This window comes from Macaca nemestrina, chromosome 3, assembly GCF_043159975.1.
Source record: "Macaca nemestrina isolate mMacNem1 chromosome 3, mMacNem.hap1, whole genome shotgun sequence".
Classification (NCBI taxonomy): Eukaryota; Metazoa; Chordata; class Mammalia; order Primates; family Cercopithecidae; genus Macaca; species Macaca nemestrina.
The window spans coordinates 73,193,440-73,265,528 of record NC_092127.1 but is presented as its reverse complement, the minus strand read 5'-3'; positions in this window follow the sequence as shown (position 1 = coordinate 73,265,528).

Sequence of the window (72,089 nt, the reverse complement as noted above, 5' to 3'; positions counted from 1 at the left end):
ACCTTACCTAACTGGGTGGGGTCTTAAACCACCTTCGATAGGTGTGTTTAGTCTGGCAACAGGTTCATACCTTGCTGGGATGGAGCTCCCAAAAGGACGGGCAGGCTGCCATTTTCACTATTTTGAAGTCTTCACTGTTGATACCTCTAGGTACTGGAAAATCTGAAGTGACTAGGGACTAGAGCAGGCCCCCAGCATACCACGGCAGCCCTGTGGAAAATTGGTCAGACTGTGGCGTGGGTTCCTGTTCCTACATATTCTCACCGGGCAGATCCTCCAGGCCTGGGCCTCCAGTCATTCCTTGTCAGATCTATTGAGCCAGTAGCAGCTCTGCAGTTCCCAGGACAGAGTCCCTAGGGGCAACTGAAAGCTTCTCTGCCACTGCCTCTGCAGTGGGACTGCTCTTGTTACCCTTGGACTAACAAAGCAGCAAAGATTCAAAGTGCCTTATCCGTACCTTCAACTAGCTGCAGTGGACCCAAAGAGAGAAGGCCAGTCTGTCTCTAATGGGTCCTTACCCTCCCCCGGCCCACCACCATGATCATTACTACACATGGAACCCATGGCTTGGACCCACAACACAGACCTTCCTTGGTGGACTGACTGCACTGAGAAGTTGCTGACTTGCATTTCTCTGAGGTAGAGCCCCCAGGAAACAAGCAAAAGACCATTGGCCACCACCACTACTAAGGTCCCTGCCTCTGCTGCCTCCAAGTTGAGAAAGAAACATAAACACTGAGATTGCCCCAGTGCTGCAGTGGGCAGCCAAGGAGTGCCAAGCCGTGATATACAGCCAGAACTCAACGGGGAGGGCGGCTCACACTTTCAGAGCATTGAGCGAGAACCTGGCTGCAAGTGTGGGAAAACATAAGGGAGCTCCACACACAGCCAAACAAGGGTTTACCAACTGACTAATGTGCCTAAGCGCCACCTAGTGGATCAGACCCCAAAGCTTCTCAACACCAAAAGTACCTCAATATACCCCCTTCTGAAACCAAAGACAAGAATTTTACTTCAAATAAAAACCCTGCACAAAACTTTGGCCCTGTGAAAACATTCAGAAGGGAAGTATATTGTCTGTACTCCATCTAAACTGCAGTTAAAGTAACGCTCACATGAAGAGATGAGAACCAACGCAAAACTTTGGTAACTCAAATGGCCATGGTGTCATATTCCTCCAAATGACCACGCCAGTTCTCCAACAAGAGTTCTGAGCCAGGCTGAGCTGTCTGAAATGACAGAAATAGAATTCAAACTATGGATCGGAACAAAGATCTTCAAGATTCAAGATAATGGCAAAATGTAATCCAAGGAAACTAAGAATCAAAATGCAATAATATAGGAGTTAAAGGATGAAATAGCTGATATAAAAAAGAACCTAACATATCTGACAGAGTTGAATAACACAATACAGGAATTTTGCAATTCAAAAACAAGTATTAACAGCAAAATAAACCAAACTGAGGAAAGAATCTCAGAACTTGAAGACTGACTCTCTGAAATATGACAGTCAGATAAAAACAAAGAAAAAATAATGAAAATGAATGAAAAAAATTTATGAAAAGCATGGGACTATGAAAAGAGGCCAAATAAACAAATAACTGGCATCCCTGAAAGGATGGGGGAGGGTAGAAAGCAAACAACTTGGAAAACATATTTCAGGATATCATCCATGAAAGATTTCCCAACTTTTCTAGAGATGCCAACAAATAAGGAAAATATAGAGAACTTCTGCAAGATTCTACATAAGAAATTCATCCACAAGACACATATTTGTCAGATATTTCAAGGTCAAATGAAAGAAAGAATGTTAAAGGTAGCTAGAGAGAAAGGGCAGGTCACCTACCAGGGGAGCCGCATCAGGTTAACAGCAGATCTCTCTGCTGAAACCTCACAAGCCAGACGCCAGAAGAGATCAGGTTTCTGCATTCAACATTCTTAAAGAAAAAAATCTTCAACAAAAAATTTTATATCCAGTCAAACTAAGCTTCCTAAGCAAAGCAAAGGAGAAATAAGACCCTTTTCAGATAAGCAAATGTTGAGGGAGTTTGTTACCACCAGACCTGACTTACAAGGGATTTTGAAAGGTGCACTAAGGTGCTAATAGACGGTAACAGAAACACAGTTAAATACACAGACCAGTGACACTATAAAGCAACCACACAAAGAAGCCAGCATAATAACCAGCTAGCAACACAATGACAGGATCAAATCTACATGTATCTATACTAACCTTGAATGTATATGGGCTAAATGTACCACTTAAAAGGTACAGAGTGGAAAGCTGGATAAAATGCAAGATCCAATGGCAAGCTGTCTTCCAGAGACCCATTTCACATATAATGACACCTATAGGCTAAAAATAAAGGGATGGAGAAAAATCTACCAAGCAAATGAAAACAGAAAAAAAGCAAATGCTGCCATCCTAATTTCAGACAAAACAGATTTCAAATCAACAAAGATTAAAAAAAAGAAAAGTCAAAGGTAGGGAGGTGCATCATGATAAAGGAATAAATTCAACATGAAGACCTAACTATTCTAAATGTATATTAGAAGCTTAATTTTTATATCTACCTCTCTCGCATAAGATATTTTTGTCAATATAAGTTACCTTTAGTGTGTTTACTCAAACAGGAAAATCAAGTAGGAACAATGCAAAAGAGTCAGAAAATAAAATTAAACAAAGGAAATAAATCATTCATAATTCAACTTCAGAAGCAAACTTCAGAAGTGAACTGCTTAGTAGGATTCTTCTATTCTACCTACTCTCACATAGTTTATTATGTGAAAAATACTAATAAGCAGTCATAACTAGATACATTCATTATAATTCTTTGTTAATTAAATGAACAACCCACTGAACTTAATTTTTGTGGAAAACAAAATAAAATTTTATGATTCAAATAAATTAACAGTATTCATTTACATTGCTTAATAAAGAAATATATCATTTTACTTAAAACATACCAATACTAGATTTGAAAATAAAAAATTATTACTTTGGATGTCAAAGTTTTATTTTGGAGCTTCTTAAAATCCTAAAACTTACTTAGCTTAGGCAAAACAACCTTTGGTTTTCAATGATATTTTTCCCAACTTAAATTAGAGCAGTTACTATTCTCCTGAGTTAACTCTTTTCTTTAAATAAATTGGCTTGTTTTCTTTCAAAATAAGAGGATTGTAGGGGAAAATCCACAATATAAATTGTGTGGAATGTTCACAAGTCTATCTAAAGTCACACACATTTCTACAAGAGAGAGCTTACATTTTGCCTTTCATATAACATACTTCTTTTCTCCATACACCCTCTCAATCCTGCTACTGCATTTATGGGTAGTTTCAGTCTTCTGTAGTGCAGTTTTTCCCGAAATGTGGATGCGATTTTTGTAGAAAAAATTTTACCTTACCCAAAGAAAGATCTCTGGCCTTTCTTTTCTCTGCTTGGAAGTGATCTTTGGGCTTGTAGAATGTCATGCTTGATGCCAGTGTCTTTGTTTGCCTTGGGGCTCTAGCCACTAGATAGCATAACAATGTGATTTGTGATGAGGGCTTTGGGTCATGCTATGTCAGTTCTTCCTCTAGAGGGACCGGAGATTGAAGATATCAGTTTGACCACTGACAGAGCTGAAGACTAACGTTCAACCACATGGGAAGTATGTGATCAAAGTGATGAAGTGCAATTAAAAACTGGGTACCGAGAGTTGGGTAAGCTTTCCTGGTTTGTAATACCGTCATACATTATGGCTGAGAGGAGTTCACATTGTCTATGAATCCATGGAAAGCGGATATTGGGATGCTCTATGTTTGGACTTCTTTTGGACTCTGACCTACCCATCTCTTCTTTGGACTGATTTTGATCTGTATTTTTCCCAGGAATAAACTGTAACTGTGGATATGACAGTCTTCAGTGAGTTCTGTGAGTACTCCTAGCATATCATCAAACCTAAGGGTAGTTTGTAAGTGGTGTCCAAAGTAAAGGTAGCATTGTGTAGACTGTGTTGCCCTAAACTTTACAGTTAATTAACTCAGACCAATCCAATTTAGTCATCTATAATTTATCTCACATTGTTTTCCTAATAGATTTTACTGAAGTGCAGAGGATGGTAAAATAATATCACTGTACAGTAAGGAAATGTCTTTTTCATTTCTTTGTTCATTATTATCTCTGATCCTAGTCCCATAATTTCCTGCCATGAACCTGGGTTTGACCTTTTTATGTATATTTTTCCTGACCAAGGAATTCCTAAGGCCAATTTTTCATAAACAAAAGTATATTAAGAAGTCTTACCATAAAAATTGTATCTGTCTCTCTAGAAATGGTATTCAGCTTCCCTAGGGAAACAAAACAAAATACAGGCATACTGATATTTTTTAAAAATTAATTTAAAAAATTAAAACACAAAACAGAAGAAAGAAAATAGATTCTACCCCTTTCCATTATCTCTCTCCAAAAGAGACTGTAAGTTCCTGGTGGAGCATTTCTTCCAATTCCTGAAATGAGCATTGACTCAGAATATATAACCAAGTAGTAAAATAACTAAAGATAGAAAATGAATATCCATTAGTCTATACCGTTACAAATAGATAAATGAACAAATGCACAAGCAGAAGGAGAAAAGTCAGAACATAATAAATGTATAATAAATAAGGGAATTTAAAAACTTAATATTATGCAAGAGTACTAATGGCTGTCAGCAATATTCACAGATGAATTTTAAAAGATGGAGAAAGCAAGTTTAAAGAGAAACAGAATGTTTGAATAATCCAAAAGCATTTCCTAAATGTATTTACTAATTACTGGGGTGGTTTTAACATATATCCTCAAATACTCTAACAGTCCTTGCTTCGGACTGTAAAATGTAGTTCTCCTCTCAAATGTGGACTGAATTGTGCTATTTATTTCTAATGACTGGAACACATAATGGGAAAATGATAATTTTGTTTTGGAGAAACCTCAATGATGACACCTTAATCAAGTGATAAACGTTACCATTACCAGAAATACATCGTGGTGTTACCATATATTTTCCAATATGACATGATAAGCAGATCACTTTGCCTTTGAGACATTCTTCCCAAAAATCAGTAGCTTCAGACCAATCATGAGAAAATGTAAGACAAACATAAATGAAGAGACATTTTACAAATTACCTGTCCAGCAGTCTTCAAAAGCATGGAAGTTATAAGAAGAAGGGCAGACTGAGAAATTGTCACAGATTAAAGCAGGCTAAAGAGACACAATGACTAAATGCACTGAAATGACAGAATCAGTAAAAAGGGATATTAGTGAAGACAGGGGTAAAATGTGAATAAAGCCGGAAGTTTATTCAATAATATTATGCCAATGTTAATTTCGTAGAATTTATAATTTTACAATGGTTTTGTAAATGTTGACTGTAGGGAAAACTGGCTGAAGCATATATGAGAACTCTTTGCATTATCTTTTCAACATTATTTTTGTAAACGTAAAATTATTTCAAAACAAAAGTTTAAAACTGTCAATCACCAATATTTTACTATCTTGAATAAGAGAACAATTTGCAACCATCCTTTACAAATACCCTTTTTTGCTTTCCTGGTTTATTTCTCTTAATAATATAGAAGGTCATATTGACAATATGCTATCTAGTTTTCTTATTTGTTTATTGTTGGTTTTGTCTCCTCTAGAGCTAAGCTCCATAACTATAGTAATTTTGTATAAATTACTTCACTAATATATCTACTGTACCCAGAGTTCAGTAAATATTTATCAAGTTGAATGATTCAAATTAAATATTGTCTAGTTTAGAAATATGTTTTGTATACAAATACCTCAATTTTTCATTTTGAGGTTTAAGAAAGATACTTATTCTGAGTAGTTTAGCCAAATTTAAACAATACACTTCACAATGCATAGGACATATCTATTCATAATTCTCACAGATATAATGTCTTAATTAGTTCAGGTAGCTATAACACAATACCATAGGCTGGATGGCTTAAACAACAAACATTTATTCCCCATGGTTATGGAGACTAGCAAGTCCAAAATCAAAGTGGCAGCAAGTTTGGTGTCTGATGAGGGCACTCTTCCTGCTTCGTAGACAGCAGTCCTCTTCTTGTTTCCTTACATGGGAGACAGGAGAGAGAGAAAAAAATAATAATAATAATATACTCTCCTGTGTCTTTTTATAAAGGTACTCATCCACTCACGGAGGGCTCCACTTTTATGATTTAATTACCTTCCAAAGGACAGACCCTTATATTGGGGGTTAGGATTTCAACATTTGTGCCTACAACAAATTCTTACTCTATAGCACTTACTCTATAGCACTATACTTACTCTATAGCACTAATACTTTATAGCACTAACACTTACTCTATATCAAATACTTACTCTATAGCACTAATACATTTTCTAAATTTTTATTATTCTTTATGTTGGAAATTAGCCAATTCTGTTCAAATAATAGTATATCATTAGTCATGGTTACCATTATAGGCAATTTTTGTCTATTTCCTTAAGAGAGTTAACCATGTTGTTCTTGGTTTAAATGATTGCAGTAATTATTAAATAATCATATCTTATGATAATAAGATATTATATCAGAGTGAATTGATGAGAATAATGATGACATAAATAATCCCAGTTCATGTATCTTTTAGACTAAATCTAGAATCATCAGTATAAAAATGTAAGTATTCAAATTATAGTTTAAGATGTTTTATACATTTTGTTTTATGCCAAGACTTCAATATATACTTATTTCTGGAATTTTATAGTTTTCAAATGACATAAAAATGCAGCATATGTTTTCTGTTAAAGCTTATGAAATTTTGTTGTCTATATAAATCTTTGACTTTTCACCCACACGTTCTTAAAATTAATCATGTTTGTTCTTGTTTTGGAGTACTTGATGAATTATATTGCTATGATTTGTGTATCAGATACTAAATGTTAAATGTTAAATTTTATAAAATTGTCTCGTCCATTCAGTCTCATTCATTCGTTTAGTAGTAAATCAAATTAATAAGGAATGGCAGAAATAAATGAGATCCAATTCCAGAATGTAATACTTTTATTTAAATTCAGTGTATAGATAAAAGTTTTAGTTAATTTTCTTGACAATTTATGCTGTTTTTATACCAAAACTAACAAGAGACTCAGTTATCACCCCATAAGGAAGAAATAATAAACTGGAGAGAATTTAAAAAAATATAAAAAGTATATATAAGTATATATGTGTGTATATATACACACATACATGATATAGATAGATAGATAGATAGATAGATAGATAGATAGATAGATAGATAGATAGATATCTGTGTGTATGTGTGCATAAAAGATATTGGGGACCTAACATGTTCCCTGTATTTGCCCAGCATTTGCTTCTGCTTTTATTAAAATCTTGTAGTTTACCCTTTGCCTGGATTTCCATGAGTTATGAGTATGTCCTTCTAATAGTACTCACCACAAATATAACTTGATTGAAGGCAGTTTAAGTTGCTCTATAAAGGTTATTCCTAACACCCTGTGTTTCTCATTGAGATTTATCTTTGAGATATTACCTAATTTGACCTAGATATTGGGTAGATATATGATATGTTATATTCCAATATGACATGCACAATACATAAGATAAAGCCTTCACACTTTCACACCACTAAATATATTTAAACAATGTCAAATTTTGAAAGCAATTTCAAAATTCAGGACCAAATAGTCTGATAAAGACTTGTAATGAATATACTGATTTTTATGATTATGATTGATAAACATATTCACTTACATGTATGTGTTTATCAATTTTTGTTAAACATTAATTACATTTCTTAAATAACATACTTGTTGGAGACTGCTTGAATATGTTCATACTGATTTTAATTACAACTAGTTTCAGTAAAGAAAAAGACAATACTCTACAAAAATAAAATTTTAAATTTGAACATAAGTATTTTCCCCCATTGAACTCCAAGTTAAGTAAGTTTGTGTAACTCGTGTAGAAAATCCATCACACCCATCTTTCTGTGTTCCTACCGTCAGCATTTTTCAGTAAGAAAACAATCTCAGAAGTGTAATGAGCAATGTTATATTTTAGTTAAATCACCCAGATGTTCTTTTTTATTATAATTTTCCCCTGGAAAACAAGAACAGGTGGTTACTTGTACTCTACCGAGAGAGAGAGAGAGAGAGAGAGAGAGAGAGAGAGAGAGATGATTTTTAAAAATATATAGATGGTCTCATGTCAGTTATTTTTCCAAGAGTCACAGCTCTTCCAACAAGAACATGTTTTGTTATAAGCTTCTTAATTCTGCCAAATTCTATTTCAGCTTACTTCATAGCTGGGTCTTTGCCACAAACACAAACTGTTCTGTGGTCAGTGTGTTAAAACAATCATCTAGAAACAGTCTGTTTGCATCAGTCTTAACTCAAAATATATTATGTATTTCTCATTGGATTGCCAACTCTTTTGCTTAAGCTCATTGTTCAAAACTTTGAAAATGCAAGTCCGTATGTGTGTGTGTGTGTGTGTGTGTGTGTGTGTGTGTGTGTGTGTTTGTGTTTTGCTGGTTTCCCTTTGAATCCTAATTTTTTAACAGCACCTATAAGAAAAATTGTCAGAAGCTAGAATGAAATCTCACTTTTAAACCAAGATATGTCTCTTGAAATTACAGATACTGAACATCTTCAAACATTTCCAGATGTTCTAGCTAAATATGTTAAATGTATTGTGGTGAGGTGCCTGAGCAAGGACATTTTGACAAGTAAGTCCTTTTGATTACTAAGTAAGAATGTTTCTTTTAATAAAAAAGAATATTTGCTCATTTTACTTACCAATGGTAAATTTAGCAGCAAGTACTGACATTTGAGTATGTACTAAGATATATTTCAGTTGACAATTCCGATGACCTTACATTTGGATTCTGTAAAAAGTTTGTCCTCTGGGAGAGTGACAGTAAGTGAGATGAGTGTAGAAGGAAGGAAGGAAGGAAGGAAGGAAGGAAGGAAGGGAGGGAGGGAGGGAGGGAGGGAGGGAGGGAGGGAGGGAGGGAGGGAGGGAGGTTGCTTTTAACTTGAGGTTAGCTAAGTTATTTCTATAAGCCAAGTCACATATATTTTAAGCTTTGTGAACCCTATGCTATCTATCATAGCTATTCAACTCCATGTTTCATAATAAAAAAAGCAGACTTAGACAATTGTAAACAAATGAGTGTTGCTGTGTTCCAACAAAGCTTTACCTACAAGAGTAGGATGTGAGCTGGATTTGATCCATAGGACAGCCATAGTTTGCCAGCCTTGGGTATAAGAGAATATATAATAAAGATCTGAACATGCTTAATGCTGAATATATTTTTTGAGTGAGTGATATTGGTTATAATATTTCCCTCTTTGCATTTGTTCAGTGATAAACTGAAATATCCTCCACTAATATTTTTAATTTTTATTTTTATAGATTTAAGGGGTACGAGTGCAGATTTCCTTTATGTACATACTGTGTAGTGGTAAAGTCTGGGCTTCCAGTGTACCCATCTCCCATATAGTAAACATTATACCCAATCAATAATTTTTCATACCTCACTCCCTTTCTACCCTTTCACCTTTTGTAGTCTCCACTGTACATTATTCTACTCTGCTTGCCCATGTGTACCCACTGCTTAGCTCCCAGGTTTAAGTGAGAACATCTAATATTTGACTTTCTGTTTCTGAGTTATTTTACTTAGAATAATGGCCTCCAGTTCCACACATCTTGCTACAAAAGACATTATTTCATTCTTTTTTATGTCTGAGTAGTATTCCATGGACTTTATACATACTGCATTTTCTTTATCCAGTCATCATCCATTGATGGATAGTTAGTTAGGTTGGTTCCATGCCTTTGCTATTGTGAGTAGTACAGTGATAAACACATGAGTGTGGGTATCTTTTTGCTGTCATGATTTTATTCCATTTGGGTGTATACTCAGTAGTTGGATTGCTGTATTTTTAGTTCTCTGAGAAATCCCCATATTGTTTTCCATAAAGGTTGTACTAATTTTCATTTCCACCAAAAGCATGTAAGTGTTCCCATTTCTTCACATCATTCCCAACATCTGCTGTTTTTTTGACTTTCTAATAATAGCCATTCTGACTGGTGTAAAATGGTATCCCACTGTGGTTTTAATGTGCATTTCTTTGATGATTAGTGATATTGAGCATTTTTTCATGATTTTTGGCCACTTGCATGCCTCCTTTGAAAAATGTTCCTGTTTTTGCCCACTTTTTAATGGGGTTATTTGCATTTTTCTTGCTGAGTTTTTTGATACTTGAAGATTCTGATTTAGCCCTTTGTCAGATGTATAGTTTGCAAATATTTTTCCCATTTTGTAGGTTGTCTGTTTATTCTCTTAATTTTTTTTTTTGCTCTGCAGAAACTTTTTAGTTTAATTAAATTACCTTTGTCTATTTTTGTTTTTGTTGCATTTGCTTTTGAGATCTTAATAATTAATTATTGGCCAATACCGATATCCAGAAGAGATTTTCCTAAGTTTACCTTGGGGATTTTGTATAGTTTCAGGTCTTATGTTTAAGTCTTTAATCCATCTTGAGTTAATTTTTGCATACGATGACAGGTACAGGTCCAGTTTTATTTTTCAGCATATGGCTATTCAATTTTCCCAGCATCATTTATTTGAATAGATTGTCCATTCCTCAGGGTACATTTTAGTTGACTTTGTCAAAAATCAGTTGGTTGTAGGTATCTGGCTTTATTTCTGGGTTCTGATTTTGGTTCCATTATTCTATGTGTTTACTTTTGCATCAGTACCGTGTTGTTTTGGTTACTATGAGCTTATAGTATAATTTGATATCAGGTAATATGATACTTTCAACTTTGTTCTTTTTTCTTATGATTGAGTTTTTATTCAGAATCTTTATTGGTTCCATATCGATTCTAGAGTCATTTTTCCAGTTCTGTGAAAAATAACATTGGTGCTTTGATAGGGATGGTATTAAATATGTAAATTGCTTTGGGCAATGTTGATTATTCTAATTCATGAGCATGGGATATTTTTCCACTTGTTTGCCTCATCTATCATTTCTTTCACTGGTGTATTGTAGTTCTTGTTGTAGAGATTTTCACCTCCTTGGTTAAATGTATTACTAGGCAATTTATTTATATGTATGGCTATCGTAAATGAAATTTAGTTCCTGATTTGATTCTCAACTTAAAAGTAATTGATACACAGACATGCTACTGATTTTTGTGCATTGATTTTGTGTCATGAAATATTGCTGAAGTCATTTCCAAAATCTAGGAGTCTTTTGGAGGAGTCTTTAAGTTCTAGCTGTAAAATCATATCAAGAGTGAACACAAATAGTTTGACTTCCTCTTTTCCAGTTTGGATGCCTTTTATTTATTTCTCTACCCTAATTGCTTTGGCTAAGACTTCCGGGACTATTTTGAATAAGCATGGTGAAAGTGGTCACTCTTTCCTTGACTATATGCCTTGATGATGCTCATCTTGTCAAGTATTCCACAGGTCTCCTCTGGGCTTTTTGTATCTGGTCATCTACATCACTAGAAAAACGAGAGGAATTTTTTTGAATTATTTCCTCAAATATGTTTCCCAAACATTTAACCTTTTCTTCTTCTCCCTCAGGAACACCTATAACTTTTAGGTTTGCTCACTTTACATAATACTGTATTTTCTAGTGTTTATACTTCCTACGGGGGAATGCTTTCAACTTTTCTCCATTCAGTATGGTGCTGATTGTGGGTTTGTTATACACGGTTTTTAATATTTTGAGGTATGCTACTTCCATAAGTAGTTTGTTGAGAGTTTTTATCACAAAGGGTGCTGAATGTTATTGAATGCTTTTTCCATATTTATAGAGATGATAATGTTTTGGTTTTAATTATATTTATGTGGTGAAAAACATTTATTGATTTGTGTATATTAAACCATCTTTGCATCCCTGGAATAAGCTCACTCGATCACAGTATATTAATTTTTTGGTATGCTGTTGGATTTGTTTGGTTAGTAGGTTCTTGAGGATTTTTGAATCTACGTTTAGTAGAGATATTAGCTTGTAGCTTTCTTTATCTGTTGTGTTCTTACTTAGCTTTGGTATGATATCACCCTCACCAGGGTGATACTGGCTTCACAGAATGTGTTAGGGATGAATCCCTCCTCTTCAATTTCTCTGGAACATTTTCAGTAGGATTGTCACCAGTTCTTCTCTGTACATCTGACAGACTATGAATTTGTGTGGTCCTGGGCTTATTTTTGTTGGTAAATTTGGTATGGCTCATTTAATTTCACCATTCATTGTTGGTCTTTTCAGGATTTCTAATTTTTCCTTGTTCAATTGTATGTTTTGTCCACTTCCTCTGTTGTTTTCCAATTTGTGTGCATAGAAATGCTCATAATAGTCTCTGTTAATTTTTGGTGTTTTTTACGTGGTATCTTTGAAAGGTTGTCTTTATTATTTCTGATTGTGCCTATTCGAATCTTCATTCTTTTTTGCTTGGTTAATCTAGCTAGCAGTCTTTCTATTTGATTTACCTTTTAAAAAACCAACATTTTGACTTTCCATTTCACTGATCCTTTATATTGATTTTTGATATGGTTTGGATCTGTTTCTCTGCCAAAATCTCATGTCAAATTTCAAGCCCCAATGTTGGAGGTAGGGCCTGGGTAGAAAGTGATCGAATCATGGGGTAGTTTCTCATGGTCTAACATCATTCCTCTTGGTGGTATTGTGGTGATAGTGAGTTCTCATGAGATCTGGTTATTTAAAAGTGTGTAGCACCTCCAGCCTCTCTCTATCTTCCTTCTGCTCTGGCCATGCGAGATCCTCACTTTCCCTTTGCCTTCCATCATGATTGTAAGTTTCCTGAGGCCTCCCCATAAGCTAAGCAGATGCCAGTATCATGTCTCTGTACAGCCTGTGGAACCATAAGCCAATTAAATCTAATTTCTTTATAAATTACCCAGTCTCAACTATTTCTTTTCAGCAGTGTGAGAATGGACTAATGCAATTTTTGTCTCAATTTTACTTATTTCTGCTCTGATATTTGTTATTTCTTTTCTTCTGCTAGCTTTGGATTTGGTTTGTCCTTGTTTATGTAGTTCCTTGAAATATGACATTTAGATTGCAAATTTAAGATTTTTCTGTTTTTGATGTAGGCATTTAACACTACAAATTTCTTCTTAGCACTGTTTTTGCCTTATCCCAGGGGTTTTGTTATGTTATGTCTCTATATTCATTTATTTCAATTCCTTTTTCAAGAAAATTTCTACCTGAGTTTGATTGTTTCTCTAAAGATCATTCAGGAGTAACTTAATTTCCACAAATTTGTATTTTTTTAGAGTTTCTCTTTTTATTAATTTCTAGGTTTATTCCACTGTGGTCTGAAAAGATTCTTGATATAATTTTAATTTAAAAAATGTTAAGACTTGTTATCTGGCATATGGCCAATTTTAAAAAAAGTTTCACACACAGAAAAAGAAGAATGTATGTTCTGCAGTTTTGAGGTAGAGTGATTTGTAAATGTTCATTTAATTCTAGAGATTTTTGTTGGTTTTCTACCTTGATAACCTATGCAGTTCTGTCATTGGGGTGTTGAAGTATTTTCTTAGGTTTAGTAGTATTTGTTTAAGAACCTGGGTTCTTTCATGTTGGGTGAATATATATTTAGGATCATTATATATTCTTATTGAATTGATGCCTTTATCATTATCTAGTGACCTCTACTTGTCTTTTTTAAACTGTTCTTGATGTAATGTCTGTTATATCCTACATTAGTATAACTACTCATGCTCACTTTTTTGTCCATTTGCATAGAATATCTTTTTCCACCCCTTTACTTTGAATTTGTGAATGTCTTTACCCATTAGTTGGTTTTCTTTTAGACAATATCTCATTGAATCTTGTTTTCTAAATCCAGTTTGCCACTGTAAATATTTTAAGTAGAGCATTTAGTCCACTCACATTTAAGGTTAATGTTAATATGAAAGGTTTTGTTCTGTCATGATGTTAATTGTTATCCAATTGCTTTGTATTCTCAATTGTGTGCTCGCTTTATAAGATCTGTGAGTTTTAAATTCTCATGTGTTTTTATGATGGTGATTAGCATCCTTTCATTTCTGTGTGTATAATTCCCTTGAGAATGACTTGTAGGATCCTTCTAGTGGTGGCCAATTACCTTAGCATTTACTTGCCTGAGAAATTACCATGTAAGGTTTTGTTCCTGTCATTGATGTTGTTATCTAGTTGCTTTGAATTCTCAATTGTGTGCTTGCTTTATAAGAACTTTATAAGAGTTTTTAAATTCTCATGGCTTTTATGAGGATGATTATCACCCTTTCATTTCCATGTATATAACTCCCTTGAGAATTTCTTGTAGGATTTGCCTAGTGGGGACCAATTCCCTTAGCATTTACTTGTCTGGGAACTACTTTATTTCTTCTTCAATAATGAAAGCTAGTTTAGAAGGATAAAATACTATTAGCTAGCAGATCTGTTATTTAAGAAGACTGAAAATAGGGCCTTAGTCTCTTCCAGCTTGTAAGCTTTCTGGTAAGACACCTGCTGTTAGTCTGATGGGATTTCTTTTTTTTTTTTTATTACACTTTAAGTTCTAGGGTACATGTGCACAACATTGAGGTTTATTACATATGTATACATCTGCCATGTTGGTGTGCTGCACCCATTAACTCGTCATTTACATTAGGTATATCTCCTAATGCTATCCCTCCCCCCTCCCCCCACCTCACAACAGGCCCCTGTGAGATGTTCCCCTTCCTGTGTCTGAGTGTTCTCATTGTTCAATTTCTACCTATGAGTGAGAACATGCGGTGTTTCGTTTTCTCTTTTTGCAATAGTTTGCTCAGAATGATGGTTTCCAGCTGCATCCATATTCCTACAAAGGACATAAGCTCATCTTTTTTTATGGCTGCATAGTATTCCATGGTGCATATGTGTCATATTTTCTTAATCCAGTCTGTCATTGATGGAGATTTGGGTTGGTTCCAAGTCTTTGATATTGTGAATAGTGCCACAATAAACATACATGTGTATGTATCTTTATAGCAGCATGATTTATAATCCTTTGTGTATATACCCAGTAATGGGATGGCTGGGTCAAATGGTGCTTCTAGTTCTAGATCCTTGAGGAATCACCACACTGTCTTCCACAATGGTTGAACTAGTTTACAATCCCACCAACAGTGTAAAAGTATTCCTATTTCTCCACATCCTCTCTAGCACCTGTTGTTTCCTGACTTTTTAATGATTGCCATTCTAACTGGTGTGAGATGGTATCTCATTGTGGTTTTGATTTGCATTTCTCTGATGTCTAGTGATGATGAGCATTTTTTCATGTGTCTGTTGGCTGCATAAATGTCTTCTTTTGAGAAGTGTCTGTTCATATCCTTTGCCCATTTTTGGATGGGGTTGTTTTTTTGTTTTTTTTTTTTTCTCGTAAATTTGTTTGAGTTATTTGTAGATTCTGGATATTAGCACTTTGTCAGATGAGTAGATTGCAAAAATTTTCTCCTGTTCTGTAGGTTGCCTGTTCACTCTGATGGTAGTTTCTTTTGCTGTGCAGAAGCTCTTTAATTTAATTAGATCCCATTTGTCAATTTTGGCTTTTGTTTCCATTGCTTTTATTGTTTTAGACATGAAGTCCTTGCCCATGCCTATGTCCTGAATGGTATTGCCTAGGTTTTCTTCTAGGGTTTTTATGGTTTTAGGTCTAACATTTAAGTCTCTAATCCATCTTGAATTAATTTTTGTATAAGGTGTGAGGAAGGGATCCAGTTTCAACTTTCTACATATGGCTAGCCAGTTTTCCCAGCACCATTTATTAAATAGGGAATCCTTTCCCCATTTCTTGTTTTTGTCAGGTTTGTCAAAGATCAGATGGTAGTAGATGTGTGGTATTATTTCTGAGGACTCTGTTCTGTTCCATTGGTCCATTTCCCTGTTTTGGTACCAGTACCATGCTGTTTTGGTTACTGTAGGCTTGTAGTATAGTTTGAAGTCAGGTAGTGTGATGCTTCCAGCTTTGTTCTTTTGGCTTAGGGCTGTCTTCGCAATGTGGGCACATTTTTGGTTCCATATGAAGTTTAAAGTAGTTTTTTCCAATTCCGTGAAGAAAGTCATTGGTAGCGTAATGGGGATGGCATTGAATCTATAAATTGCCTTTGGCAGTATGGCCATTTTCACGATATTTATTCTTCCTATCCATGAGCATGAAATGTTCTTCCATTTGTGTGTGTCCTCTTTTGTTTCATTGAGCAGTGGTTTGTAGTTCTCCTTGAAGAGATCCTTCACATCCCTTGTAAGTTGGATTCCTAGGGATTTCTTGTATATGTGATTAGATCCTTCTCTCTTATTGCTTTTAGGAATTTTTCCTTCTAATTACTTTGGACAGTCTGATGACTATATGCCTTAGTGATGTTCATCTTGATAAGTATCTCACAGGTCTCTTCTGAACTTTTTGTATCTGGATGTCTACATCATTATCAAGACCAGAGAAATTTTTCTGAATTACTCCCTCAAATATGTTTCCCAAACTTTTAACTTTTTCTTCTTCTCTCTCAGGAATGCCTATAACTTGTATGTTTGATTACTTTACATATTCCCATATTTTCCAAAAGCATTATTCATTTTGTAAATTGTTTGTATTTCTTTTCTATCTGAGTTGTTTCAAAGACCAGTCTTCAAGCTCTGAAATTCTTTCATCTGCTTGGTCTAGTTGATTGCTAACACATTCAAATGAATTTTGTGGTCCTTTAGTAAATTGTTTATATTTTCATAAGTTCTATTTGTTTTGTAAAAATATCTGTCTTTAGGGAATGTTTATTCATATTTTAAATTATATTTCTGATTCATTTTCATTGCATTACAACTTTGTCTTGTATCTCATTGAGCTTCCTTACAATTTGTAGTCTAAATTTTTTATCTGTGTTTATGGAATTTTTATTTTGGTTTCAATCTATCGCTGGAGAGGTAGAGTGATCATTCTAGATTGCCACAACACTCTCTTTTTCATTTTTTCCAGAGTTCTTATGCACATTCCTTGTCAGTTGGAGAAGTTGTCATTTATTTTTTAATTTAATTTGGACCTTTTTTCCTCTTTGAAATTGTGACTGTTGCATATATTGGGTAGGATTAGTATCCTTTTGCTTTGCTTCTTTGTGCTTATTGGTAGCCAAGGCTCTGTATGCATTCTTTCATTATAGATAGCCTTAGTGTAGTGGTTTTCTCAAATGCTGGTTGTTTGTAGGTTGTAGTAGTGTCATATTGTATGTGGGGGCAGGCTAATGATCTCCTGCATACATGGGAATGTAGAGGTCTTGGGAGGTTTATCTCATTCCCCAGTGCTGTACATTTCCAACAGCAGGAATTATATTGAGTTCTGCAGCTCATGCTGCAGGTGAGTCGGTGGTGCTTGTAGGCAAGAGTCACTCAAGCAGGTTACAATGGTATCAGTCAAAGTTGTAATGGGTGATGCAGCTTGACCTCCAGGCCAGCAGGTGGCACTTGCAGGAGAGAGCCAGCTGCAGTAGTGGCAGTATAATTTTTACTGGCATTTGTTAATCGGAAGTGCCAAGGTGTTCTGGATGATATTCAGGACCATGAAGGTCCCAAGATTCCCCATCCTAGGCTTGCCACCAAGGTGACTGTCTGGGGAAAATATGGATGGGGCTGGGTCAGGCAAATCCACTACCAGGCTCTGCAAGGCAGGTGCAAATGGGAACCTTGCAGGGGCTTAAGGGCAGCTCTCAGACCACTGAGGCAACCCTTCAAGGACGGATTTGAGGTGCCTCTCCCACACCACACAGCCAACAGAGGGAAAGAGAGATGGTTAGAGTCTTCAGCCTGGCAGGCAGTGGTGGAACCTGTTCAGCTTCCACACCCTCAAAATAGCAGGTCTCCTTCCAGCATCTGGCCATGGCAGCAGGTCAGAAGGTTTAAGCCAGTTCTAAACATTCCATGTTCAGATTCCATGTTCAGTCTCCAGATGACTCCCTACCTGGAGGAAAAACTGTAGCTATCATGCCACAACCTTCTTGTTCCATTATTTTGAAAGGAAGAGTGTCCAGCTTCTACATCACAGCACAAACATATTTCACACTTTTCTCTGTTCTGGCAGTAGACCTCGTATCTTGCTGAAGATTGTATCACCAATCTTATCTTCATGCCCCTGGATGGTATGCTTGTGTCCTGGGTATATAAGTCTGTCCTCATGCTGCTAATAAAGACATACCCGAGACTGAGTAATTTATAAACGAAAGAGAGGAGGCCTCGCAATCATGGCAGAAGGCAAATGAGGATCAAAGTCCTGTCTTGCAAGGCAGCAGACAACAAAGCATGTAGCTAGGATCACAGAAGCCTATTGTGGGAATATAAAGCCCCAGAATTCCTTCACCAACCCCTTCCTTGGGTCTGAGTTCAGGTCCCTGAACTGTTCTTAGTACTCAGCGACCCTAAGCATTCAGCCCTGTTTCCTATTTCTTTAACCACGGTATCTCTCTTCACCTTTCTATTGTATTTTAGTGTTCAGGCTTAGAAAATCTATTTGAAGTGTGAAGATTTTTTGTACAGTTTTGCTCTTCTCTATGGGAGAGGCACGTCCTAGTTGCATCTAGTTAGCCCTCTTGAACTTTTTCCTCAGAAGCAGTATTCTACTAATTTTATGATCATTTATATCACATTTAATTTGCCTAATAGAAAAATTATTATAAAGACATATCCAATTTAAAATTTAATTCATAGAAAAAGCAGAGGTATTTAATATTTAGATGTAAGTGAAAAGGGAAATAGGAAAATTTATGCATTATAAATTAATCATGCATTAAAAATATGTGAATAGTTGAAGTCAATTCTGTGCTTCATCTTAACCTCAATTTTCTTTTCTGCATTTTATGTGTTTTCTTTTTCAAAAATATATTTAATATTTGTTCCATGCTGGTTTTCAACCTTGCAGCATTATGTTATTCAAAACACTATGAATAGGGATATGTATATAAATGTCAGAGAAAAAGAAAAAGTAAACTTATTAAAACTATAACTACCAGTTATTGTTTGTAAAGCAAAAAGTCACATTTGTATTATTTCTATCATCAATTAAAAATAAAGTTCTGAGATTAATTGTGAGTAATTAAGGTAACAGTTATTGAATAGTAAATATTTGTGGGGATAACTAAGTTATTATCAAAGATGTTTTCACAATTATATTGATGTTGTAACTCATCTTCAGCAATAGCATGTTGTGTTCTTATATATGAAGCATCATGGTGGAATAAAATGAGAGGTAATTTTGAGCCTTCTACCTTGTCTTTAGAAATATATGCAATCTAACTGTGATGATAATTTTTATATATATTACAAATGTCTACAGTTTTCTAATTAGGTACACACTAATTCTCTTCTAAATTAAAAACATACACACACAGGAAACAACTAGACATCATTAAAAAAGATTTACAGATAATTTTTTTATTATTATTATACTTTAAGTTCTAGGGTACATGTGCACAACATGCAGGTTTGTTACATATGTATACTTGTGCCATGTTGGTATGCTGTACCCATCAACTCATCAGCACCCATCAACTCGTACTTTACTTGAGGTATAACTCCCAATGCCATCCCTTCCCTCTCTCCCTCCCCTTCCCCATAATAGGCCCTGGTGTGTGATGTTCCCCGAGTAATCTCATTGTTCAATTCCCACCTATGAGTGAGAACATGCAGTGCTTGGTTTTCTGTTCTTGCGATAGTTTGCTGAGAATGATGGTTTCCAGCTGCATCCATGTCCCTACAAAGGACATGAATTCATCCTTTTTTATGGCTGCATAGTATTCCATGGTGTATATGTGCCACATTTTCTTAATCCAGTCTGTCACTGATGGACATTTGGGTTGATTCCAAGTCTTTGATATTGTGAATAGTGCCACAATAAACACACGTGTGCATGTGTCTTTATAGCAACATGATTTATAATCCTTTGGGTATATACCCAGTAATGGGATGGCTGGGTCATATGGTATTTCTAGTTCTAGATCCTTGAAGAATCGCCATACTGTTTTCCACAATGGTTGAACCAGTTTACAATCCCACCAACAGTGTAAAAGTGTTCCTATTTCTCCACATCCTCTCCAGCACCTGTTGCTTCCTGATTTTTTGATTGCCATTCTAACTGGTGTGAGATGGTATCTCATTGTGGTTTTGATTTGCATTTCTCTGATGGCCAGTGATGACGAGCATTTTTTCATGTGCCTGTTGGCTGTATGCATGTCTTCTTTTGAGAAATGTCTGTTCATATCCTTTGCCCACTTTTTGATGGGTTTTTTTGTTTTTTTCTCTTAAATTTGTTTGAGTTCTTTGCAGGTTCTGGATATTAGCCCTTTGTCAGATGAGTAGATTGCAAAAATTTTCTTCCATTCTGTAGATTGCCTGTTCACTCTGATGGTAGTTTCTTTTGCTGTGCAGAAGCTCTCTAGTTTAACTAGATCCCATTTGTCAATTATGGCTTTTGTTGCCATTGCTTTTGGTGTTTTAGACAGGAAGTCATCATTCATCTCATCATCATTCATTCTCCTCCCGTTGATTTGTCATGCTACCCTTTATCACATATAGACAACTCTAGATTGGAGTTAATATTCTGTTTTATTATTTTGTTTATATTATTTTGTTGTGTTTCTTCACACAAAAACTTTATTAATGCAAAGTTTTGGCTTTGGAGTACATATGTATACACATTTAAGATGTGTACATGTGTAATGTATGTGTTGGTTTAGCTATAAATACAGCCATGTATTTATCACTGTAAGACAAATATTTTTTATCCTACTTAAAAAAAATCAACAGCTATTTATTGATGCAGTTTGTCTCTCTATATATATAAGAATAATTTTACAAAGTTTATAAATCAGTCAAATATTGTGGAATATTTTCTCATGTACTCAATTACTTTCCCATATAATTTTTTAATTGTAAATATTTTATTGTAGAAATATTTTTCATTATTGCTTTAAAAAATTTCAAGAATAAACACTTCTATTGTCCTTTATTTTTTCTACATTTTCTAATTGGTTGTTATATGCAGAAAATCGCTACTTATTTCTGTAGTTTGAACTTGCATCTAGCATTTGTACGGCACTCTGTAGTTTGCTTATTCATTCAGTTGCTTTTCTAAATTGGTAACTGTGTCGTGTATAAATAATGACAGTATTTTTCCTTTTTTATGTCTATGCACACTAATGTATGTTTCTTTCTATGATTACATATTATTTATACTATTGGCCAGAATTAATAACTGGTTTTGTTCATTCTCCTTGTCATATATGTATATTGATTATGTTCTCTTCCTATTCAAGAGCTACATTTGGAAATATCTTCAATATTTCTGTGACTGCCAAACAATATTTTATTATATCCTTATAGAGGTCATGGATATAATATTTTAGGTTCAATTGTTTGCAAAGAAAACATAACATGGGAATGTGATTCCCTGAAAAACAGAAAACAAACAAGATGTCCCAATGATGATACTGCTAACTGCCTGGAAGCACTTTTTAGACCGCAGAGCGATCAGGGAGAAGCAAGAAGAGCACTAACGTTTTGGAGACAGAGATTAAATATTAAAAAGGCTAAAGTGGCTGCAATTCATGGGACAATGTAATAGAAAGAGGGTGGATAACAAAGACAGTGCTCTACAAATCTGCATATAGCATTTTTTGCCTATTCTGGGACTAGACATTAAATTTAAACCTTTTGAACCACAAAGATACACAGTAGATCTGTAAGCTAAACAATTCTAAAAGATCACACAGAATTCAGATATATTTAAACTGCAGTCCACTGGAATAAAGAAATGTCTTGGCATTCAGTAAAAACTCCAAGAAGGATCAAATAGTAGTAATAGAGCTAAACTGGCCCTTGTATATAGACTAATTTTGATCCTACTTCACCCAAAATAGTCAAAACTCAGCCATAAGTGTATGAACTAATCTTTAAATAGCTGCTTAACTGCCTGCACAAATATACATGGAAACGTTTAAAAGGCAACATAATCAGAAACTCAAAATGTGGCAGTGTGCATATATAATAAGAAAAAAATAATATTAGGTATATATAAAAATCAGAAAAATGTTATAGCTAGGGGAAATATTAGTCAAAAAAAGATCTTCAGTTGAGAATGCTCTTGTAATCAACATTCAATGATTTTGAATGACTATCATAAATATGTTAAAGTATTTAAAAAGAAAAACATATTAAAAATTAGGAGTGCAGTATAACATTTAAAAGGAACAAGTGGAAATTTTAGAGACAAAAACAAATATAATAAAAAATTGCTAAATTGCTAAATCCATTACACAGCATATGGATTATTAGAAAATAAAAGAAAATATGAAGACAAAGTCATGTGAAACATCCTAATATGAACTTTTTAATATCATAGATTCAGTCGCATCCAGCAATGTTCTAAGAATTTGATAGCCACACATAGTACTTTGTACAGTGCCTATTATAAAACACATCTATCATTGCTGAAAGTCCTCTCATTTCTCAATGTCCCATGAAATAATATCAAGTGTTCCAACATATATAATACAATTTCCGAAGGATGATGGTGAGAAAAAAAATCTACATAAGATAGCCTAAAATATTCTAAATGTGATAAATACTATGATGCACAGGTCTTAGATGAGCAGGAAAATTCAGGCAGAATAATGAGGAAGACGTCTATGTCAAGAGACATCATATCTAAATTGATAAAAATCAATGTAAAGAAAAATGTAAAAACATTCAAAGTTAAAATCAAAAGAAACAAAACAATACCTATCTCTATTAGTCTGTTCTCACATTGCTATGAAGAACTACCTAAGAATGGGTAATTTATTAGGAAAAAAAAGAGAGAGAGAGAGACTTTTAATTGGCTCACATTTCCACAGGCTATACAGGAAGCATGGCTGGAAGTCCTCAGGTAACTTTCAATCACAGAAGAAGGGAAAGGGGAAGCAGGCACTATCTTCAGTGATGTCAGGGGAGAGAGAGAGTGAAGGGAGATGTGTCACACACTTTTAAGCTATAAGATCATGTGAGAACCCACATGATCATATGAGAATAGCAAGGAAGAAATCCATCCCCATAATCCAGTCACCTCACACCAGGTCCCTCCCCCAGTACTGGGAATTACAATTCAACATGAGATTTGGGTGGGAACTCAGAGCCAAACCATATCATTCCTCCCCTGGTCTCTCCTAAATCTCATATCCCTCTCACATTTTAGAACACAATGATGCCTTCCCAACAGTCCCCCAAAGTCTTAACTCATTCCATAGTTAACTCAAATGTCCAAGTCCAGTTTAATCTAAGACAAGGAAAGTTACTTCCACTTGGGAGCCTGTAATATCAAATACAAGTTAATTACTTCCATGATACAATGTGGGTATGGGCAATGGGAAAATACTCGCATTCCAAATGGTAGAAATTGACCAAAAAAAGGGGGCTACAGACCCCATGCAAGTCTGAAACCCATAAAGGCAGTCATTAAATCTTAAAGTTCCAAAATAGTCCCCTTTGACACCATGTCTCACATCCAGGACATGCTGATGCAATGGTAGGGGGTCCCAAGGTCTTGGGCAAATCTGCACCTGTGTCTTTGCAGGGTACAGCCTCCATGGCTGCTTTCACAAGCTGATGTTGAGTGCCTGCAGCTTTTTCAGATACATGGTGCAAGCTGTCAGTGGATCTACCGTTCTGGGGTCTAGAGGATCATAGCCCTCTTCTCATAGCTCCACTAGGGAGTGCCCCAGTTGGGGACTCTGTGTGGGGGCTCCAACTCCACATTTCCTCACTACACTGCCCTAGTAGAGGTTCTCCAGGAGAGCTTCACTCCTGCAGCAGACTTCTGCCTACACATCCAGGAGATTCTATACATCCCCTGAAATCAAGGCAAAGGCTTCCAAACTTCAACTCTTGCCTTCTGTGAATCCATAGGCCCAACACAATGTGGAAGTTGCCAAGGTTGGGGGTTTTCAGCCTCTGAAGCAACAGCCAGGGTTATACTTTGGCCCCTTTTAGCCATGGCTGGAAGCTGGAGTGACTGGGACTTTGGATGCCATGTCTCAAAGCTGCCCAAAGCAACATTGCCCTGGGCCCAGCCCATGAAATTATTTGACCCTCCTAGGCCTCTGGGCCTGTGATGGGAGGGTCTGACATGCAGGTCTCTGAAATATCTTGGAGGCATTTTCCCCTTTGTCTTGCTTATTAATGTTTGGCTCCCCCTTTACTTATACAAATTTCTGTAGCCAGCTTGAATTTCTCCCTGGAAAATGGGTTTTTTATTTTCTGTGACATGGTCAGGATACAAAGTTTCCAAACTATGCTTTGCTTATTTTTTTAAATATATGTTCCAGTTTCAGATAATCTGTTTTTTCAGACATATGAGTGTATGCTGTTAGAAGCAGCCAGTTCACATCCTGAATGCTTTGCTGCTTAGAAATTTCTTCTGTGAGATACCCTCAATCATCTTTCTCAAGTTCAAAGTACCACAGATCTTTAGAACAAGGACAAAAATCTACCAGTCTGTTTTCTAAGGCATAGCAAGAATGATCTTTGCTTCAATTTCCAATAAGTTCTTAATCTCCATTTGAGACCTCCTCAGCCTGGACCTCATTGTACTTATCAATATCAGCATTTTGATTGCAACCATTCAACAAGTCTCTAGGAAGTTCCAAACTCTCCCTCATGTTTCTGTCTCCTTCTGAGCCCTCCAAACTGCTCCAACCTCTAACTACTACCAAAATCCAAAGCTGCTTCCACATTTTCAGTTATCTTTATAGCAATGCCCAAATTCTCTGGTACCAATTTTCTGTTTTAGTTTGTTCTTACTTTGCTATAAAGAACTATCTGAGACTAGGTAATTTATAAACAAAAGAGATTTGATGGGCTTATGGTTCTGCTGGCTGTATAGGAATCATGACTGGGAGGCATCAGGAAACTTATAATCATGGCAGAAGGGCAAATGGGAAGCAAACACATCTGTCACATGACAGCAGGAGAGAGAGAGACAGAGTGAAGGGGAGAGTGCCACACACTTTTAAGCTATCAGTTCTAGTGAGAACTCACTCACTGTCACAAGAATACCGAATGGTGTATTTGTCCCCATGATCAAGTCACCTGTACTAGGTCCCTCCCCCAACATTGGGAATAACAATTTAACATGAGATTTGGGTGGAGACACAGTGCCAAACCATATCACTATCAAAGAATGGTTGAACAGAAAAAAATCACAGTTTTCTCATCAAAAGCAATGCTAGCCAGAATACAACACTATGTATTTAATTATTTCTTTAGCAAGCTAATAAAAAGTCAGTGGGTGGAGTGGAGGAAACCCTGCCACAGCAGAATTCTATACCGATCAAATTATCTTGCCATAACAAAGCAACAGACACAAACAAAATCAGACCAGCAATGCTAGAGAGAATTTTTCACTTACAGACAAATACATCACAAAAAAAATTAAGATAATTTCTCCAGGCAAAAGTAAAATAACAACGTATGAAATACTGAAAACAAATAAAGAGCAACAGAACAATGTAGATCACTAGAAAGGATAAACATATTGGTAATTATAAAGTACCTTCTCTTTACAAAAGTACTTTGTGAAATAATCACTGAAAGCAAAAGCAAAAAATGTATTTTGTAGTATTTAGAATACAAGTAGAAGTAAAATGTGTGGACCTTAACAGCATATGGGGAAAAAATAGAAGCATATTGATGTAAGGTTTTACATTATGTGCAAAGTGGTATAATATTTTAATGTTGGCTGTTTTAAGTTAAAAATTCATATTTTAAATCCTAGAGAATCCACTGCAAGTATAAAACAATGTGGTATAATAAAAAAAAATACTCATTTGAACCTAAAGAAGGCGAGAAAAAAAGAATAAAGAAACCAAGAACAAATGGGGCACAAAGAACAAATAGCAAAATGTAGACTTAAATTCATACACATAAATAACTACACTCAATGAAAAATGTTGAAGCACTTTGAACAAAATATAAAGATTATGAGGCTGTATTTAAAATGTTGTCTACAACACCAAATTTGAATTTATTGACATAAATTTAAAATAAATATACCAAAATTGATACATCATGAAAACACAGTAATTATAAGAAAGCGAAACTGGCATGGTCATTTGTTAATAGCAAAAAATAAGAGAGTAAGTTTATGGTTGAAATACACAGAGGAATATAGAACCCTTTCACTTCTTCGGAGTCCCTCTGTCATCCACAGCTACAACCTTTTTGAACTCATAGTAGTTCCACGTGGACTTCAGAAATCCAGGAGTCTCCCCGTTTTTCTTTTCAGTTCTTGAAATCCTTGCAAACTGTGCACTTTTTTTCTTCTATTTCTTTTCATTAATTATATAGCAATGCATAGCTGCTCTGCAAAATTAGAAAGTACAGATAAATAAAACATAAATTTAAAAAACCTTTTATACTTATCACTGTGATGATTGTTTTAGCATTTTATTATAAAACTTTTCACCTATTTTCTCTGAATTTATTTGTACCCATATAGACTACACAACATACAGACATTTCTATAAAACATAGATGAGCTACAAATCAACAGAAATATTAAAGTATTTATGTTTATTAATGAGATCCATAAGAATGATTTTAGTGGATTAAACACATTAAACTTTAAAAAATAAATACACAATGATAATGAAAAAAGAGAATGACAGACATAATACTCACATGTCACTATCTGAGCTGTTTGTAAGGGCAATTTCTCACTGTAAAATTTAGTAACTAAAGGGAAAGATTTAAACACTTACCTTTACTTTCCAATAAACAGTTAATGGAAATTAAGTAACTCCAGTTGATAAACTAAAAACATGAATTTAGAGAATAACACTGCCCAATAATGTAAAATTGTATACAGTATAGAGTTAAAAAGCCCACCTTGCATAGTTTTGAAAATTATTTACTAAAAATGTAATAAGTTGTGTTAAATACACTTGTATAATTCAAAGTGAACTGAACTTTTCTATAGTTCTAAAATCAGATCAGTCAGTTTATTCTCTAATCACAACTGTGGGAAAATGTAACTATTTAATGGAGTATCTGACTGTCAATAGCCTCTTCCAGTGGTCAAGCTAAAGCACGGTATCCAGATATGATATCTTAATGACATTATTTACATAGTCTTTCAATTGTGTATATTGAAGAAGTAAGACGGAATCTCTTGATATTTTGCAACTTTTTCATGAACCTGAAAAAAATTTCAGATTTTTTTTTTTTGCTATGTAACATTGGCTTATGTACTCATTACATAAATCATTTCCACAATTAACATAACAATGTAAATTATGAGAGATAAGGTATTTTTGAAGATATGAACTTTGACCTAGATATAGTACTTTGTTGTTTTCATTTATCCTCCCACTTTAGAATTAAACTTTTAAAAATGTGGATTAGAAAAAAAGATGGACAGACAGGAGAAGGTGAATTGCCTTGTAATAGGCTATTTAATATATCTAAAATAGGCTAATTAATATACTTAAAATATAAAAATATAATAAGGGGTCCTATAAAGTAAAATCAACCAGTTTTTATTTAAAAAAAAAGTTTTCTTCCTAGAATTTGAACTTGAATTTTTGTTTAAAAAACATTTTCTTCCTAGAATTTGAATTTGAACAGATGCTCTGAGAATATCTGAGTTAGCAGGATGGGAGGAGAAGGGAAGAGAGTAAAGGGGAGATGAGGGGAGGTAAAATTGTGTTACTAGGTATGAATGGCATGAATTTGAAACATCACTAATTTCGACCTCTAGAAAATTTTCTTGTATTAACTAGTTTTTGAAAGCTGAACTGACATTAGTGAGATAAGGTAGATAAATAAATGATAATTGCTTGGGATTAAAAAAATACAACTTTACTTCAGGTTTCTGTATAAATTTTTAAAAATATGTCTGGTGTGATTTAAAGTTATTTATTAACTTATTGAATCTACATTTCTATACTTAATAATATTAATAAATAATCAGAGGTTCAGATACAATGCTAATTGCATATTTAGATGATTTTAAATACCAGAAAGGATTTTGGAAAGTATGATAATGACATTTCATTTACATCTCCATAAATATCATCCTATTTTTAAAAGCCTGCAATTCTATAATGGGTATAAAGGTACACAATTGTGATAGTTCAAAGCAAAACAGAATTTAAACATGTATGATGGCAACTGATCAAAGCAAGTATTTTTAGTATTTTGGAAAAATCTTTTTTCTCTTTGCTCCCTTTCAAGCAGAGGGTTGAATTAACAGTATTTCTAATTTCATGCCACATTATAATCACTATACCACTTTCCCTTTTAAGAATATATATATATATATTTAGTGCCATTCCCTGCCCCTTCCTCGTCCTATATGTCACCATCTACAGACATTCACTCTAATGTGTTTGATAATTACACTTTTGAGTGTATATGTTTTGTACAACACACTGTTATTGTCTGAGTATGTATTTTTAATTTATATAAATGGAATTATGAAAGAGCTCCTTTTTTCGCTCTCTCTCATTTCTGTTTTAAAGATTTATCCAGGTAGTTTCCTGGCCTTTACTTAAAGATGCCAATCGTATTTCACAGTATTCATCCATTTTTGGATGTGAGCAACTGAACACACATCAATTTTATTTTAACAAGCAATGTTACATTAAGCATTCACTGTTAAATTTTTACCTGTATTTATTAATATTATTCTGAATGCACAAAGAAGGTTTCTGAACCAGACCACACTGTTATTATTTATGACAAATAATAATCACATGGCTCCACATTCACCAATTCTTACCTATGTGACCATGTGATGAGACTCATATATCACCTTATATGTAATGAGGTCCATATTTTAAGGAAGTTATCCACAAATACAAATGTTGCAGCTTACATAGAGAAAAAAGGCAGCTGTGAGCACATTCCTTCTGAAATCTCCTTGAATGATAAGGTTATGCTGCGTTCTTATTCTTGCTCTTACATAAATCAATCTCTAAAGAGGGGAGACAAGAACACCTTTTTCAGGTTTACAACCAGAGAGTTCAGCCTTTTGAAAGGTAAACAGCTATTAAATAAATTTCTAAATCTCTACAGGGTTATTTAGTCATCGTTAGAGTTAACCTGGGTCTATAATGTGGAGTGGAACTGTTTTGCTCATGGGGAGACAGGAGAGGGTTTATTATCTTTGGCTGGCAGCAATTAAGCTGCACTATTAATGAGACAAATGACAGCAGGTCTATTTCTCTTGTTATATAAAAAGTAAAATGTTCTTGGGGAAGTGAAAGCAAAACTTCCCTATCTTCATAGTATATCAATTTCTAGGGCTGAGGAGGTTAAGAGTTTACAGAAACATTGAGAAATCCAGGAAATATTTATTTTTCCACATTCATATATATATGTGTGTGTATATATACATATGATCCTCATTGATCTTTTAGAGAAATTCTCTGGGTTGTATGTTCAGGAGCTGAATTAATGTGTTATAGGGTTTCCATCTAAACTTGCAGCACTAATCTACAGTGTTCCTGCATCCTAACATCCATGGAAACCCATGGCATGAACCAGCTTTGCAATGTTTACCTAACAAATGCATACAGTCATTGGTATTTTAGTTTGTATTTATCTTATAAATAATGAGTTTGAGTGTTAGCCTTTTGATATTTCTTGTTACATCATTTGTCTGTTCTCCTTTGGGTCTTTCCTCAGATTTCTTGTCTGTCAGCTTTGTTTACAGTGCACTTCAGGGAACAGACGTCTGTGGGCTTGGTTTTTTGTTTGTTTTTTTTTTTCTTTTTTGAAACAGAGTTTCACTCTGTCACCCAGGCTAGAGTGAAGTGGTGTGATCACTGCTCACTGCAGCCTCAACCTCCCGGGCTCAGGTGATCCTACCACCTCAGCTTTCCAAGCAGCAGGGACTACAGGCACACACCAACATACTGATAATTTTTGTATTTTCTGTAAAGATGAGGTTTCATCATGTTCCCCAGGTTGGTCTCTAACTCTTGGACTCAAGGGATCTGCCCACTTTTGGGCCTCTCAAATTGCTGGGTTTCTTTTCTTTTTCTCTCTCTCTTTTTTTTGTAACATGTTTATGCTTTAGAGTCTTTTTTAAGACATAGTTGTCCACACAATATTCCCTACAGATATCCTTGTACTTTATATTCAATTATGTCCATAGATTTTCTGTTTATGGTTTTACCTAATTTATCTCTAATTCACCTTTACATATGAGGCAAAGTAAAAATTGTTTATTTTTCTTTATATACCAGTGTGTACTTTCAAAATCTTTTGCTAAATATTGTCAACTCCCCAATATTATATATTATCTATTAAATTAACAGTAATTATATTAAAGATATTAAAAGCATCTGTTTCTGTTTTTCTATTCTGTCCTATGGACACATGCAACTGTTTCATTTCCTCATTTATTTTCATAGATAAGAAAAGTGTTTTTTTTCTGAAAAATTATCTAAGCTACTTACTAAATTCTGTAGTAAGTCAATATATACTATATGCATATATTGCATATGTGTATATTATTATTCTATTTTAATCACTTTACAAAAAGTTTATAATCTTCCTTAAAGGTTTATAATGCTCCTCATATAATCAACGGATTCTTAAAATACACATTGTTTATATATTTTTTTCACAAATCTTTCCAACTCTATTAGTTTTCTTGGTAATGAGGGAAAAAGTGACTTAATCCAATAAAATAAAGCAATGATTGCATAAATGTTGTAAGTTGCATAAAGTAATATAATATAACATAATATAATATAATATCATATCATATCATATCATATCATATCATATCATATCATATCATATCATATTGTAAAAATATAGGCCAGGCACGGTGGCTCACTCCTGTAATCCCAGAACTTAGAGAGGCCAAGGCAGGCAGATCACTTGAGTTCAGGAGTTGAAGACCAGCCTGGCCAATATGTTGAAACCCTGTCTCTACTAAAAATACAAAAACTAGCCAGGTGTGGTGGTGGGTTTCTGTGATCTCAGCTACTCAGGAGGCTGAGACAGGGGAATCATTTGAACCCAAGAGGCAGAGTTTGCAGTGAGCCGAGATTGCACTACTGTACTCTAGCCTAGGCAACAACAGTGAAACCTTGTCTCAAACAAACAAAAAATATATATAAATATAAATAAGTCCTTCTTCATTTTCTTCTCTGGGATATTAAGGGACTATTTATGTGAACGATGAATATTGACTTGTCTAAATGCAACAAAAATATGATCTTCGTTGAGTGCTATTTCAGGATTCCCCAAGAGTATCTTCAGGTTTTATGATTCATTAGAAAGACTCACTAGACTCTGAAGAACTATTGTACTATCAGTTATTTTTTATTATGGAGAAAGAATACAGATTAAAATCAGCAATCAGAAAAGGCGCATAGAGCACGGCCCAGGAGAAACCAGTTCTGTCAGCAACAAAGATTGCTCCCTCGCATTTGGGCCTCCAACACAACAATTTACACAGCACAAATGCAACTTCACATTTCTGTATCGATTCCACTGATCACTGTTGATATATGTTTATATGAACATGTATTTTGCATATAATTACTTATAAATGCTTCTGTCATATGTAGTTCATATAACCATGAAGTAAGATTAGTATATTCATTCTAATATATTAATAATAATTCTTAATATATTTGTAATATATTTTCTGATAATGGAATCTGTCTATGTTCAAAATTTGCTTGTTGTTATGTAGTAAATATACATTGGGGTATGCTTACAGCATATGTGTGTATATTTTGTCCAGTTAAAATTTACTTTTAAATTATATTTTATGTGCTGCAGAAAGATATCATAGAAATGCCTGTCTCTTTTTCGAGAAACTATTTCTACCAAAAAAGTGAAAATGTGCTAATAATTAGAAATAACAAATATCTTCTATTTGAGACTGTTTTGCCTTTCTATAACTGAAATCATCTTTCAGAAAAGCTGTTACTTATAGATTATTTTCATGGAAACACATACTCATTTCTTTTATTCCTTTAACTTAGTGAGATTAGTTATAATGTTCCAAAAACATGAAAAAATAATGATTTCAAGATATATTTTGCACAATATCAAATAATGTTAAAAAATAGATTTGAAAGTATGATGGCTACCTAATATTTTAAGTACTTATGCTCCTGCTTTAATACTTTATGTACAAATAAAACATAGTCAATCTGTGATGTATTAATATATTAGATATAGTTCTATCCAAAACTATGGCTAAAGTAGGCAGCACACCTGTTTTTATGGAAAGTATAATAAAGGGATACACATTCAACTAACAATCCTAAAATTATTTCTATCATGATAAAGAGTGTGAAGGAAACCTATCACCTGCTCTATAAATACAGTTTGGGGAACCCTGCCCCCATTTGGTAGATTACTAAGATCTCCCATATCACTCACTGTTTCATCTCCAACACCACGTCTTTTCCAGATGCTCTTCTATCTCCCAATTATTGAAGCCAGAAAACTCCCATATAATATTTTTCAACTTCTGCTTTTGATTTCATCTAACCTTTTAGGTAATGTTATCTTATCTTGTAATTTAAATCATATTTTCTATGCTGATAAAACCTGCATTTATACTTTGATTCATATGCCTCAGCCACTATATTTAACTTAAAAAATCTCATATTTAATATATCTCAAACAGAAATCTTATCCCCATACCCAAATTCAATCTCAGTATGATAGGAATCCCCATTCACATAGAGGCCTAAGCCAAAATCCCTAGTGTTATTCTTGACTTCTTTTTCCTTATGCTTAACATCTAATCGGTAAACAAATTCTTCTAGAGTGAACCTTTAAAAATTGTCTTCACCACCACCACCACTCCCATGCTAGTCCAAGTCACACCATCTTTGATGTATGCAACAGCGGTAGCCTTAACACTTGGTCTCATTGTTTAAGGTCACTGGACCCCCTCAATTCTACCCTCCACTGAATGACCAGAATCGTATTTTGAACCTACCTGAAGAAAATGAAAAGGCTTTAGATGGTTTTTACCAACATTTATATAAAATTACTTTTTGGTTGCTAACTCTTCAACTTTTTTTCTTCAAATTACTCTTTTCCTAATATACTCTGCCTCACTAAATAACATTTTTATTCATCAAATATTCTGTCTTTGTCACTGCAGGCTGCCACAATAAAATATCATAACTAAACGGCTTAACCAACAAGAATGCATTTTCTCACAGGACTGAAGTATTTCCATGCTCTTCCCTTTCTAAAACAAAACAACAAAAAAAGAAATGTCGCTGCTTAGAAAAATCATGGAAGCTTGATTATATACTTCACACTCTCATGAACTTAACTACAAAATCCAGCATTTTCTTTAGAATTAAATAAAATTTAGACATTATTTAGTCCATGTCATCTTTACTAATGCAGTATTTTTTTCTGCAATTTTTAAATCCAATTCATAGATGTAGTCTCACATTAATCACACTTAGCACTTAACAAGAGAGAATGCATTGACTGTTTAATGCTTTCTTTGACACAAGAAATGCAAACAAATCTTGCATACTCACTTTAAGAATTAATCCTTTATTATAGTCATATATATAAACTTTGGGGCAATTAAGCTCATAAAAGTTGTTTTATTGTTGGCAATTAATCTCTTTAACAGTTTTTTTTTTTTAACTTGGTATCTATTGCAAAAGAAATCCTCAGTTTTGCGTTAAATATACACCAAAAATGTACCCCTTAAGTTTACAAGTGTTTTTAATTCCAAGATCATCTCTTTTACCTTTAGAAGTCTCTGTTGATGAAACTATAGAGTCATGTTCCAGAAAGCAAATGAATTAATAGAAATTCCAACAAAAGGCATCAAAGCTGTGTGGAGGTGACAAATTGACTCAGAGTCTCAACAGTGGTTATACATTATTACGTTTATTTTAATTACTGATAGTTCCTTTGAGATTGCCACACAAAGGGAGAAATGTTTCCTCTTGTTGAGTGCCTAGAGGACTCATAAATAATACACACACATTTGCCAGTTAGTACCTGCATTTTAATCAGTCGTCTTCTGTCATATAGTAATGCATTTATACATCTGTTATGTGATTTAATTATTAGTAGCATCTCAATGAGTAATGAGCGTATAAAATTGTAATATCTGTAATGTAAAAATTGAAAGTTTAAAGAATTTTCGTCTCTTTAATAGATGACTGCAATACCACTTTAAAAATGTTGAGTGTAAATATGATAATTAAGTATTTTCTTTATATATTCATCTATGTAGAACTTATGGTGGGCCATTAATGTTAGAGATGAGAATACAAATGTTAAACTCAAGATCATGCACCTCTTAATTAAATAGTCATATTAAAATGCAATCATTTGGCTGAGATTAAAAGTCATATTTTACAAAAATATGACATTATTTATTAGGGAATGACAATTCCCTTAAATTAATTATATAAACTTATTTATAAATATTTATCATAAAACAAAAGATAAATACTTGAGGTGAGGAAAACCCCATTTACCCTAATGTGATTATTTTACGTTGCATTCCTGTATCAAAATACAACAGATAAATATATCCATCTAGTTTGTACCCACAAAAGTTAAAAATAAAAAAAAATAGGCCAAGTACGGTGGCTCAAGCCTGTAATCCCAGGACTTTGGGAGGCCAAGGCAGGCAGATCACCTGAGGTCACCTGAAGTTTGAGACCAGCCTCACCAACATTGTGAAACCCTGTCTCTACTAAAAATACCAAAATTAGCCGAGTGTGGTGGCACATGCCTGTAATCCCACCTACTCGGGAGGCTGAGGCAGGAGAATTACTTGAATCCAGGAGGTGGAAGTTGCAGCGAGCCAAGATCTTTTCACTGCACTCCAGCCTGGCTGACAGGGCGAGACTCCAACTGAAAAACAGTAATAATAAAAAATAAAAATATACATTTAGCAAAATTTTTAACATTGTTTTTATTGTTTTAAATTGTCTTAATTACAAAATGGAATTTTATAATTGTAAGAAATTTAAACAAGAGACCAGTGAGCAAATAATACTTAAAATCTCCCTAACCCCAATTTTACTATCTGGAGTAAACAATACCCTGCCCTTCCCTGACCACCCCAAAAAACGTAACTTTTTATAATTGGCTGTTCAACCTCTGTCGTCCTTCAGTCTTTGAATGTATTCAAAGTGATTCTAGCACACTTTAGATAGATGGGAATTTTATGTTCTTAAAATTTGTATAGAGACAAACCATGAAAGATGTCTGAATCTCACGTCTTTTTTCCTTTGGCATATCTGATGCTTTAACATTTCTTGAAAGATAATTCAAAGAAAATTGGTTTATTAAAGTTTTATTAACCACTTTTGACTTGGTTTTTCAGGAAAAAAAAATATATATATATATATATTTTGACCAGGTTGGGCTAAAGGAAATGCAATAGGCTGATCATATAACTTAGTAAAGTGTCCTGGCTTTGTCAAGTCCTGGATTTTTAACTATTTCAATGTCCCACACTGTTGCCCAGTTTTCTTACAACACACAAACTTTTCTTCAAGACTTTCATTATCAGATGTTTATAAAGACATAAATCTGACCAATTTTTCACTTTTCTCTTTCACTTTACTCTTACATCTAAAAAACATAATGCAAGAAAAATAATTCTTGCATTTTCACTTGACCTACAATATCAAGGACAAACGGAAAAAGGTAGTATTGGAACAAACTGGTGACTACCTGTCCTGTTCAAAGTATGTAGCAACTACTCAGCTCCATGGAAGAATGCTATTGTAGTACTGTTGAATTTTCCATATTTTTACAAGAAGCTAGAAATATTTATTTTGATGTAAACTTGATTAGTGTTTACTTTGGCAATAATTATAATTTATGTAAAACATTGTGCATCTATAACAAGTACAAAATTAGATAGTGAGTGTTTATCTCGATTTTTAAGTTTATTACATGAATAGTTTTTCACAGTAATTTCAAATACGTATGTTTTTTAATCTTCATTGTTTGCATCAGTATAAAATCTATGGTATTCCCAATATATTTTAGTTTTTTATATAATTTTATTTGTTTTAATTTTTAAATTGGTCAGAATTTCAAATGAAAGTATCTCAATTTTCCTTATTATTTTTATACATGAAATCTAACATTTCATATATTCTTATTTTTATGTATGAAATATACTTATTTTGAAATTTACATTGTAATTTTTTGCAGTTATTTTCCTTAATCTTTTTCTTTAAAAAGTAAGTGACATTATTCCACTTTTACTATGATGGACTAGTTGGTAGAAAACCAATGCTCTTGCAAATAATGACTGAAATTGGCAATAATATAGCTAAAACAAAACAACTCTTTGAAGCATTGGAGAACTTTTGAGAAAGCCATAATTTAATGGGACCAAAATCCATTAGAAAACAAATTCATGTTTAAATATACATGCCAGTTTTGTTTTGGCTCCATGTGTCAATTCTTAAACTGCAGAGAAAAGAGACTGTGAAGTCACATGGAGAGCTGCCAATGGGAACCAAATAATTCAAATGAGCTCTCAGCAATAATATGGCCCTAAGCAGGAAAATAAGATCAGACTTGCCAAAGTAGACGTTGATGGCCTAGATCTCAGTGATATGGAAGCACAGGGGAGATGTGGCAGACTTATTACTCTGATTAATCTTTCTCTTAAAGATGTGCAAAGTTAGGCATTAGAATTCTGAAAAGATGTCAGACTTCTGCTTCTAGAACGATAGAGTAGACATCCTTTTCTCAATTATTCCAGCTATGGGCCCTGGAATTACATAGTAAAACACATATGTAAAGATTTTGAAAAGGTGGACAGAAGGCTAACCAGCAAAGGACCTCGGAGCCTAAGAATTAACACAGTAGTGAATTATTTGGGTTTGCTTTTGGCCTCATCTACCCCAGACTTAGAGCAGAAGAGTCCTGCAAAGCAGAAATGAAAACAGGGCAGACAAAAATGCCCCAACAAAAGTCTGCCCTCTCTAACCAAGACAGGAACGTGGAAAACCACCGAAACACAACACTGCTAGACAATAAATGCTAAACACTACATAATAACAAATTCTGGCCCCACACTCCACCATGCCAGCAAAAGCTGGTAGGAAAGCCAAGACTTCCGCCTTCGAACTGTAAGAAGGTGTCCCACATGCTGCTTGGGAGCTGCCAAAGAAAGTTCAGCAGGGAGCCAGGGAGTTGAGGCTTTCCTCCCCTCAGGCAGTAACAAAGTGATAAAAAAAAAAAAAAAAAAGGTTTTCTTAAAATATATGATTCTAGTTCAAATGGATATACATCAGGGAAAAAAATTCACCCTGACCTCTACCATAGACATGGCATCAATTCTAAATAGATGACTCAAATATGAAAGGTAAAAAAATAAAGTTTTTAGAAATAAATATAGGTCAATATCTTTATTAATTTTGAGGGGTAAGAAATGCATTAAACAACACATTAAGTATACTAACCATAAAGGAAACATTTGGTAAATTGAGCTACATGAAAATTAAGAACTTACATAATTGAAAACGACCACTAAAAGATTGATTTCACAAGCCGCAGAGTGGAAGAAAGTCAATACGGTACCTATATCTGATAAGAGATTCCATGTAGAATATATAAATAACCAAAATAAATTAATAAGAGAAAGATCAACAACACAGTAGGAAAACAGGGCAAAATCTTCATCAATTATTTTTAATGATATATGCAAAAAGCCAATAAAAGTGCATAATTTTATCAATAATCAGAAAAAGGAAAATGTAAACCAAAATGCAACAATAATGCTGAGAGGAAAATTTTAATTGTATGTCTGCATTCTTCATTTCAGTTTCAATAATGCAGTTTTTCACCATCTCAATAAATTTATTAGTTTAACTTTATTACATAATATATCAAAAAAGTATAAAAGTATACCAGATCTAAGACAAATAAATACTTAATCATCAAAATTGTTCACTGAGTAAAAATAAGAGTGTTGACTGAGAGGCAACTGCAGTAAAGAATATAAAATAGGCCGGGCACGGTGGCTTCTTCATATAATCCCAGTACTTTCGGAGGTTGAGATGGGTGGACCTCTTGAGGACAGGAGTCCGAGACCAGCCTGACCAACATAGTGAAACCCATCTCTACTAAAAATTCAAAAATCCAGCTACTTAAAATAATTATGTGACACGAAGAAGCACATAAAAATAATAAAATTATTCCAGATTATATAAATAATGAAGTTACCCCAGAGATAAAAGGTTCCTGAGACAAGAGAAAGAGAACTGTCTTGCAGGTTTTGAGGATTCAGGAGGTGCATGTTATTATTTCTTAGATACATTTTTCATAATCTCATTGCTTTTCTGTCTGAACCTTAACTTTAAATTTTAAAGGTTTGTGGCTTTAGACTTTGTAAGTTCTGTATATTTGAATTCCTGTGCAACCTTAAACTTATGATTAAATGATGGGTCCGATTTCTATAATAGTCTCCCTTGTAGCTTTAGCAGATAAGGGTCTCTAAATGTTTTCTTTTACAGGGCACTTTTGATTTCACAGCATAAACCGAGTTTCGATATTCAGCACTGAATCTATTATTTCTTAAGTCTTTTAATGTGGTTAATAAAACCCTGCTTACTCATCAATTATATAACTACATTTATGCCTATTTGATTCAAATATTAGGGATATTACATTATCCATTGTTTCCTCTTTTACCTCTACCTCTTGTCAATCCACCACTGTTTAGAGACTTAACTAAATGTTACATAGAAGCATACCAACGTTTTACCTTTTTACTTTCCACCAGCAGTAAAGTCCTAATAGTGGTTTTGTTGCAGTCTCCTTACTCCTTAGTTTAGCGAGGTCCAAGTTCTTGTCCCATGACCAAGAATTAGGCATTCAGACACTGGAGAGTGATGCAGAGTAGGGTTTATTACATGACAGAAAAGTTCTCAGCAGCAAGAGGAGACCCAAAGAGGGTTGCCAAAAATGGGCCTGAGTTCTGGGTCTTTTACGTGGCAGAAACATAGAAGACTTCTGTGGAGTTGCCCTAATGGGAGGGATAAAGTTCACCCCGTGGAAGTGTTGCATCTGCACATTCCTGGAGTTGGCCGTAGTGACTCCATCTTGGATATTACCCATGAGTGCTTAAGCAAAACCCATGGGGGGTTAAAAACACAATGCTAATTGCATCATGATGGGTTCAGGGTCATTTTACAATGCCATTGGTCCTTGTCTGCACCTGTGGGGTGGCTGGAAAGTCCCTTCTGAGAAAGTATCTTGGGATTGTGTAAGAGAAAGCTCTTAATCACATTTCCTCCTGCTAGCTACATAACAGGGATGGTGCAGGTGGGGACCTACAGGTGTTGTCTGTCTTCCAAGACCCTCCCTCTCTATCTGTCTAACCACCCACTACCTGCCTCCTCTCTCAGTTTGATCTTTGAGTTATCAAGTTCAAGATTCTATTTCAGAGGGTCTGCTTTCAGAGACCATTTTGGACAGCAATTATCTTATGCTATATTCCTTAAAAGCAGAATTTTAGATAACCTTTATATACTTATTATTATGTAATAATACTTAACACAAAATATTTGTATTTAATACAAATTTGTATTAAATACAAACACAAAAATGATATTTAAATGTATTTAAGTATTATTTAAATACAAAATTAAGTATTACGTATTTAATTTTGTATCAATAATTCTATTGACATAAATTTAAACTATTTTAAAGAAACAATATCTAGTGAGGCAGAAAACTGATACAGATAAGAGGAAATAGCCCACATAATGGTACATAATCAAGGCTGGTGCTGTAGGTGCCAGGGGCTCAATGATTGGATCTCTAAGAATTTCGTCAAGAGTTCCTTGGAATTTTTCTGCCTCACATGAAAAGCTGGCTCATGTTTTGTCTGTCTCAAGTTCTCCATTTTTGAGAAATACAGTGGGAGGGGCAGGATTTATTTTTCTGTACTTTTGTGCTTCACTTGCCCAGAGGGAAAATAGCATACTTGATGATAGAGAATGCTTTTGGATAGAATGTGGAAAGATGCCTAGCGTTAGCTGAGACATAGTCAATGAGAGGAGAATCAGATATTTTGGTCACACCGGCAGCTCACATCAAAGAGTGAGGAACATAATATTGGCCACTGGAGAACCTGGAAGCATCATCAATTCAGGCATAATATCATAAAGAAATTAGGAGGCCAGCCGTGGCGGCTCACGCCTGTAATCCCAGCACTTTGGGAGGCCAAGGCAGGAGGATCACCTGAGGTCAGGAGTTTGAGGGCAGCCTGGCCAACATGGAGAAATCCCATCTCTACTAAAAATACAAAATTAGCCAGGCGTGGTGGTGCATGCCTGTAATCCCAGCTACTCGGGAGACTGAGGCAAGAGAATCCCTTGAACCCAGGAGGTGGAGGTAGCAGTGAGCCGAGATCATTCCATCACACTTCAGCCTGGGCAACAAGAACTAAACTGTCTCAAAAAAAAAAAAAAAAAAAAAGAAAAGAAAAAGAAAAAAAGAAATATGGAGAAGAGAAGGAAATAATCTGAAAAATTATCACATACTCTTCTGTAAATGTTTGCAATTCCTATACCTTTGGGCTAGTGCAGCCATCATGTTACTATCCAAGCAACACATTCATATATTTTTACCCATGTGATTTCAGATGGTGCCTATATTAAGTCACCACTTCTATTTTACATAAATTTTTATCAAGCATTATATTTACTATTATTACAGGTACAGAAAAATTTCAAAGTAAATATTATAATCTAGGAAGAGAAAATAAATAATTTAGAAAAATAAACAATTTAAACTGGCATTTAATATATGTCTAATTATGGATATATATACATAAATCCATAATGTATGGATCATATGTGTGATCTCATTATGACTATGAAAAGATATAAAGCACAATTAATATGTAAAGAGCAAAAGAGTTCAGCTTTTACATTTGTTTCTACCCCAAAAATGATATTTAAAAATATACAACAGGTATATTCATGAATTAGAACTGAAGAAAAAAATTTAAGATATGTTATCGAAATTTATTTTAGGTTTTTTATGTTGACATTTTTCTCATACTTAATTCTTGAAGTATATATATATATAGGTTTTAATTATTTCTGAATAATAATACTTATAGCACTTATAGACTAGTTACCATGACATTTTATGAAGTACTAATTGATGGTTGGATTTATACATTTTTATAGGAACTACTCTATATTGCTCTAAGGCATAACGAAAGCTACATCACTTGGGAAATAAACTTTTCAACTCTATTACACAGTCATACATCACTTTATGATAGCAATATGTTTTGAGAAATCTGTTGTTAGAAGACTTCACCATTGTGTGAACAATATAGATTGTACTTACACAAACCTAAATGGTATACCCTACCATACACCTAGACTACATGGTATAGCCTATTGCTTCTAGGCTACAAAATCTGTAGAGCATGTTATTGTAGCAAATACTACAATATAGTAGGCAACTGTAACACAGTGGTCAGTGTTTGTATATCTAAACATAAAAAGGTACAGTAAAAATATGGTATTATAACCTACATGACCACCATTGTAGGTGTTCTGTCATTGACCAAAACATTCTTACGTGCTGCATGGTTGTAAATTATAGAAATGGCTATTAGACGTTAGTGGTCTTTTAAAATAATACAACATTCAGGAACTAACCAACTTACCCAAAAATTATTTTTAGCATTGAAAAAACCCTGAAAATAGTAAAACATAGTAGAAAAAGATGTAATACTAAAAGAGTAAATTTAAGTTGATATTTGCAAGAATATGATATAATTACTTACATTTTATATTATGTAAAGGCAATAGGCATCAATGGAGCATTTACAGATGGTTCTACAATTTTTGTTTTTCCCAAAGACCTTATCCTATAAAATCACCATAAGGAAAATAATTAGATTAGCATACAAATCCTTACTAGCACTTTGAAAATAGAAACAGTATCAGCAAATCTATAATATACCTCAAAAACATTAAGCGTATAAATTCCTAGTTTATTAATATGTAGTTTTCATGCAAATTAGTCCTGCTACTTCACACAGATGTGTATTTTAGAGTCTTTGGCAAACACTCTCTAATATATTTACAAAAGTTTTCTCGATAAGGTTAGAATCATTTAAGAAGTAAATTTGTTTTGCACCTCATACTGTTAAAATTTATATGTTAGCATTGATTAAACATACCCACAAATAATTAGGATATATGTCATATGCTAGCTATCAATAATTATTCTTTGCATTTATTTTAATGATTCTGTATTGTTACTAAATTTAAATTAGAAAGGATTTATGATTAAAATAATATACCAAATACCACATATAAATGCAAGTTCTTATTTTTAAAACTTAGTAGACAAAGAAATTCTGATTACAACAATAATCTGAGAAGACTAAATCACTTTGAAACTTTATCAAAGTCTTAACTGTTAATGAAAAATCTTTCAGTGATGAAAAGCCCTCAATAACATTGATTGATCCACCTTTTTAAGAGCAAAATAAGGCCATATTTCATCAGGGAGTTTAGACATTGATAAATTTATCACATGAAAACCTTTCTGGTATTCAGCCTATACAACACTGAATTGTAGCCTGTAGTGAGAATTTACAGCCATAATATGAAATTCATAACCCATCCTTTTATTTATTGTAGAAATCTCCTGAATACTAGCAAAGTTATAAATGGTGAATTAAATCACAATAATGTTGCGATTTATTCTAAGGCTTCCCTTAAAAAAAAAAAAATGTGTGGGAAATGATTATCAATAACCTAATTTGGTTTTATAGCTTAATAATTAGTTTTGTTAGAATATGTAAGATTAAATTACATCATTAGCTAAATGAATTCATTAGTTTCACTGGGAAAAAATGTTGAGATACTTTCAGTTAAATCTCTGAGGTGAAAAATCGACATGACAGTCTTTAGTGTGTAGAGCTAGGTGCAGCTCTGCAGAGTTTTTGCTTCTGTTATAATGTGAATCAACAGGGCAATAGATGTTGAGACAAAGCCTTAGGGAGAATAGATTTTATTTGTTTATTACATTCATACAATTTGGTATTGGAAAGTTTAGTCTTTCTTTTCAGAAAGTTTACTATGCCTTTACAAAATCCTAGCTAATATCAAATATTATTTTCTTATGCTCGTAAATTATTTTAACCTTAACAAAAAATATTAAAAATAATAACTTTTTAGTGATCACTAACTAAAAATTGATTGCATGCAAGCAAATTGTTAATTGTAAGATTTACACCAAGAAACAGACAAAAGTGTGGCTTCAATAAAAATAAAATTAAGCAGAAAATGGAAATAAGTATATTTGCTAATAAAAACAAGAGTATTAATTCTAATCCAGCTACAGTAAGGTAGAATTCCTTACATTAAAAATTCAGCAAAAATCCATAAAATTCTACCTACAACGGAAAAATGAAATCTCTATAGTTAAAATGAGAAAATAAATATAATTGGATCACAAATTCTTATATATTTTAGTCATTTCATACACAAATATATTTTTTAAATTTTATAATGCATAAATTGATAAGAAATCTTTATAATGTAAAATTTTGAATGGTACTAAAAATGATAAAGTTAAATACCTTCTTAGCCACCATTTTCCAGGAGAAATTTCTCGCCAAATATAGTGTCTTAAAAACAGAATCCAGGGATAAGTACACATTTTAAAGTATATAAAATTTGTTCTAAACTATTCACATATACAGAGGTACACAGCTTGAAGAAAGATGGAAATTGTATATTTTAGGAAATTTAAAGGTATTAATACATTTGTTAAATTGATAGGAAACAACAACATAGATATTAAAAATAGGTAATCACAAGGGGAATAAAAAATGATACGTTATTTTAAAATAATTGAAACCAATTCAGTGTATCAAATGGAGGGCAGGAAATATCAGAACAAAAGGAAATTATATAAAGAATACTCAATAAGATGATTAACATAATTCTACTTTGACTCTAATTAAACAAAGTTCTGGTAAGAAAAACTCACTAACTAAAAGAAAAAGAATCCATTTGCTGATTCTAATTTGATGACATAAGATATGACGACATAAGATGTTGCTGTGGCAGTAAAGAATCCTTTACATCTAAAGGATATCCGGGTTCAAATACAAAGAAATGGACAAAAACACATTGCCTAAAGGAAAGATGAGTTATGAATTTTTATATCACAAAAGATGCAAAATGGTAAGGGGAAAATCACTATGTTGCAAATGATAAATTTTCTGCTAAAATAATAATTCTCATAACATCATAATAAAAAATATGAGGCAAAAACAGTTTTATGAAAGAGAAGAGAAAGATTAACAAGTATAAGTGAAGAACTTGTACTTCTATTTCTTAAGCGGATTTCAGCATCTTCCAGATTCTTCTCTTTTGTATTTCCATGTTTGTATACAATTCCATTTCCTCTTTCATAATCAAATTATCATACCTGTAATTAACCTCTTTTTCCCCTTCATCTTCAGTTTTTTTTCTGTTTTCAAGATCATTCCTATCAGCATAAAACAGTTTTTTTCTCCTCATGTTTTAAAATGCTTTTGACACTGCTCCACTATCAGACACAATTTTATTTCTTTGTTTCTATATGGAACAAAACTTCTCAAACTTCTTGACTATATTCATTGTCTCCAATTCCTTGTCACTCACTTTTTCTAAAGTCACTCTAATCAGGCTTTCATCTCTGGTAATCAAAAGGAACTCTAAAGCTAAGGTAATTACTGAGTTCTCTGCCACTAAGTCTGAAGGCAAAATTTCAGTCCTATGTACTTAACTTCTGAAATTAACCAGGCAATTCACTGCCTCTTTTAAAAATAGACTCTCTTATGCTTGCTTGTAAGATCATGCAATTTTCTCATTTCTTTCTATCTCACACTCTAATTCTTTTCAATCTTCTTTGTAACTTTCTTTTTGTCTTCCCAATATGTTTTCAGTCTGTATATTCATTTTTCCCTTGATGATATAATTCAGTTTTAAGACTTTAACAACTACTCGCATGCCAATTACACTGTTGAGATTCCCCGATCAAACTTTTATTCTAGAACCTTCTTGAGTTTTGAGTCCCTACCTGAGTATCTAATAAACACCAGAAACAAATAAACAAGTCCAAAATGGAATTCTTTTAATTCTGATTATCAGCATCCTAACACAAAATGGAACAAAACTAAAAAGATTGTCCATTTGTTGCCACACATTTCATAAATGGAAAATGTATCATTGGCTTTTCTTGTTCTCTTACCACCTATATGAAATCCATCAGTAACTTCTGTTGATTATCTTCATAATCTAGTTAGAATCACATCTATCAAATCCCTAGACATAAAACTGCACTATCAAATATGAAAAATACACTGGTTAACATGAACTGATTTGATATTTGAGGAGAAAATATAAGTGAAATTTAAGATATAGTAATAAAAAAACTATTCAAAATAAAAAAAATTAGAAAAATAAAGTATAAAAATGGAAAGAAGAGTAGTAAGTTTTGGTATACATTCCAAAGGTCTAATATGCATTTAATTGGAATTACTAAGGAGGGGAGAGAGAGATGAAACATTGTGATGATTAATTTTATATGTCAACTTGGATGGTGTTTTTGGGAGAGAATAATATTTAAATCAGTGAAATTTAAGTAAGTAGATTGACTTCCCTAATATGAATGGGCCTCATTCAATCAATTCAAGTACTGAATGGAACAAAAATACTGGTTTTTCAGAGTAAGAGCCTCCTTCGGCCTGCCTTTAGACTTTATATGCAGTATCTCCTAGGTTTCCCTGTGTTGGCCTTCAGACTTCATTTGCACCATTAACTCTCCTGGGCCTCTGACTGCTGGCTGCCGGACTGTCTGTACCATTGGCTTCCTGTATATTGAGCTGGCTGGCCCATGCTGCAGATTTGTATTTGCCAGTCTCCATAATCACGTAAACCAAAATTTTATATTGAATTTATTTTTATACACATATATATCTTGTTGGTTGTCATCCTCTGGAGAACTCTAATTAATATAGATTTTGGTCCTATGAGTGTTTTAAATAAACAGAATCTTAAGAATAAATTTCCTGAGTTGGTTTTCGAGTTTCTGAAACTAATATAATCTGATTAGGTTTAAGGACAATTGTAACTTTATTTCCAGTAGTAAAGAAAGCACTAATAGCTCATGATATAATCTGGCTAGTATGCAAAATATTGCCCTTGGGTACTCCTAATCAAATATTTATAAAAATCAAGGATCTGATATGTATATGATACTTTTGAACGTTTTTGTCAAACTAAGGAATATGAGATTGGCAGATTGCTCCTAATGTAACTAGACAAAGTGGGTGTCTGTGGGATGAGTTCATGAATTCAAATTCTGAGCTTAACAGCAGCACACACGACCTGAAAGTTTCTAGGTCTGGCCTCACAGAGGACCCTTACCTCCTGTAGCTACTGGGTTGAGATTACTGAAAACCAAACTTAGAATTACACTCTATGACCAGGCGTGGTGTCTCATGCCTGTACTCCCAGCACTTTGGGAGGCTAAGGTGGGCCAATCACCTCAGGTCAGGAGTTCAAGATCAGCCTGACCAACATGGTGAGACCCTGTCTATACTAAAAATACAAACAATAGCTGGGCATGGTGGTGTGTGCCTGTAATCCCTAGCTACTAGGAAGGCTGATCCACAAAAATTGCTTGAGCCTGGGCGGTGGAGGCTGCAGTGAGCTGAGATTGCACCACTGCACTCCAGCCTGGGCGACAGAGCAAGACTCTGTCTCAAAATAAATAAATAAATAAACAGAATGACACTCTATGAATGGCTGGAATGGCCGACTTACATTGTGAATTGAACTCCGAGTATCACAGTATGTCTATTATTAAAGTAAGGAAATTGATTGGAAAGGAATGAGGTCCTGAAAACAAGAGTGAAGACTTGTAGAAAGATCCTAGTGAAGCTTGGGTAATTGAGCCCTTAAATTCTAAAGACTCTTGTTTGCCTGTATAAGGAATATCTCCATCACCAGTTGATGCAGCCTCTTCATTCTCACCTGAGAGTGTTAACCCTGAATTGCCTGAGAAAACTCCCATGGCATCCCCTGAAGCAGCTGTCTTGCAAAACAATGCTAATTCTCCTCAGGACCCATTCCTACCGCTTCCCTTTGCTTTTAAACTTACTCAAGACTCAAGTTCTAGCAGGACCCTAGAGGAAAGGTACAAAGTGTGACCCATGAAGAGCTGTGCTACATTCCAAAAGAACTACTTGAGTTTTCTAATTTATATACAGAGAAATATGGGGGATATATATGGGAATGGATACTAAGAGGGTGGGATAATTGTGAAGGTAACAAAAAGTTGAATCAGGATGAATGTATTGATAAAGACCCACTGAGTAGAGATTCTGTAATGTTGCAGCTCAGGGAGTTAGAAAGTGTGCTCACTATTTGTTTGGTTAGTTGACTGAAATGTGGACCAAAGGTGAAGAAAGTGAGTGAGCTTGAATTCTCAGATTTGAATTGGTCCAGAGGGATTTAAAGGCTTAGGGAGATTGAAATAGTAGAGTAGATTTGACATTTAAGATCTCTATTCACCTGACCCTGAAGTGGTCACAGACACACATTTCACCACAACTACGAGAAATAAATTTATGGGGAAAGCCCTAGCATCTTGAACTCTTTGATTACTCTTCTCTGTTAGCCAGAGTTTACAATAGGAACCACAATCATTAAATTGGAAAATCTAAATACAATAAGGGTAGTTGAATGCTGAGGTAGCAAGAGGGAAGTTGGATCCCACTCAAGGTAGCAGGGGCCAGCACCCAACCACCAAATACAAAGTGGGCAGAGTTACCGTAATGCACAACAGAGTTAAAACAGTACTCCAGAGTACGGTAGTCTGATTTGTGTGGAACTATGGTATCAGCTAGTTGATGATGGTGATTCTAGAAGTAAACTAGATAGAAAAATCTACAAAATTCTAACTTGATGTGTATAAGCAGAAAAGTTTGAGGTAAAGCAAATAAAAGTCAAACCTGAATCATAAAAACAGAGAGTTACAGCCTCTCAATCAATCCCCAGACTTAAGCCAGTTTATAGATGTAGAACTACTTGAATAAAGGGGAGGCTGGATCCCTTTGAGGAAGAAAAATAGTATACTACCAAAAATTTATATTGTTAATATTTCTCTCAGGCTTCCCCAAAGGAAACTATAGTCTTTAATCAAGATAACTGTGCATTGGGGAAAAGGAATAATCAGATCTTCCAGGAACTACTAGACACTTGCTCTGAAAAAGCACTAATTTCAGGAAATCCAAAATTTTACTGTGGTCCATCAGTAAGAGGAAGGACTTATGGAGGACAGGTGATCAATGAAGTTTTCACTCAGTCCATCTCACAATAAGCCCAGTGGGTGCCTGCATAATTGCAATAGATAGACTAAGAAACTATCAGAATTCTTCTATTGGCTCCATGGCCTGTGGAATGTACGCTATTATGGTGGAAAATGGCAGACGGGAGTCACTAGAAGTTTCTCTACCAGGCAAAATAGCAAATAAGAAATGATACTGTTTTCCTGGAGTGATTGCTGAGATTGGTGCCACCATCAATTACTGAAAAATGCAAGAGTGGTGATTCAAACCTCATCTCTATATAACAATCTCATTTGGCCTATGAAAAAGACAGATGGGTCTTGGAGAATGACAATGGATTATCATTTATTTAGGTGGTCCGTCCAATTGCAGCAGCTATACTATATGTGGTTTATTGTTTCAGCAAATTAACATATTCTCTGGTAATTGGGATGCAGTTATTAGCCTGTCAAATGACTTTTTCTCCATTTCTAGTCATAAGGCCAACTATAAGCAATTTCCTTTATCTGGCAAGGCCAGCAATACACTCTCATTTTTCTACCTCAAGGGTATATAAACTCTCTAGTTCTATGTCATTATTTAATTCACACGAATCTTGAATTTCTTTCTTTTCCATAAGCTATCACACACTGGTTCATTAAATTGATTATGCTGATTGGAACGAGGGATCAAGGAGTAGCAACTACTCTAGACTTACAGGTAAGACGTTTAGGTGCTAAGGATGTTAAATAAATCTCACAACATTTCAGGAGACTTGTACATCAGTGAAAATTTCAGAGAGCCTGTGGTGTAGGGCAATACCCTCTAAAGTGAAGAATAAGTGTTTACATCTGGCCCCACCACAACCAGAATATAGATATAATGCCTAAAGAACCTGTTTAAGTTTTGGAGACGGCATATTCTTCATTCAAGTGTGTTACTCTGGCCCATTTACCAAGTGACCTGGAAAGTTACTCGTTTTGAGTAGGACACAGAACAGGAGTAGACTCTGCAAAAGGCCCAGGATGCCTTACAAGCTGCTCTGCCATTTGACCCATATGATCAAGCAGATTCTTAAAGTGTCAGTGGCAGATAAGAATGCTGGTGGAAGCCTTTGGTAGGCCCTTATAGATGTATCACAGATAAGGCCCTTACAATTTTTGAGCAAAGCCATGCCATCTTCTGCAGATAACTACTTTTTGGGAAACAGCTTTTGGTCTGCTGCAGTGCATTAATAGAGATAGAATGATTAACCATGGGCCACCAAGTCACCATGTAGTTGGAGCTTTCCATTATAAATTGGCTATTATCTTTCTCAGTAATCCATAAATCCAGGCATACGCCAACACTCTTTTCTCAAATAAAAGTTGTGTATACGAGATTGGACCTGAGCCATCCCTGAAGGCACAAGTAAGTTAAATGAAAAAGTGGCCCAAAGTCGATGGTCCCCATTCCTGCTATACTACCTTCGCTCTCCCAGCATGCACCTATGGCCTTATAAATAATTACCTAAGATCAGTTAACAGAGGAAGATAAAACTCAGGCTTGGTTTACAGATAGTGTGCATGATTCTAACCACCATCTGAAAGTGATCAGCTGAAGCACCACAACCTCTTTCTGTACATCCCTGAATGAAAGTAGTGAAGATAAATCTTTGTAGTGTACAGAAATTCAAGCAGCGCACCCAGCTATTCACTTTTCTTAGAAGACTAAATGGTCAGACCTATGATTAGGTATTGATTCCTGGGCTGTATTCAATGGTTTGGCTGGATGCTTTAAGACTTAGAAGGAACACAAGGGAAAAATGGACAAGAAAATCTGGAGAAGAGCTTTGTAGATAGACCTCTACAAATGAGTGAAAAATGTGAAGATGTTTGTGTCACATGGAAGGGACCACCAAGTGGTATTAAATAAGAGACATAATTTAGCAACTGAGTGGATAACTATGGATACAAGTTAGCCTCTTTTGCCAGCCATCCTTGTCATTGCCCAATGAACAAATTGGCCATGGTGGCAGGGATGGAAGTTATGCATGGACCCAGAAATATGAACAGCTGCAGTCAACCTGGCTAAGCTTCTGCTGAATGCAGCAGAGACCAACATTGAGTCCCTGTAATGTCGTGACTATTCTCTCCTTATTTTGTTATAACTATGTCCATGTGTATATATATAGCAAATGTCTTTGTCTTCTTCCCCCTCTTATCCCCTTCATTTAACATAAGAGGGATTCATTTTATATCATAGTACTTAAGTATTGTGAACTTTATATCATAGAATTTATATTAAATATTAATAATTAATATTAATAGTAATATTAGTAATATTATCCAAGAGAATAGTGAACATTATCCAAGGGATTTGTTTCTTCTTCTAAGATATCTAAGTCTTAAAAATGAAGAACTTCTTGCCATTTGTGACAATATAGATAAACTGGAAGACATAATGCTAAGTGAAATAAGCCAGATGCAGAAAGATTAATACTGTATGGTCTCACTTATGCATGGAATATAACAAAAAAAGTTGAACTCATAGTAAGAGTAGAATGATGGCTAACAGGGGTCGGGGTCTTATTCAGGGGTGAGGAGAGGTATTTGATCAAAGCGTACAAACTTTCAGTTAAAAGAGGGATAACTTCTGTAGACCTAAAGTACAGCATGATTACTTTAGTTAATAATAATGTATTATTTAAAAAACCAGAAAATTTTGAGTAAGCAGATTGCCCTCCATAATTTGGGTGGGCCTCGTTCAATAAATTGAAATCGTGGATAGAACCAAAATTCCAGGCTCCTGCAGCAAGAGTGAATCCTCCTGCAGACTGCATTTGGACTTCATCTGCACCATCAGCTCTCCTGGGTCTCTGCTTGATGACTCACACTGACTATTTGGATATGCCAGCCCTCACAATCATGTGAGTCAATTTCTTATGATAAATCTCTTAATTTATTCTTAATTTATATAAATTGTATGTATAAAATATATACATATTATGTATACACACACACACACACACAACCTAATGTTTCTATTTCTCTGGAAAACTATAACTAACACAATCAGAAACAAATAAATGAACTAAAAATGGCTCGATTTTTCCCAAGATTGATGATAACTATAATCCCAAAGAGCCAAGAATATCAATAAACTACAAACACAGAATTATGAACAAAACAATACCAAGCAAAAATAAAAATCAAATTGCTCTAAAGCAGTGACAAAGAAACTACTTAAAAAACAGCTAGAAAGAAGACACATCACATAGAAGAACTAACATAAAAATGACAACATATTTCTTATTAGAAATAATGCAGCAGAGCAGCATCTTTAAGTTACAGAAAGACAAAAACTTCTGATAAACTAGAAATATATAACCAGTGAACATACTTTTCACAAATGAAGATGGTATAGACTATTAAAACATACAAAAGCTAAAATAATTTATTACCAGTTGACTCACACTGTAAGAAGTAGTAAACAAAACTTTTTAGGAAGAAGAAGAATACAAAATGGAAATACAAGCCCATACTAAGTAATGAAAATCAGTGAAAACAGTAAACAATGTGGAAAAAAAATCCAGTTGAAAATTTGAAACTGATGCATTTAAAAATAAATCCCACACAATAATAACAGGAGATTTTAACACCCCACTATCAACATTAGAGAGATCAATGAGACAGAATGTTAACAAAAGTATCCAGGAATTGAACTCAAGTCTGCACCAAGCAGACCTAGTAGACATTTACAGATCTCTCCACCCCAAGTCAAAAGAATATACATTCTTCTCAACACCACATTGCACTTTTTCCAAGATTGACCACATAGTTGGAAGCACTCCTCAGCAAATGTAAAATAACAGAAATTATAACAGTCTCTCAGAACACAGTGCAATCAAATTAGGACTCAGGATTAGGAAACTCACTCAAAACTGCTCAACTACATGGAAACTGAACAACCTGCTCCTGAATGACTACTGGGTACAGAACGAAATGAAGGCAGAAATAAAGATATTCCTTGAAACCAATGAGAACAAAGACACAACATAACCAGAGTCGCTGGGACACATTTAAAGCAGTGTGTAGAGGGAAATGTATAGCACTAAATGCCCACAAGAGAAAGCAGGAAAGATCTAAAATTGACACCCTAGCAGCACAATTAAAAGAACTAGAGAAACAAGAGCAAACACATTCAAAAGCTAGCAGAAGGCAAGAAATAACTAAGATCAGAGCAGAACTGAGGGAGATAGAGACGCAAAAAACCCTCCAAAAAATCAATGAATCCAGGAGCTGGTTTTTTGAAAAGATCAACAAAATTGATAGACTGCTAGCAAGAATAATAAAGAAGAAAAGAGAGAAGAATCAAATAGACGCAATAAAAAAAGATAAAGGGGATATCACCACTGATCCCACAGAAATGCAAACTACCATCAGAGAATACTATAAACACCTCTACACAAATAAACTAGAAAATCTAGAAAAAATGGATATATTTTTGGAAACAAACACCTTCCCAAGACTAAACTAGGAAGAAGTTGAATTCCTGAATAGATCAATAACAGGCTCTGAAATTGAGGCAGTAATTAATAGTCTACTAACCAAAAAAAGTCCAGGACCAGAAGGATTCACAGCCGAATTCTACCAGAGGTACAAAGAGGAGCTGGTACCATTCCTTCTGAAACTATTCCAATCAATAGAAAAAGAGGGAATCTTCCCTAACTCATTTTATGAGGCCAACATCATCCTGATACCAAAGTCCGGCAGAGACACAACAAAAAAGATAATTTTAGACCAATATCCCTGATGAACATTGATGCAAAAATCCTTAATAAAATATTGGCAAACCGAATCCAGCAGCACATCAAAAAGCTTATCCAACACAATCAAGTTGACCTCATCCCTGGGATGCAAGGCTGGTTCAACATATGCAAATCAATAAATGTAATCCAGCATATAAACAGAACCAAAGACAAAAACCACATGATTATCTCAATAGATGCAGAAAAGGCCTTCGACAAATTCAAAAGCCCTTCATGCTAAAAACTCTCAATAAACTACGTATTGATGGGACATATCTCATAATAATGAGAGCTACTTATGACAAACCCAAAGCCAATGTCATACTGAATGGGCAAAAACTGGAAGCATTCCCTTTGAAAACTGGCACAAGACAGGGAAGCCCTCTCTCACCACTACTATTCAACATAGTGTTAGAAGTTCTGGCCAGGGCAATCAGGTAGGAGAAAGAAATAAAGGGTATTCAATTAGGAAAAGAGGAAGTCAACTTGTCCCTGTTTGCAGATGACATGATTGTATATTTAGAAAACCCCATCATCTCAGCCCAAAATCTCCTTAAGCTGATAAGCAACTTCAGCGAAGTCTCAGGATACAAAATCAATATGCGAAAATCAAAAGCATTCCTATACACCAATAACAGACAAACAGAGAGCCAAATCATGAGTGAACTCCCATTCATAATTGCTTCAAAGAGAATAAAATGCCTAGGAATCCAATCCACAAGGGATGTGAATGACCTCTTCAAGGAGAATTACAAACCACTGCTCAACAAAATAAAAAAAGGAGTGGACACAATCAAATGGAAAAATATTCCATGCTCATGGATAAGAGATAAATGGACATATTGCCCAAGGTAATTTACAGATTCAATGCCATCCTCATCAAGCTACCAATGACTTTCTTCACAGAATTGGAAAAAAACTGCTTTAAAGTTCATATGGAACCAAAAAAGAGCTTGCATTGCCAAAACAATCCTAAGCAAAAAGAACAAAGCTGGAGGCATCATGCTATCTGACTTCAAACTATACTACAAGGCTACAGTAACAAAAACAGCATGGTATTGTTACCAAAACAGATACATAAACCAATGGAACAGAACAGAGCCCTCAGAAATAATACCACACATCTACTACCATCTGATTTTTAACAAACCTGACAAAAACAAGAAATGGGAAAAGGATTTCCTATTTAATAAATGGTCCTGGGAAAACTGGCTAGCCATATGTAGAAAGTTGAAACTGGATCCCTTCCTTACCCCTTATACAAAAATTAATTCAAGATGGATTAGGGACTTAAATGTTAGACCTAAAACCATAAAAACCCTAGAAGAAAACCTAGGCAATACCATTCAGGACATAGGCATGGGCAAGGACTTCATGTTTAAAACACCAAAAGCAATGGCAACAAAAGCCAAAATTGACAAATGGGATCTAATTAAACTAAAGAGCTTCTGCACAGCAAAAGAAACTATTGTCAGAGTGAACAGGCAACATACAGAATGGGAGAAAATTTTTACAATCTACCCATATGACAAAGGGCTAATATGCAGAATCTACAACGAACTTAAACAACTTTACCAAAAAAAAAAAAAAAAAATCAAACAATCCCATGAAAAAGTGGGCAAAGGATATGAACAGACACTTCTCAAAAGAAGACATTTATGCGGCCAACAGACACATGAAAAGAACTCATCATCACTGGCCATCAGAGAAATGCAAATCAAAACCACAGTGAGGTATCATCTCACACCAGTTAGGATGGCGAGCATTAAAAAGTCAGGAAACAACAGGTGCTGGAGAGGATGTGGAGAAATAGGAAAACTTTTACACTGTTGGAGGGACTGTACACTAGTTCAACCATTGTGGAAGACAGTGTGGTGACTCCTCAAGGATCTAGAACTAGATGTACCATATGACCCAGCCATCCCATTACTGGGTATATACCCAAAGGATTATAAATCATGCTTCTATCAAGCAACATGCACACGTATGTTTATTGTGGCACTATTCACAATAGCAAAGAAGTGGAACCAACCCAAATGTCCATCAATAATAGACTGGATTAAGAAAATGTGGCACATATACACCATGGAATACTATGCAGCCATTAAAAAAAGAATGTGTTAACGTCCTTTGCAGGCACATGGATGAAGCTGGAAATCATCATTCTGAGCGAACTATCACAAGGACACAAAACCAAACACCGCATGTTCTCACTCATAGGTGGGAATTGAACAATGGGAACACTTGGACACAGGGTGGGGAACATCACACACCAGGGTCTGTCATAGGGTGGGGGGAGGGGGGAGTGTAGCATTAGGACATATACCTACTGTAAATGATGAGTTAATGGGTGCAGCACACCAACATGGCACATGTATACATATGTAACAAACCTGCATGTTGTGCACATATATCCTGGAACTTAAAGGGTAATAAAAATAAATACATAAATAAATAATAAAAATAAATCCCTTAGACTAATATTAAACATAATTGGACTAATTAATTAAAATTAGTACTTTATTACTTAAATGTATGCTTACTCAGATGTATTGATATATTTACTTTATAACTCATTTATTTATTTGTAATCATTTGTTTGAAACAAACTATAAAACTCACTGCAATTTTAGGTATTTGTAATCCTTTTATAAATTGTTCCTTTCTTTCTAGGTATTTATTTCTGAGTTTCTAAACTCAAGGAAACTGAATCTTTATTTCTTGCATATGAGACTAGACCTATGGTTCCCTGCTTTTAAAGTAGGTGAAGATTGGCCAGTTGCAGTGGCTCACACCTGTAATCCCAGCACTTTGGGAAGCTGAGGTGGGTGGATCACCTGAGGTCAGGAGTTCGAGTCCAGTCTGGCCAACATGGCGAAATCCGGTCTCTACTAAAACTACAAAAATTAGCCAAACGTGATGGCGGGCGCCTGTAATATGAGCTACTCAGGAGGCTGAGGCAGGGAGAATTGCTTGAACCTGGGAGCAGAGGTTGCAGTGAGCCAAAATAGTGCCACTATACTCCAGCCTGGGCGACAGAGCAATACTCCATGTCAAAAAAGAGAGAGAGAAAAAAAAAGTAGGTGAGGATTAAGATTTCATTTTTATACAACTGCTTGAATAATGATTAAGTCAATGAAGTAACTTTGGATTTATTCATTAGAAAAATTATTCTAAAATGCTTAGAGCAAAAAGAGAAATTAACACATACATCTGCTATATTAGCTTAGAAAATATTCATTATGTAGATGGGAATAGTGTAGGAAATGGTTGGTAGTATTTTATAAACTTTAATACAATAATTGTATTTTTAGATAAATTAACTGTCACATATCAAGTTTAACAACATAATATCATATTACAAAGTTTAGCATACAAATACAGAGTTTTCTACATTGAAAACAAGTTTATCTGCAAATAAATACAATTTTAATGATTCCTTCCTATCTATATTCCTTTGATTTCCTGCACTGGTTAAGGAGACATTGAAGGAGAATGAAGAGGCAAAACACACTTCAACAGTTGATTTGTTCCTAATCTTAAAGGGAAAGTTGCATTCGCTCGCATTTAAGTATAATGTACATATACATTTTTGTATATAACCTGGTTTTATGTTAAGGAAATTTCTTTCTATTTCTAGTATTTTGAGAGTTTGTAATCATAAATGGGTGTTTAATTTGGTTGAATGTTTTCTTTACATCTTTTGATTTTTCTTATGTAATTTAGTAACATGATGAATTAAATTTATTTATTTATGAATATTGAACCCTTCTCTTATTCATGAAACAAATTCCGTGTGATTTTAATATGTAACACATGCCCTTTCACAATGTTACATTTGATTCAGTGATACTTTGAAGGATCTTTGTACCTATGTTCATGTGCAATAACATTTGATATTTTCCTCCAGTTAGAAAAATTTTGATTACTGAAATATGAAAAATATAGTATTGAATAAATTAACATGCTAAATCATATTACAGTGCAATAATATGATATATTAATAATTTAATTTCCACAAAATTAGATTTTTATAGAATGAATGTATATAAGTGTTTAACTCAAGTAATTTAATGTGTCTGTTATTTTAGAACACTGTATTTTTTTTGTTGTTGTTAGAGATGGGGTTTCACCATGTTAGCCAGGCTGGTCTTGAACTCCTGAACTCAGGTGATCCGCCCGCCTCAGCCTCCAAAAGTGCTGGGATTACAGTCATGAGTCACCACTCCCGGCCTCATTTTAGAACATTGTATTTTGTATGGTGTTCATGTGTGTTGATTGCAGAGTAATGTAAAATAAAATTTTAGGCTAGGGTGACATGATTTGGTCAGGCATTACTATGTGGGAACAAATAACCATTGGTTTGGAGTCAAAATCCTTAAAGTGTGAATCCTGGCTCCGACATTGTATGAACCTAGGAAAATTCTTTAATGTCTCATCAAGAGAGCAGAAAAGTAATGCTATTTTACTCATAGGATTGTACTGAGATTATATAACATAACATATTTAAAACAGCTAGCATGATCATTTTTCAATGTCTACATGTGTTAAAACATCACATCACACCCCACAAATATATACAATTATTATTCATCAATTAAAAATAAAACAGGGCCAGGTGTGGTGACCCATGTCTGTAAACTCAGCACTTCAGGAGGCCAAGGCAGGAAGATTGCTTGAAGCCAGGAGTTTGAAACCAGCTAGGCAATATAGCGAGATCTCCTCTCTCCAAAAAAACTAACTAAATAAATAAAACAGCCAGGGTAGCTATGAATGCACTGCATTTCAGCCTGGGCAACAAAGTAAGACCATGTCTCTAAAATGAATAAATGAATAAATGAATGAATACAAAAATAAATAAAACAAAACTTTTAAAAAGATAACATGAGTTCCTACACACAACAAATGTATGTTCATTTATTCAGCAACAATTTATTGAACGTCTGTTTTCCGTGATAGCTGTTAGGCATAAATTAAAATAAAAGAAAACATTCTTCTAGCCCTAAAAACGATAATAATCAGTAATTACTAAAATAATAATTTGATGAATTAATGTTTATGGCTATTAAGCAACATCTTCTGTGATTTGAACAGATGCTTGGCAGAAACTCAGAATATCTAGTCTCTTCTCAAGGTTTCAGTAATTCACTGAGTGACCACAAGGTTAAAAACCTGCCTTTTTGGTTAGTAACCTAGAAATATGTTGAATTGTTTGAGATGTTGCTTTATGATATATATTGTATTTTTTTCCAATATAAGTAAGATATATATTTTAAGGAATGAGCTCTAGGGTTTTTCTACCTTGATACTTTATTATTATAATTGCCTAACAAATAAGCAATTGACACAACTAAATCTTGACACTTGAAAATGACAAGTTTGAGTTATCTGTATTTTAAACAAATATATTGGACTAAATATAAATTATCTGAGAGCCCGATATTTCAGTAAAACTTGAAAAAAAAAAACCTGAATATCTGAACATTTAGTATACCTGGAGGGTCAACTAAGATAATTCTGTTGCTATGTGTTCTTTAACATTCCTTTATTCTGTAAAGCTTGAATCTTGACATTTTCAACTAATCCTATAAGCTTAACTTTATAATTTAGGATAACACATTTAATAGTACATATTTTAATATTAGAATGGGAGGCCAAGGCGGGCAGATCACCTGTGGTCAGGAGTTTGAGATCAACCGGCCAACAGGGCGAAAACCCATCTCTACTAAAAATAAAAAAAATTAGCTGGGCGTGGTGGCATCCCAGCTATTTGGGAGGCTGAGGTAGGAGAATCACTTGAACCTGGGAGGTGGAGGTTGCAGTGAGCCGAAATTGTGCCATTGCACTCCAGTCTGGGCGCCAAGAGCAAAACTCCATCTCAAAAAAAAAAAAAAAAAGAATGGGAACCCAACACATAAGGAGACCTAGACAGTCAGAAATAGATGAAGAAACCCATAATAAAGGATATAAAGTGACATAACCAAGATTACAAATATATAACATGCCTTTGCATCAGAATTTCAGGTGGACTTTTATCTGCGTGGTTCACCAGTCTTTTATTTTGCTTCTTTTCCATCTCCTAGCTTTTTTAAGTTTAGTATTTTGCCACATTTGCTTCAGTTGGCTATACAGTAAAAATGATTACAAATAGATTCATAGTTCCATGTTCCATTGCCTTACATATCATGATTACATGGTTAATTAGCCCTATGCATGTTTTATACTATTACATATAAATATATACTTATGTTTTGAATATTTTACAACACTTGACACATACTATTGTACTTCCAAATTGCTTTACTTCCAAAAACGTGATGGTTAAGATTATTTATTTTTATATGTGTATCTATAGTTCATTAGTTTTTGCTGTTGTAAACCATTATGTTTATATGTGCTAAGCAGCAGGAATAAGTGGAGGTGTTGCTACCAGTGTATTGATCACCAATGGATGACTGCACATAGCAGTAATGCATTAGACAAGAAACAAGTTGTTTTTCTGCATTAGATGTGAGTTGTCAGGCCAAGTAAAACAATGACAGCAATATTAATACATCACCTCCAGGTGACAGTAGAAATAAGAAAGTTATTGATTTTATAACATCTTTAAAATCAGGAATAAATCATTGTTTCATGAACAAAGAGACATGTTTATTTATTTCAAACTAGGGATTTTTATATGATTTATATGTCATTAACATGACATGTTCTACTTTCCAAATTTGCTATTTTAGTGTCCAAGTAGAGACTTCTAGTTCAACATAACTAAAGAAGATAAATTCTATTACCCATATTTTTTAATGTTTAAAAAAAGAGCAAAGAAACATAACTGTAACAGGTAAGCATGACATGCTGAAATGATGAAACAATGTTGCCCACAGAGATGCCATTTTTAATTATTTCCGTAAACTGTCATAATTGCATGGAGCGAGCAGTCTGAACAATTGCACAAAAACAAATTAAAAATCCACAAAGACAGGTTGGTCTTGGCATTAGAGGATAAGTTAAATCCTCAGGAAATTTATGATGTCCAACACAATTTGAATAGAAATTCAAAATAGAGATAGAAGAAAAACAACAAAAATAAGTATGGACATTTATCAAAGAACTAAAAGTAGAATTCATTTAAACCCATTCAATCCAGCAATCCAATTACTGGGTATATATCCAAGGGGAAAAAGATCATTACATCAAAAAGATAACAAACATGTATTTTATCATGGCATTATTCACAAGAGCAAAGATATGGAATCAACCTAATTTTCCATCAACGGGTGATTGGACAAAGAAATGTGGCATGTATGTGTGTGTGTGTGTGTGTGTGTGTGTATATATATATGTATGTATATATATACACACACACATACACATAGACACACATATATACATATATACATACATATATACATATATATAATTAAATATTATAAAATAGTGAAATCATGTTGTATTATGCTGTTCTTTCTTTACTGTAAAGAAATACCTGAGACAGGTAATTTAAAAAGAAAATAGGTATAATCAGCCCATGGTTCTGCAGGCTGTACAGGAAGCGTGGTCTTGACATCTGCTGAGCTTCTGGGGATGGGTGTGGGAGGCTCAGGAAACTTACAATCATAGTGAAAAGTGAAGTGGGAGCAGAAATGTCACATAATGAAAGCAGGAGAGAAAGAGGATGTCATGAGAATTGACTCACAATTGTAAGGACAGTGCCAAGGAGATGGGATGATGATAAACCGTTGATGAGAAACCAGTCCCCATGATCCAATCACCTCCTACCAGGCCTCACCTCCAACAGCGGGAATTATATTTTAACATGAGATTTGATAGGGGAAAAAAAAATCCAAACTATATCAAGCGTCTTTTGCAACAACATGGAAAGAACTTGTATTAATCCATTTTCACACTGCTATGAAGATACTACCTGAGACTGAATAATTTATTTTAAAAAGAGGTTTAATTGACTCACAGTTCCACATGTCTTGGGAGGCCTCAGGGAACTTATACTCAGAGCAGAAGGTGAAAGGGAAGCAGGAACTTTCTTCCAAGGCAGCAGGAGACAGAGAGAGCAAAAGGGGAACAGCCAAACACTTTGAAAACCACTAATTCTGGGAAAATGAACTCACTAACATGAGAACTGTATGGGGGAAGCTGTCCCCATGATTTAATACCCTTCCATCAACTCCTTCCCCTGACATGTGGGGATTATAATTTGAGATGAGATTTTGGTGGGGAACAGAGTCAAGCTATATTATTCGGTCCCTGGTCCCTCCCAAATCTCACAGCATTCTCACATTTCAAAACCAATCATGCCTTCATGACAATCCCCAAGGTCTTACTTATTCCAGTATTAACTCAAAAGTCAAAGTCTAAAGTTTCATCCGAGACAAGGCAAGTCCCTTCTGCCTATGAGCCTATTAAATAAAAAGCAAGTTAGTTACTTCAAAGATACAACAGGCATTGAGTACATGTTCTGTTTCAAATGGGAGAAATTGGCCAAAACAAAGGGGTTACTGGTCCCATGCAAGTCTAAAACCTAACACGGCACACATTAAATCTTAAAGCTTCAAAATAATCTCCTTTGACTCCGAGTCTCACATCCAGGGCATGTTGATCACCCCAAGGCCTTGGGCAGCTCCATCCCTGTAGGTCTGCAGGGTACAACCCCTGTGGCTGCTTTCATGGGCTCATGTTGAGTACCTGTGGCTTTTCCAAGCACACGTGCAAGCTGTTGGTGGATCAACAACTCTGGGGTCTGGAGGATGGTGGCCCTCTTCTCACAGCTCCACTAGGCAGTGCCCCCATGGGGACTCTGTGTGGGGGCCCCATATCCACATTTTCCTACCTCACTGCCTAAGAAAGGGTTCTCCATGATGGCCCTGCCCCTGCAGCAGACTTTTACCTGGACATCTAAGCATTTCCATACATTCTCTGAAATCTAGATGCAGGCTTCCAAAGCACAACCTTTATCATCTGCACACCCACAGGCTCAACACCACATGTAAGCTGCCAAGCCATGGGGCTTGCAGCCTCTGAAGCAGGAGCGTGAGTTTTAGCCATGGTTAGAGTTGAAGCACCTGGTACACAGGGCATGGAGTCCCAAGGCTGCACAGAGCAGTGGGGTTCTGGGTCTGACCCACAAAACCATGTTTCCCTCCTATGCTTCCAGGACTGTGATACGAGGGGCTGCTGTGAGATTTCTGACTTACCCTGGAGACATTTTCTCCTTTGTCTTGACTATTAACATTTGAATCCTTGTTACTTATGCAAATTTCTGCAGCTGGCTTGAATTCTCCCCAGAAAATTGGTTTTTCTTTCTACCACTTGGTCAGTCTGCAAATTTTCTAAACCTTTATGCTCTGCTACCCTATTAAACATCAGTTACAATTTCAAACCATCTTTCTATGAATGCATATAACTGAATGCTTTCAGAATAAGCCAGGTCACCTCTTGAATATTTTGGTGCTTAGAAATTTCTTCCGCCAGATACCCTAAATCATCTCTCTCAAGTTCAAAGTTTCATGGATCTCTAGGGCAGGAGAAAAATGCTGTCAGTCTCTTTGCACAGCAAGAGTGACCTTTGCTCCAGTTCCCAATCAGTTCCCCACTTCTATCTGAGACCACTTTAGCCTGGACTTCATTCATATCACTATCTGCATTTTGGTCAAAACTATTCAACAAGTCTCTAGGAAGTTCCAAACTTTCTCACATCTTCCTGTCTTCTTTCAAGCCCTCCAAACTCTTCCAACCTCTGCCTGTTACCAGTTTCAATGTTACCTCCATATTTTCAGGTTATCTTTATAGTAGTATCCCATTCCTGGTACCAATTTCCAGTATTAGTCTGTTTTCACACTGCTATAATGATACTACCTGAGCGTGAGTAATTAAAAAAAAAAAAAAAAAAAGAGGTTTAATGGACTCACAGTTTCACATGGCTGGGAAAGCCTCAGGAAATTTATAATCATGGCAGAAAGCAAAGGGGAAGCAGGCACCTTCTTCCAAGGCAGCAAGAGAAAAAGTGAAGGAAGAACAGCCAAACATGTTTAAAACCATCAGCTCTCATGAGAACTCATCATCATGAGGATCCATCTCCACGATTCAATCACTTCCCACCAAGTCCATCCCCTGACGCATGGAGATAACTATTTGAAATGAAATTTGGGTAGGGACACAGAGCAAACCATATTAGAGCTGGAGGCCGTTATCTTATGTAAAACAAGTGAGACAGAAAAAATAAATATGGCATGTTCTCACTCATAAGTGGGAGCTAAATAATGTGTGCACAAAGATGTAGAGAGTGGAATGAGGGGCGATGGAGACTTAGAAAAGTAAGGGGGTGGGAAGGACGTGGTAGATGAGAAAGTACTTAATAAGTACAACATACATCATTCGGGTGATGGATATCTTAAAAGCGCTGACTTCACCACTATGCAATCTGTGAATGCAGGAAAATTGAACGTGAATCCCATTAAATTTATACAAATTTAAAAATCAATTTACATGAATGAAAATGTAGAAAACATACACAAATGAATGTGATCTGGTAAAAATGTACAAATAAAAATCTCTGTGAGGTGTTTTGGGCTATTACAAAGTAATATGTAAGATTAGTTTTGGCTTTTTCTACCAGAATACATGAATAAAAGGAAATTGAACAAATTCTGCAAAGCATGAGGAATCAAATTTTGACCAAAGTTTTATTTAAATAGTCACATTCTCAGTATAATAACAGACAGAGATAGAAAAAAAATAAAGGTGAAGAAAAATATAAAACCAAGATACAGGATTTGTTGTTTTCAATTGTCTTCTTCAGATGGAAGTAAGGAAGAGCAGTCGAGGTTGGCCCAGGGTTTTCCTAGGTTAAATGAAGAGAATAGGAATAGGTCCTTTTCCATCAGATTTTATTAGAAACCCTAGGTCCTTCATTAATATTATTTGCTAAACATGGGGTCATTTGACAGACTGTTCTCTTTATCTATTTTCACTTGAACCTTTTTTTTTTTTTTTAATAATTTTTTATATCATGTGACATGAGTGAGTAAGTGTAAAACCAATGGGAACCAATATTAAGAGACTTGACATAGCCATTAATCTGGGGAGAACATTTTCTTATAGATGTGGCTTTTATGTCCCAGAGAAATAAATAGGCATTAATTAAATCAAGAGTGTAAGAAAGATATTGAATTCAATGGGAATGGCATGCACAAAAAGTTTCTGATAGGTAAATTTTCTTAAACAAAAATGAAGTTGTGGTGGGATGTTTTTGCATATCATGGAATCAGAAATTTTCAGAGCTACAGAAACCTTGAAGAGAATTTAATCCAACTTCCTAATCTTCCTAAATTGAAATACCGACAACCAGACAATTAAGAATTCTGTCTTAGATCACATAGGGAAAACAGAAATACAATAATAATTACATTTAGGTTTCCTGATTTCAAGTTTAATATCTTTATAATCTCAACACAGTGAAGATCAGCAGGTGACTTATGTTTTGTTCATCTGTGTAGGGCTGATTTCTTACATTATTTTTCTTTTTAAATTCTGAAATTAAGTATTTTTATTAAGTATGATCTTATTGTGTTAAAAGGGAAATTTTAATGCAATGTTTATTTTGTAGAAATACCTACTTTTCATTAAACATTAATTACTGGATGAAAATGATCACCTCTTCTTCCAGCTTCTAAATCATAAGGTTTGTTTGTGCTACACAGCTGTAGAAATTTAAATAACTGGCATGTGGAGACAGGGTGAAGTTTAGCCTTTTCAAGCAGGTTTTTTTTTTTTTTTTTTTCTCTTAGCACTGACATATTGTCTCATCAACACATCTAGGAACTTCTATTTTTGAAATGCTTCACTTATCACTTGTGGAGTGTTGAAATGGAACCTATTTTTTCCCCAAAGAGAACATTCTTTAGCAAAGACAGATTGTCTCATCTGCATTAAGAAACTGTCCCTCATGAAATACCCTATTGAGACAAGCTCATGTTTTCTGCCTGCAAAAGTTGATTTTTAAAAAATCAGAACTTTTTCTTAATCCTTGAATGATAATTTGTGTTAGAAGCAAATAATTTAACTCTTTGGATTTACATTTCTTACAAAGCCTAATTTTTTACCACGTCATACTTCACAAAAAGATGACTTACGAGAGATGGGAAATGTACAAGCAAACTGATGATTGAGATTGCAGGTAAAACTTTTCTTGGGTAGTTAGTGTCCCCACCACCCCCAGACCAAAAGTAAATTTCATTAGAGGTTTTGCACCACATAAAGGAATTATGTTAAAGTTGAGGGAGGTACAAATGCCAAGACTTTGGATGAACTCTAGCAACAGATGAACTCCAGCAAGGGCGTTGCCTTCTCTTGGCATGGAAATGGCCTGAAGTAAAGCACAGCTGCTAGTCAGGAGCAAGCTCAGGCTGACAGCAGAGTCCAGGCTCAAATCTTCAGATGAACTTCCTCCTGCCTGGTCAATTGTACCAGTCACTCTACCACTAAAATTCTCAGTGTATGTGTGTATTTATGTATAAAATGAGAAGAATAATTGCAAATAACATGATGATTTTGTGAGCACTGAATGTGCTTTGGGATATAATATGCTTAGCATATACTGCTTAGAAAGAAGTAAAATGTTCATATGTCTTTGTAAAACATAAACTTTTTATCAAAGTATAATATTCATTCAGAAAGGTGCTGAAGTTATAATTTAAAAGCTCAATGTATTTTGACCAAATCACTTCTGTGTAATCAGTCATGTAACCAACATTCAGATGAAAACATCAAACATTCCCAGAAATCTCTAATCCTCCCTTCTACCCTTTTTGAGTCATTACCTGTGCAAGGGTAAATGCTATCCTTATGTGTATCTATGAACTTATTTTGACTGTGTTTGTTTATATAGATGAAATCATGCAATATGTACTCTTCCATGTCTTACCTTTTTTATTCAATATTTCTGATAGGTACTCTAGAAATAATTTGTAGTTAATTAGATGGGAGATGGGGTTAGCAAATAAAATAAATGTGGTTGTTTCTTTGTCAATAGTGGGGGACATAAAATTCTTCCATTTTCTCCTTACCACATGCAGATAAAACAGCAATATCTACCAAAATTTATAAATGTAAGCACATAATTTTACATAGCAACTAAATTATTTCTAAAAAGAAAAAAAAATACGTAATGGTAAAATCCAGCCACCTAAGAGAATGAACAAAGCAACTTTAGTTAAAGCATCAAATGTGGGCCTCACATTTAAAATTATGCCTAAACAATTAACTAAAAATATAAATGTTACAAATCCTGTTAGTGTGAATATAGCAACTTGAGAAATAACAATTAGAAGGCAGAGAAGGAAAGGAATGCTAGTGGAATATTTCATGTTTCTTATTCATTAATGAATATTAATCATGTGAATTTGTTAAAGCAAATGAAAAAGTTTTTACTCTTTTGTATAAAATCAAAATAAGTAATTAGACAACTTAAAATAACAATATGAATATTTAATATTAGGAAGTAGGTAGGGAAGGCACTTCTATCAACATATTTATATTTTCTGTTTATAAGTATTTAAAATATTTATTTCTCCCTTTCTGATTTCAGTTTCATGCAAGTTTTCCATAACTTCTTTACTTTCTTTGCTTATTTCATACTACATATTTCAGCATTTTTATAGTGACTTTTATAGTTAATTATTATACTAAAACAGATCAATTTTTACAATTTGTGGTATCATACTGTTTCTTGCAACTCACTATTCTCAACTTTTATTTTTACTCAAATGTGCAATGAGTATTTTGTTTTGAGAGTTTTAGAATAATAAGCAACATTAAATGTAATGGAGAGTCATATTTAAGAAGATGACTCTGGATTGAGACACTATGTTCACATTCTGGCTTGATTATTTATTAGCTCCATGGCTGAGAGCAAGTTACTTAAAGTTTCTCTCTACTTTGATATTTTTTCTTTTCATTGCCAAATGGGGATAATTACATCAGAGTATCTCAAGCTATATTTTATATTGTCTGTATGTCCTTTGAGATATATCAATGTTTCCAGATTTGAGTTTAGGTCTATTTTAGTTGCCTGTGTGTGTTTTATTCACTGTACTCCTTTTGTAATGGGATGGTATAGCTTTTAATTTTAAAAATATATGGCTATCAATGGTGATTTAAGTATAGATATAAGCAATGATGTAGACATACATAAATGTATATATATTCCAATGTAGTCAATACGTTTTTTATAGATATTTATTCTTATTTTACATTTACTTGTTTTTATTTCATGAAGCCATTTTCTGTCTTAGTCATCCCTTATTTATATTTTTGGGGACCCCAATCGAATGTATTTTAAAATTGTCTTTAGCTTAGTAATCTGAATAGAAATTATGTGGTGATCATTTGTTTATTTACAGTACTGACTTTCTTATTAACACTAGATTTTTTCATTAGATAAGACAATTTATAACTTTACTTTTAATGAAAGAAGTTGCCATTGCTGTTATTTCTCTCTGAAAGAGTTGCATAGTCGCTCCCTCTAAATACCTAATGCAGACTAGGTGTTGTAATGCCAGTTAGTGTTTTTGACCCTGTATGATATTGGAGTATTATGCATCCAGTTAATGAGCTAGCACTCAGTACTAGTTTATGTGTGGCCAGATTCTTTCTTTTTTTTTATTTCCATCTCGTTTTTCATTTCAGATCATCATTTCAATCTAGCAGTGCCCCCAGCCTCCTCCAGCTCCTGCTTCCCCCATCTTTTTTTCATCAACATATTTTCTTCAATAATTCTCTTGCTCTTTTTTTTTTTTTTTTTTTTTTTGAGACAGAGTTTTGCTCTTGCTGCTCTTGTTGCCTAGGCTTGAGTGCAATGCCGTGATCTTGGCTCACGGCAACTTCCACCTCCGGGTTCAAATGATTCTCCGACCTCAGCCTCCTGAGTAGCTGGCGTTACAGGCATGTGCCACCACATCCAGCTAATTATTTGTATTTTTAGTAGAGACGGAGTTTCTCCATGTTGATCAGGCTGGTCTCAAACTCCCGACCTCAGGTGATCAGCCCACCTCGGCCTCCCAACGTGCTGGAATTACAGGCGTGAGCCACCACCGCACTTTACCAATTCTCTTACTCTTCTAATCTCGCTTTGAATTCTGCTTCACATAAGACCAGGACTAACCCACTGGACAGCCCTTCTAAGGCAAGGCCAAGTTACTACACTTCACACTTTCTAAAGAATAATATTGATTGTCACCCTTCTTTGGTTTTGGATGCAAGATACATTATTGCGCTTGAGACTAACAGCTTGATGCACTTCACAGATTATGTAAAAGGACTCCATTTTTGAGTGGAAATAAAAGGAATAGATGGCTTTCTGGAAAGTCCTGGCTGTCATGTAGATGCTTACAAATATAACTTAACTACTACACAGATCCAGTGGTGCTAGATGAATCTGTGGTAGATAAGGTGGTCTTTGTTTTTTTGTTTGTTTTTTGTTTTTTGTTTTTTTTTGCTTTAGAGATATGGTCTCACTATGTCGCCAAAGCCGGAGTGCAGGGACTATTCACAGGTGCAATCATCACAGCACAATACAGCCTCAAACTCCTAGTCTCAAAGAATCCTCCTGCCTCAGCCTCCCAAATAGCTGGGACCATAAGCACATGCTGCTGCACCTACTCAAGACTGTCTTTCCCCTCAACTGACACTTGTAACCTCATAGAAGATACTTTATGATCAACTGTTAGAGGAGAAAAAAGTAAACCAAGTCTGATTCATGCATCATGTATTCATGTGTTCATGTATGGATCAATTCATTGTGTTTGTACAAGCTGAAAACCAACTTCTGGTACACTAAACGTTCACACATTTGTGCCCTGAGAGGAATGCTGTCAGGGTAAATCCCCCCAGTGTGCAGCAATGGCCATTCCTGAGTGCTAGATATGTCAGGAGGAGAGACAGTGTAGAGCCATGCTATAATACTATCCCTCAAAATAATCAACTGGAACATATGTGACAATTTGATTAGGTCAAACACCATCCACCTAAAACATATTTTAAATAGTCTTTACTGGGACTCAAGCATATTGCAATGTGGATTTGTTTTTCTGGCTCACAGTGTCTTTACTAGCATGGCTATTGAAATGCCCACAGTCTCTGATTTACTGACATACAATTGCACATGACATTGTCTCTGACCAAGTGATTCACTGTGTGGCCAAAAAGATGTGAAAATTGGCACGTGACAATGGAAAGTACTGGTTATACCACATACTGAACTATCCAAAATCTGCTAATCTTGCAGTCCAGGAAACTAACCCCATAATACCTCATATAAAGTGTCAATTTGGAGAGAAATCCTGTGGAATTGGTGCACTGTTAGCATTAAGTGTGTATTATAGACAAATGATGTTTTGTGCTCAAAGGGAAAAACACATGTATCCAGAAATCATGGGTGAGTGAACACTGCAGTGGGCCACTCACCATCACTCGCAATATTTGTGCTTTCTGCTTTTGAAACTCAAAGTTCTATCAGTCCAGAGATCTTCATTCCAGTGAGGGACGATTCCACCCAAGTTACAGTAGGCATTTCACTAAATTTAAGCTCCTCTGCTGTTAGGTTATTTTGTTATCCTCATGTCAGAAAAGCAGCAAGGAAAGAGGAACTATGTTGCTCATATTGTAATTAACCTTGTTCATCATGAAGATGAATGAGGCCAATTGGTTTGTGCATTAGGGCCAATCATAGTATGCCATGGCCCATTTCAGCCCTAAATAGGAAATTACAACAACCATGGCCTAAATAAAATTATGAAAACCAGTATATTATGCAACAAAGTAAGCCACTTAGACAAGAAGTGCTGGTTGAGGGCAAGGGAAAAATCTAAAATGGGTGATAGAGGGAGGAAAAAATAAATATAGCCTTGGCACCAACTATAACAGCAGGGCTTTTGTGCATCTCATTAACCTCTCCTTTTATATTTTTCCACTGAATTATGATGAATCACCACCTTGAAAAAAAAATAACAAAGTTTGGTTGGAATACACTTAATGTAAAGTATAATGGGATGTCACAAGTGCAAGGGATTCCTGAAGCAGATATATGAAATTCTCAACCCAGGTCACTTCATCTCTCCTGTACTGCTGCTCTGCTTCTAATTACGAGCACCTGTGACTCTCCTGAGGCCTGTCCTCAAGCTGCTTTTTCCCCATGCATAAACTGTTGGAGCTTCCTAGGAGTTTACATCTTCCAGGTGTGGCCTTCACTAGATGACTGATTACTATAGCAGTATAAAAGCTTATTTCCTTGAGTATGAAAAAAAAAATGGATCTTAATTTACATTCCAGACTTCCCCTGCAAAGTCAGGCTGAAGCTATACTCCATGGAACTTTTATTAAAATCACCCCCATGCTGGGCTTTGTCCCCTTGCCTGTCCTGCTTTCTTCACGACCTTACTGGTTTCCTACTTGCACATAAATTCTTCTCAAGATGTGTCTCCAGTAAGTGCACCCTAAGATTACTTCTTACAATGTGCACAGTTATGGAGACACAATTTCGAACAAGACAGACATGATCCTTCTTCTACTAGAGCTCATTTCATAATAGGTCTTAGCAGCTAATTATGGATTTTAGTAATTTTAATGCAGGTCAGAAACAGCCAGTTGCAGTGACTAATCACTGGGGCATTTTTAGATTAAATGATCAAAATCTGACAGTCTCATCTCTGTCTATTCCTCTGCCACCAAGGTGCAGACTGTTGCTATATTCCCTTCTAGCACAAAGCAGTGAGTGTGAACTTGGAGCACCAAGAAGTGCAGAGTTCCTTTTAAATAACTATTCTTTCATTCTTAGTGGAATGCACGTAGTAATTCTCTGAACATAAATTATAATTACTCTCTACCCAGAAACACTTCACGATCTCTCACCTAAGACCACTGGAGGCAGACTCTTATAATTTAGAAATTGTAGCCACATACAAGGAATATAACATATCAAATTAACTTTTCATATCAAATTAACATAAATTTGATATGACAACAAGTAATCGCCAATCCAGTAAAAAAACTTTAAACAATGACAGAAAAGTGACATTGCTTATCAACATGACAAAATGAAAAGACCAAGGAAACTCCATTACAACAAAATACCCTAGCAGGGTGGGAAAACATACAGCAGGAAAAAAAAAAAAAAAACAATTTGAAAAAGAAAACATAGCTATATCAATATAAAGTACTTATACCATTTTATTAGAAACAATAGAGGAATTACTGTGCTGTGCCACAAGAATGATTAAGCAAGCAATCAAGAAGATATTATATAAATAAACTTGTAAGTCTGAAGAAACAGTCACAAAATGTATATAGTGGAAAGGTAATTATATAGTTAATCACGGTATAGTTTCTTACCCAAAAAAGAATATAAAACAAACTAGATTTTACAACACACACACACATACACACACAAATACACGCAGACACATACAAATATAATTATTTCATTATAAAATATGAAAACAAAACTTTCAATTATTTGAATGAAAATGTATAAAAACTATATTCTTAATTTAAGGATATCAAATAAATTTTTAAGCAACACACCAACAGCAAATCTACATAGACAAAACATTTAAGTTTAATATTATTTAAAATTACACATAGTAATCTGTACATCAGAAACAAATAGAACAGATGAAAATGTAGCTATAGATGGGGCGCTATAAGGGACTTGTCCCTGGGTATCCTTAAGGGATTGGTTGTAGGACTCCCACAGATACCAAAACTCATGGATGCTCAAGTCCCTGACATAAAATGACATCATATTTGCATGAAACTTACACACATTCTCCCGTATATTTTAAATCATCTCT